The sequence below is a fragment of the Manacus vitellinus genome, unplaced genomic scaffold (genome assembly GCF_001715985.3).
Source record: "Manacus vitellinus isolate BGI_N305 unplaced genomic scaffold, ASM171598v3 scaffold_53_pilon, whole genome shotgun sequence".
In the NCBI taxonomy this organism is placed as follows: Eukaryota; Metazoa; Chordata; class Aves; order Passeriformes; family Pipridae; genus Manacus; species Manacus vitellinus.
In genome coordinates this window covers 2,078,317-2,144,673 of record NW_021940637.1, presented here as the reverse complement: position 1 = coordinate 2,144,673, position 66,357 = coordinate 2,078,317, and the positions used below count along the sequence as shown (strand labels likewise).

Sequence of the window (66,357 nt, the reverse complement as noted above, 5' to 3'; positions counted from 1 at the left end):
TAACCTTTTTCAATGAAAACGAATGTGACATATCAAAGCAGACTGTTGGGACTTGTATCTCTGTCAGTTTTAAAATACTATTCTGCAGAAATAAACATAAGCAAAATTTTCAAGGTCTTCACCGAGATGAATTGAAATCTTGGTCTGGCAAGATTTGAGATTTATGGGTAGTTACTTGTAGCTGAGGCCACTTTTCAAGTGAAGTCTACTGGTTTTGGGATGAAGGGGTGAACTATGGTGGAGGTTGCTCATGTTTAGGAGGGCAAAACTAATGCTGGCTTTGAAAACTAACACTGAGAGAATGAGTAGAGTTTTTATTGAAAGGAAGTGGATTTAAAGATGAAGTGGAATAGCATGTGACTTGTTTTATGTTACCCCAATGCCCTGTCCTCTTCAGACATTTTATTGTGCTGAACTTGGTGCACAAGGAAGAGATAATTTTTATTTAGGCCGATGTGATTGACTAAATGAGGTGTGGCTGGCATTTCTAATGCTTTAAGAACAGTTCTTCTGCATTTTTCTGGCATATTTCTTTTCTCTTTGCAACCGTTTTCAAAATGCTGTATCAGTAACACCAGCTGATTAAGGCCTGAGTAGCATTTTACCTTAACAGGTATTTTGCTCTACCTGTTGTAGAATAAAAGGCTTAATAAACATTTATAAATGCTGTATCATCTAAAAAAAGCCTACCTTGGTACTGTGCTTAATAGAAAATATCTCTTTATAGTTCTAAAGAGAGAGCTCACATGAATGGGTGTGTCTGTCTTCCAACGATTTTCTTGATGTTTCTTGAACTGCTGTAGCACCTTGATATTTTTTGGTCTCACTGATTCACTTTGAAGTCTTGAGGATTGTGAACATGATGCTGTTTTTTCTTACCTTTTTCAGTAAATATAGGATTTGTTCTCATTTCCTTCCTTTTCGTTTGCTTTCACAAGGGCCTTATTTTCAGAACGAATCAGCTTGAAGAAACTTACTGAGAGCTGAGGCAAACTCCTAATTCCATAGGCAGTGCTTGTGATTTCACAGGTCCATTTTCCTTCTTGTCCTTGGTTTCCTCCAGTCCCTTTTCGTTTTGCAGCAAAGGGCCTCCAAAGAGGGGAGTCGACAATGCAGGAAATAGTGAAACTGTTCATGAAGTGCTGACGTAGCTGGAATAAAAATACTTGGGGTTTTTTCAGCCTTCCTCATGTGTTGCATATATTGCTTTTGGGTCAGTCATGTGGATCTAACCTGTTTGCTCTTGAAGATGTGCTCACGTTCCCTTTAGCTTTGGGTGAGTGCATGGAGGTGTCTCAGCACTGCTCGGTGTTACTGTTGTAACTGGTCCCTCTGATGAGCTGAGGGGATGCCATTTTCAACAATTCTGGTTTTTCCCTTGGCTGATAAAGCGAAGCTAACATGGTGTGGAGGGGTGCAATGCTGGCCCCAAACAGGCTGCCCTGCCAGATCAGTATTCCTCACTGAGTACACCGAGTTTTCCTGGACTGTGAGCTGCCAGGCTGCTTTGTTTGTGTGTTCTCCATGAAGTGGGTTCTGCAGTATGGTGGTGCTTATGGTGTGTGTTCAATTAACAATGATTTTAATTAGTATGTGTGGTATTGTGTCCCTTAGTTCTCCTCTGGTCTCTCTGTTGACAAGATCAGGCTTAGTTTAACTGCAGAAGTCTGAGAAGGTGTGTGATCGAGATGTGTTGACATCAGATTTTATCAAAGTTTAATCTTATGTACTTACATGCTGGTTTTGAGTGAGGTGAGTCATTTAGAGGGTTTTTTAACTGTATAGGGTTAAATTTTTCACAGTTTCAACTTTTTTCCTGGATTCTACATCCAGAAATAGAAACAAACTTTGTTGCCATGATGGAAGGGTCAACATCGTAGTACTAGACAACTTCCTTATAATGTCCCACTTCTGTTCTTTAGTAGTTTAACCAAGATTAAACTACAACACTTCAGACCAATGGGAATTCTTTCCAAAAGGAAAAAAAATAAAGTAGGAGGGAGAGATGGAAATGCTGTTTTATTGTAGAATATTTGTTTTACTTCTCCTCAGAGTTGATATTGTAGAAGTAAGTCAGTAATGAGTTGTAGTTACTTTGCCATTGTGCACGAGACACTTTGTGTGGTACTTTGCAGGTTCCCTTCTGTTCTGTGTCATGCAGAACATGCCTGCAAGGCTCCATCCTTGGAGATTGCTTGGAGGTTGGGAAATGGGCCTTTGACTTTTCTCCTCAAGACTTTGGTCGTGCTGTAATCAACATTGCACTGATTCAGGCAGCAGGGACTTCCAGCCCGTGTCCTGTGACCAACAGTTGCATGAGAAGTAGGATAAAGGTGCTCTGCATATGTATTGATAATCCATCAGAGGTTTTTTTATTCTTTGTTGGGGTGGCTGTTGGCACAAGAGTTTTTCTGATCTTTGTTTTGACTACCTGGCATAACTGATACCTTCAGCAAACTTTGCTACCCGTCAGGAGAAGTGAACCGGGGATCTTTCTCTCAGATGATCCTTTCAGTTATTCTGAGTGATGTTTTCAACCTGTGAAAGCACAGATTGGCCTTAAGCAGCTTTAGACACAACAGGTCCTTGGCCTTCAGCAGCTTTAAATTTGTTATACGGGGCTCTGTAGCTGTATTTGGAGAATTTCTAAAAGGGCTGACTAGTCATAACACCACTGTGGTCCTTAGTGAGGATCAGCTTTTCACTGTCAACATGGGATGGGATCAAACTTTTTTTAGAATGGGTGTTATGTAAGGTTATGTTGTTTCGTTTGCTTCCTGAGTGGAAACTTCTGCTTTTGCACCGTTCTTTCTACATGGAAAGTAAAATGCAGTTGAGTCAGCTCATTTTCCTGCTTAACAGCTCCTAAAGCAAAACTTATCTTGGAGTATCTCGTGTGCATTTTGCTCGTAGTTCCATTGTGATATACAAGAATAGGAAGAATTAATGTAGCAGTCTCCAAGTATCTTAGCTTGCTGTTCAAGTAGTGCTGTCTGGCAAAACTGGATTTGGTTTATCATTAGAAATAATAAGGTTTATTCTTTGCATTCCTTTCAACTTTTTGTATTGACTGGTTTCTGTGAGAGGGAGGTTGACTCTCCTTAGCTGACAGCATTTCTGACTCCATCCAAAGCCTTGCTGACTGGGACAAAATTGGTCCTATTTATTTTTTTAATCCAAGATGATATCAGCCTTTGGCAGGAAGTTGCCCATGAGATAGGACTGGATCTGAGAGCTGAAACCATTTGTTGATTTTTGCAGAAGTGACTTTTCCTTAGCCTACATCTTCCAAAATAGGACTCTACTCTGGCAGGCAAGCACGTGTGTGCTGACCTTTGAACACTTAGATGAAAATCCTTTGTCAAGCAAAATTATCAACTTCCCTTTTGCAGTGAAATTTCCATGTCTGTAATGCGTAATGGAAATTGTTTTAGTGTGTTCAAGTCAAATTATGCCTCATTAAATATTTCTACTCTTCTTCCCCATGGTTACTTATTTGTGTGATAGACAAAGGATTGGTTGTCAGGTTGTTGGTTTGGGGTTTTTTTCCACCTCCCATTAAGGTTCAGCATTCCCTATCCTCATTCACTCAGTTTCTTTGGGCTTCTCCAGATGGTGGGAGCTGTGGAAGAAAACACATCAATGATAGATGAGCAAAGGGAGGGAGGCACCAGGAAAGCATTGTCAGGAGTACTTTATTAATGGTCGTCACCACAAACGAGTTGTCAGGGAGACTTTGAAGTGACTGGGATGAGTTTCAGCATCTCAGGTGGCACCACTGTACAGATCTGTGGAGTGGGAGTGTGTGTTCCAGGCTTGTAGGATCTGAGACTGGAGTATCTCTTCAGCACAGAGTGAGGAGGGGTTTACAGGGAGTAGGGCACACAGGGTTATGGAGGTAAATACCAACCTGGAGCAATGGTTCTGTTTTCAGTGGCTGTGGTGGGTGGTCAGCAGGGTTCTGTCCTGACCTTGTAGCTGGAGACATCACAGGTTAAAAGCATTAAAGTTTGTGTTTCTTGTGACCTCAGATATGATACTAACACCTGGTTGGTAGCAAAAGGCATCTTAGACTTTGGTTTTCATCTGCTGCAGAGGTTGTGTTACCCTGTGTCCTGCAGCAACGGGAGTGAAATTGTTTGGCTTTTATTAAAAACGCTGCTGCAGCTTTCCTGGTGGTGTTGTGTGAAACACTGACAGATGTCTGACTGTTGATGCCCTTCCTAACTGGCAGATGGGGGTCTGTCTTGGTTGTGTGTTCCTGGGTATTTGAGTGACAGGAGGGCAGCTTAGAGCTGCTTTTGTGACTTAGTTTGAATGCAAAGTTAAGAGCACAGACTAACAGTGAGTAAGTGTAGGAAGAAATGTGTTGGTTGAAGACATACAGCTTCTGTTTGGGAATTTTTTGTGTACTTTTTAGGAAGGATTTCCTAGTCCTTCTGCAAAAGGTCATCCTTTTGGTAGAAATGCATCTTGAACTGTCTTATTTCAGAATTTAACTGACATTATTAATAATAATAACACATGCAGTATTTATGGTGATGCTTTATTTCATATTTTGTGGTAGAAGGTAGGTGTTTTTAATTTGAAGGATATGATATTGCTTTTTATGTTTAATTGGATGTTATGGTAGCTGAAGTGCCAAGTCATCAGGCTGACTAGATGTGTAAGATAGATCCAATGCTTTTCTAATGTGAATAAACTATGAATAATAGTAACATTAACAAAGTTGCACTGTGTGAGACTCTTGCACAGAGTTAGAATCACAGAATATCCTGAGGTGAAAGGGACCCACAAAGATCTTTGAGTCCAACTCCTGACCCTGCACAGGATACTCCAAGAATCCCACCCTGTCCCTGAGAGCATTGTCCAAACACTTTTGAACTGTGTCAGGTTTGGTGCTGTGCCCACTGCCCTGGGGAACCTGTTCAGGTGCAAAAACTTTTCCTAATATCCAACCTGAACCTCCCCTGGCACAACTCCAGGCCATTCCTTGGGCCCTGTCCTGGTCCCAGAGAGCAGAGCTCAGGGCCTGCCCTCGTGAGGAAGCTCTAGACTGCTGTGAGGTCTCCCCTCAGCCTCCTCCAGGCTGAAAGAAACCCGAGGCTGACTGTCAGTGGCATTCTCTTTTGTGTATGGCAGCATCTGAGAATGCTGCAAGCAGACTAGTCTCTAGTAGGAGTCTGGCACCAAATCTGGAAATTGGGAAAAACACATTGAGCATAAGAAACTGGGCAAAGCTAAAGTGGCTGCCAGCCAGGGAGCTCATACACTGCTTACAGCCCCCACACAGCCCCCAAAAATTCTCCTTTCTTTCATCTGCCAGAGAGAAATAGCTTTCCCTTGGTGATTCAAAGTGTGGTGTGACTTCAGATGGGATTGAAGATGAGGTGAGGTGTCTGTGTCAACCACATGGAAGGAAGGAGGAAGGCACAGTCAGAGTAACTGCCTGGGAGAACTTCTCTGCCTTAGCAGAAGTGACTTAGGGAAGAGTACTAGAATATGCAATGCAGAAAAATGAGCTGAAGAAATTAAAGAATTAATTAAAGTTAATTCATTAAAAGAACCTTGTGTGATGTAGGAAAAGAAAACTGTTATGTGCCAGAAAGACAAGTATGGCCTTTGCTAATAAGTTATGTGGTTTTGCCTCTTAATCCAGGTATGAAAAACCTTTCAAAAAGACCTATTCCATCATTCATGTAAGAAATTAAACAGAGCAGCCCTTCTTTCCTCATGTCCTTTGCTTCCCAAACAAACAAACAAAATCAAACCAAAACCCCTATATGCTTACTTACCTCATGTTAAAACAGGGGTTTAAAAAAAGTGAGAAAAATTATGTTCTTGGGCTGTTGAGAGTGCTGTCTGTAAAAATAACTTCAGGAACTTTAAACCTTCTGCTTTGACTTTTCAGCCTGATTTTGCTGCCTCACTATGTACCTTCCACACTTGCTTCTAAAACACAACTATAGACTCTAACTGAAATTCCTAGATTAGATTATTTCTCGTAACAAAGATAATTCTTACTGGATGAGACATTTTGATCTCCCCAGATAACCAAGATCCTTTTGGACTGAGTACCAAGTTCAGCTGAGAACTGTCTTGCCACCATTGTTGATGTGTGCTGGGCTTTTTTGTTGCATTTTTATCCTTGTTTATGTTCCTGGTAATACCCATATTCTCTGTGCTTTTTCTTCCAGTGTTGGCAGTTCTGTGCTCTCTGAAATCTCAGCTGTTTAATGAGTGGAGTGTTCCTGCATTCCTGTAAAATTTGCAATAAATTGATCACTTCTGTCTTTACAGTGGTCGTGTGTAATTTATACCAGCTCTAACATTATCCAGTTTAACTTGTTATCTCTGACACTATTTGGTGTCTCCAGACCTCTAGAGGAGATGCTTGGCAGTCTTGTTGGGCTGTAGCAGTGTTTGCTTGTACACACCAACTGTTCCCATCGTGTCCTCGATACCTGTGTCAAACCTGCAGCTGGTGGCAGTTGTGTGTGGTGCCTGTCACAGGCACTGCTGGAATGGAAGGTACAAAGTGCATTGTTTGTACTCTGAGAGGGTGTTTTATCTCTGAGTGAGCACTGACTTACCAGCTCTCACTCTGCTTTGTGATCCTGGGACACTCTGTGTGCTCACTTTTCATGTCGTAGCTTTTTTGTTTTAAACAGATCACGTCGTGGCTCCTCAAAGTCTTTATTTCTTCACTCTGAATAGCCAGCTTAGTGTAGGCATCCAGATCAAGTGGGAGCCCTGAGACTTTTAAGAGGCTTTTAAAAATAGAAGTGGCATCTCCATTTCTCACTGGGCAGCCATATAGGTTCATCAGGACCAAAAATTGCAGAACAAACCCAAACCTAACCTTTTTGGCCTGTTCTTATTGTCACAACTGGCACGGTGTGTGCATAGTAAACAATGAACTTTAGATCATGGTGGCCAGGTAGTATTGGTTGCATAGGAATTTTTTAATAAGCCATTTTTTTCAACTTTTTGGGTGCTTAAGATGCTAACTTTGGATGAAGGAATTTTTTTTTTTCCTGACAGCAATATTCAATTAGAGTTACCTTGGTTAAAGACAATGTTTTCTACATCTACAGATATATCCAGTTTACAAGCAAGAGATTTGGGATAAGTTTTTCCTGTTCTTGGGGTTTTACTCTGGGGTGTTTTTTTTTGTCTTGCCAATTAAATGATGCTTTTGATATGGACCAAAAGCATCTCAAATTAAGATGCTTAATTATGTCATCTCAAATTAAGCAGAAGAATCAAATACCTGTTCCAGAGAGGTTATTGGTCATGACTCTTGCTCATGGCAGGACCTACCCCAGTTGCAGTGGCTGTGAAACTGTACCCTGAGCTCAGTCTCTTGGCCAGTTACAACCCTTACTGCTCTCCAGTTGCACATTGGCCTGAGAGGAGCATGTTCTCTAAGCAGCTCAGTTAATGCATTCCTCCTAGAGACAGGCAGTCTATAAATAATCCTCAAAATAAACAAACTTGGCTGTCTGTATCGGGAGCGCAATTTTAAAAGTTATTTTAGATGAGGCTGAGTTACCATCAAGTCTAGCTTGTGTTCCATTCCAAAGGGAATGAGAGGTAGACCATAAGGTTGTTTCTGTGCACTTTCACAGAGCTGTAGTATCTGGATTGTAAGCTCTAAAACACATCCTGCAGGGACTCAGTCCCTTTTAAAGTTGGGCTGTTGTTCATAATTTCACTCGTGTCAAGCAGGATTAAGTTTCTACTATTGTGCTGTTTTATAGTCCTGAATTTTATATTGAGTATTTTTGGTGCTCTAAGTCGTGCATTTCAAAGGTTGCTCAAAGCAAAGGTCTCAGGAGCAGGAAATTGCCTTATGTTGTACATACACGTGGCACCCCAGTCCTTTATTGCCTTACCTACCTCAGCCATTTGTATATGTTCATTTGGCCAGTGTTTAAACTTTAAGGACCTTCCAAGGTGCAAGACACTGCTCTGTGTCTGGTTGTGTGGTATGAGATCCTTTGTGGGGGTGAACAGTTCCATGAAGAAAGGCCAGTTAACCCAAAGGAGCCCATTCAGCCCACTCGAGTTTACCAGTGTGCTGTGGGTTCCTATGGGCTGTCCAGAAGGAACAGAATACAGTTTGTCCCTTTAAGTTGTGAAAGGATAACTGAAGCTGGTTGCACTTGTGTTTAATTCTAGAATAATTTGTTTTACAATGTTGGAAAAAAATGTTGACCTTCACCCTGGTGTGTCGCTTCGTGTTCATCTGCTGTGTTTTTGAATGGGTGCAATAAAAGACTACTGCCTCTTTAATTTACATAGTGATACAAGACATTGCTGAGATCATCTGAAAATTCCTTGCAGATGTTACTAGGGACTAAAGCCAAACGTTCAAGTTCAAAATGATTAGACTTTGTTCTGTTGTGTGAGGCTGTGTGACGCACTGGTGTGTTGCAAGTGTTCCCCACCCTGCCTTTTACACTGATCTTGAGTCCTACTTCATCAGTTTTTATTTTTACTGTAATTCCTCTAGAAAGATCTAATATAAGAGCAAATTTTTGAAGCTCCATTTATCTACCTTTATAGAGTGAGACAGTCTACTGATGTAGCACTAGAAAATATTCTGTTAAAAACCACTTAAAAAATAGTTGTGTGTGTTTTTACTGTGAGGGTGGTGAGACAGTGGCACAGGTTGCCCAGGGAGGTTGTGGATGCCCCATCCCTGGCACTGTTCCAAGCCAGCTGGATAAGGCCTTGAGCAGCCTGGTCTGATGGGAGGTGTCCCTGTCCATGGCAGGGACTAGATGACCTTTAATGACCATTCCAACCCCTTAACATTCCATGATGCTGTAATTCTGTGATCCAAACCCTGCAAAACCTACTGCTGACAACAACAGAACAACAAAATGGGAGTAATCCTTGGGTAAGCTTGTGGGGAAAATATATGGTTACAGACTGATGTCCCTCAGCTGTGGATGTTTTCCGAGTAATTCTCTCCCAGGATTCAACACGCTGAGGGTGAAGCACATTGATTTTCAGTTATGTGCCTCTTCTTACTTCCTTTTTTGAAAGTAAGTTACAGATCTGCTTGCTCGGTTCAAAGTTGCTTTAATTCAGCGATAACTCTGAGTGGCTGCAGAAGTGATTTCCTTTCCTTTTGTGTCTCTTGAAGACTTGCATGTCTTGCAATAAAGACATTGCAACATGTTCTCCTTTTCCAGCTCAACCCACTGAAGCACATCAGGCCCCCACAACCCCACATAGAAACACAGTAGCATAGGAAGGACCAATGCTTGAAGTTGGAGTAGGCCCAGCCTGAAATTTGATGCAGCAATTCCTGTTGTTCTGCTGCTGATTTGCTCAAAAGGGTAATGAGACTTTGTAGGTTGACTCCTTCCCCTGTTGCTTTCCATTGTGGTCCCTGTCCAGTGGTGGTGAGTGCCACAAAGTTTGTGTTTTATCAGGGAATCCCACTGAAAAAATACTTAAATTTAATTTCACTTCTTCCATTCTTACTTCAAAGGAGTAAGATAAGATTTTGATAAGTGGGAAGACAGCTTCTCTGAGAGGGTGAGGTTTTTATTGCATGCAGGTCATGCAAAACAGGTCCTTATTTTTAATTTTAATAAACTGTGGTGCATCTCTAATGTTCTTTGATAGATGGGACTAAAATGAGACCCTTTTCTAACGAGCAAATCAGTATTAATTTTTTCACAGCTTCTTTGCCAATTTTTGTGGTTAATCACTTTTTAAAATTCCTTTGGCTTATATATTTTAAAAAAGCACAGCTAAACAATTTAAAATGCTAGTACATTGAGTACTTGTGTTTTGTTTTTTAAATGAAGTATTGCTTTGCCAGAGCTGGAGAAATACTGTACTGTGGTAAGTATAGTATATATAGACAGTGTGTGCTATCAGAGATTGATGTTTATTTGCATCCTGCAAGGTGCTCATTTCCTGGCTGACATCTTGCTACAGCTGCACATGTAAAGTCCAGCTGCTGCAAAACTAGTGTTGAGCCACATGAAAAATTAACTTAAAATCCAGGTAAGTTGTGTACTAAAGGTAAAAATTAAACATTCTAATATTTGCCTGCCAGTGGTTACTGATATTTCTTTACATTAATTTGTATATGTTTCTTTTCTGCCTGTCTTTTACTGCTCGTAAGGAGCACTGAGGAACACGACCCTTTTTGCTGAGCAGTCTGAAGACCAGAGAAACCTTTACCTTCAGGAAGTATTTGCTGGTGCTGCTGTAACAGCTGACTTGCTCCAGCCAGAATACTTGGGTTTGGTTTCTTTGGTTTCTTTGTGCTGCAGCATTTTCTGCAACAGGAGCTTTGTTGAAAAGAACAAACCAGCCAATCTCTTAGTCCAGACTGTGGTTCTGTGTAGGGGAAGGTTGCAGTGGAGTCCTGGCTGGAACAGATACTGTAGCACTGCAGAACCTGAGATACGGCCCTGATGGCTACAGGGTTAAAATCGGGGTGAGGGCAGAACAAAAGAGTGAGTGATGCCCTGAGTAAGCCACTGTTCTAAAAACTAAAGTAACAAAACAACTGTTTCAGCCTCCCTGCTCAGCTTGTCCTCACATTCCTGCAGGAATTGCGTCAGGGCGGTTTTGTGAAGGTTCATGGTAGGAAACCATCGGTACTGGAGCTGGAAAAGGAGCCTTTGCAAGTGTCCTGTACATTCAGGATGTTTAGTGTTGTAGTGTTGTGAGCTCTTTGCAACATTTCACAGTATCTCTCTAAAATTAATGCATTGCAGCTTAATTATGGGTCAAATCTGCCCAGATGGGTTGGAATAAGAAGGAACATGTCTCTAGGGAGTGGAGTGGTGGGGAAAATGGTGGCAGAAGAGCGTTTGGAGTGTGAGATGGACATGACTTTTTGGCTTAAGCCCAAAGAGGCCTTGGTGAGGCCAGTCCCCCTGGCCTCTGACACTTGGCTGTGTGGCACTGAACAGTGGCAGGGCCTGAATTTCCTTGGCTGTGCCCAGCAGTGCAGGGTAAATACAGCAACGTGCAGCTCCCGTGGCTTTCCATAGAAGTCCTTGTGTGGCACCAGTGACACTGAATTTTGGTGTGCAGATTTCTCTGCCCACTGTATTCTTTGACAGTTTTATTGGAAGCTGTAGAAGAAAATACCCTCACTAAAGTGAGGACTGAGGATGCATCCCTGGCCTACGGTCAGCAGGATCTGGAAAGGATTCTGAAGAATGATAAACCCTCAGCTACTTTTACCCCATGCTGCAAGGGAAGTGCAAGCAATTACAGTCCTAGCTAATACACAAATTGCAACTTGGACCTCATCCTTGCAGTCTGCAAGTTTGTGATTCCTGCAGCAAATGCTCCTGTGTCACTCTGAACTATGTTTACTGACTTGCTAGGTGGGCACCAGTGTGTCACACCTTTGTGTGACAACTGCACTTGAGCAGTTAAAAATAATTATCCTGTTAGCATTTGCACTCTAAGAATTAATCTGTGTGTGTTTTCTGAAAGCTTCTAAAACTTAGCTTCAGATGGGCATCCAGATGTTTTTGGGCTTCTTCTCCATTCCATGTTGCATTTTAAAACTGCAAGCTGTGTGATCCTTTGCAATCAAAGTCACAAACGACTCCTCTGTATTATACTCGAGTAACTTTTGTATCCCAGTGTGTGACTGTACAAAAGAATTAATAAAGGACATTTTCAGTCCAGAATTACTGCTGAAATGCTGTAGTTTTGGAGGGGTTTACATGCTGTAATTGAAATGTAGCTGTAACCAGCTCGTGGCCATGCAAGTGCACTTGGCAGGAAGTGGTAGCACATGTCACCAGCCTTGCTCTACAAATGTGTGCAGCTCACCACTTCCTGACACTGAACTGAAAGCACAGAAGAAACATCAGTTTCTAGTTCATTTTAGCCTCTAAAAAGTTGCATTTGTTAAACATGGTAGTGTCATAACAGGTACTTGTGGCCTTTCCCTTTAGATTCTTCTTTTGGCTTTGGAGTTCACCTTTAAGAATTCTGGTGAAGTTCATACTAGAAATCCTATGATCAGAGAAGGTGCATTTTGTGGAGATCCTGAGTTTTAGAAGTGGTGAAAGGAATGGTTGTATAAGTCATTTTGGCAGTGCAAGGGAAATGAGTAACCACAAGAAACCAGTCTGTGCAAGACATGGACTGGAGCTCACGGGGAGCTCACACTGCAGCTGGGAGGCTCCTGGAAAACCATCCCTCCAGGAGTCTGTCACTGCTTGTGCTGCTGTGTCTGAGCTTCAGAGTTCACAGCACAGGCAGAATTAGCTCTAAACCACAGTAGTCTCTGAACCTGGTTTTCCTGATTGTTGTTGCACTGAAGCTTCAGGCCTAGGCACAAACGAGCTTTTAAAACTGATTTAATTTGCTGTTGCCACGGTACAGTTCCCTTTGCAGAGAAATCCGTGTTTGTGCTTTATAACCTTTGGGGGCAAAACAAAATCTATTCAGAGCAAAGGTTATTTGTTTTCAGACCTCAATACAATTACCTGTGACTTCAGCAGCTGTGATTGCACCTAGTTAGGAGAAAAATCTTTACAAGAAAAGGAAAATTCTGTCCACTGTAAATTAAAACAAACTTGCCAAACTTCTGTTACAATATAATAGGGATTTTGAGAAAATATGCATAATTCTCATGTCATTTTTAGAAAAGTGGGAATTAATGGAAGATCTTTTTGCCTGTAAATCTACTAGTGAATCTTGGGAAGTTGCAATTGGAGCAGTAGTCATAGCATTTTAAATTAGTGCAATTAATTTCATGTGCTGTAAAAGTGCTGATGTGATATTTCTTCTCATAATTTGTATTCTAACTAATGAGCTGAACTACGTATCCAGAGCACATTAAGATTAAGTGGCTGAAACTTGGTATTTTCAGTATATTAAAACAGTAATAATGCATGTGAGAAGAAGGGAAGTCAAATAGCTAATGAATGTCCATATTTCATATTCAGATTCTACTGTGGTATATTAAAAAATCCCGTAGCTTCCTGTTTAAGTGATGGATGACTTCTTGACGCTAGAAACAGCATTTTTTCCCATTAAGGTACTCTTGATAATTGTCAGTTAATTTGCATCTTAAGAAAGAAGAAATTAAATAAACAAAATAACTCAGCCCCACCCCTATCTTTTACAAACTACGACTAAATATCAAGTAACTATTTAAGATTCAGTGAAGAGAAAATGGGCCATTAGTTTCAAAACAGATTATTTTGGAGGGTACATGGGGTTGGCTGCCCAAAAATCTGTCAGTCACATAGTGAGACTTGAATAGTCTCAATTTGACCTATGTTATAGTGTAGGTTTAGAGATGCAAAAGTTAAAGTAGTTAATAATGGAGATCTTATATTTGATTCATAGATCCATTTCACTCCTCTAAACTTTTAAAAGACATTATTAAGCCCCTCTAAAATAATTTTTTTTTTAATTTTTTTTTTGCCCATGACTTAAAATCTGTCTTGAAAATTAATCTGAGAACTGATGGGTACCTCAGTACCATGTGGAAGTGTAAGGGGGGAAAGGAGAGAATTTGATGCCTTTGATTGATACCTTTCAGAGCTTTATAGAAAATCTAAGTTCTTGAAAAAGTCCCATTCATGATGTACTTCAGCCACCTTCAGTACCTACCTGTAAGACTTGTCTGCTGTGTTGTTTTACCATGTACTGTGATGTCTGGTTAGACTGCATTAAACATCAGTTTTCAGAAGTAGATGCTGGCTTTGAGAAGGAGCTCAGGGGTCACCATGGATTTTAATTTAGAGGTACCAGGGAATTGACTGCAGGGGCTGCTCAAAAGTTCGGGAAAAACACATGTTCAAACTGCTGACCTTATTGGTGTGAGGTGGAAGGGTTTGGAGATCAAATCTTCTCTAATAATCTTGGCCAGCTGGTAGTGAGGGTGAGTTTAGTCTGGTTTTGTTGTGCAGAATAACTTGTCCTGGCCATGCTGGGTGCAGCTGAAAAACTCTGTGTGCTCTGAGCACTCCCCAGGGTGTGCAAGGGGGGACAACTTCAGAATAATTCTTTTGGCTGAGTGTGCTCTGACCAAATTGCCAAAAGGAAACCAAACACTTCCTTGGCATTAACTGCAGAACTGAAGAGTATCTCTCTTTCTCTGGCAGGAATCGACTTCAAGATCAGAACAATAGAATTAGATGGAAAGAAAATCAAGCTGCAAATATGGTAAGTATTCCAAAGGAATTTAAGTTTGCAGTGAATATCGTATTCATTTAGAGAAGAATACTTCAGAGCTTTTGAGCTTCAGAGTCCCAGAAGTTTCATACCTTTAATTCATTGGCTGTCCATGAGGTTTATGCTTTCCTCTGGCTTGCTCTCGGGGTGGTTCTGCTCCAGGAGCACAGGAAATGGCCTGTTCACAGGCAAGCATTTCAGCAACTTCCCATTTTGTCCAAAGCTGTCCTCTGAAATGTGCTTTTAGCTGTTCCCTGTGGAGGAGAAATATTAACTGCACAGCTGTAAATAAAAATATGCAGCCTAATCAAATGTAATCTCTGATAGTTTGATACCTGGTTGTGCTCACCAAGGCACAGGGGAGTGATAACGCTCCCACTCCCTGCCTGGGGGTGAGTAGAGACTGAGTGTGCTGGGAGCAGCAGGTGAGTATTTCTGGGGTAGCATTGTTACTCTGTTTAAAAAGACGCCTCTGAGTCCAGATGAGTGTAAACCAAATGCCTTTTCCCCCTGAACTGTAGGGACACAGCGGGCCAGGAGAGATTCCGCACCATCACCACGGCCTACTACAGAGGAGCCATGGTGAGTGTCCCACTCAGGGTAGCCAAACACAACTGGTGGAACTGGTTTGCTCTTCTTAAGGTTGTATCCTGTAAGTCTGCAACTGCAGGACTGGATAATTGTGGCTTGAGATGTGGGGAGTGAAGTTTGTGGTTTGGTTGGGGGTTTTTTGTTTGTTTTTCCTTTCTTAAGCCTGCTGGGACTTTGTCTAGGCCTGTTTTTGTGATGAAACTTCAAGCCCTATTGTCTTTTTTCATACAATTAACATTTCAGCAGATTATAATAAAGTTGCCAAGCTTTAATCAGACAGGTTTGGTGTTGGGTTTTTTTTTAATGCAGTCAACCCCTTTAAACATTTGAAGTGTGTGAAAAATGAGTAATGAATTATTTTAATATTAAAAATGTGTCTCACTGAATTGCTTTTCCTTCAGCCAGTAAAGAATGCAAAATCTGGGCTAGAAATGCAATCACCTGCAACAGCTACTGTTACTTTTTTCTCCATTGGGAATGACTTGAAGTCAAATAACTGGCTCCAGCCTTGCACCCTGTGTGCTACAAGTGCTTGTAACACTCTTAATGCTGTGATTTGAGATACTTTATGTTGGAGCACTGTTAAAACTTGCTGATTACAAGCTGTGCTGCTGTTACATGGTCTTACTGCTTTGTGTGAACAGTGGCAAAAGATGTTAAGTAGTAATATTTGGGATAAAGTCCCGGCCATGGCATAATGCCTTGAGAAAGGATTATAGGTGAATTAAGTCTTATGTTGAATTTCTTTGCAAATATAATTACACCTACAGCATAGATCAAAAGTCAGCCAATAGTGCTAGCTCATCTAACTAGATTTTCCTAATTTTATTTAGGGAATTATGCTGGTGTATGACATCACAAATGAAAAGTCTTTTGACAACATAAAAAACTGGATAAGAAATATAGAGGAGGTAAGTGCTTTATTCCATCTTAGAATTTCCCTGGGACAAATAATAAGTAATTTTTCACTCTCATTATAGTAGCCAGCATTTATGGCCAATTTACTGTGCAATGAATGCAGCAGTGGTTGCTAATGGGGCTAATATTATTTTGTTCATTTAAGGGTAGAAGGTAGAAAACTGAAGTTTGAAAAGTAAGCACAAGGTGTTTCAAAACTGCTCTTACTGTATGACTTTTATTGTTCTTTTTATGCTTTGGGTATGTCTAAGGAATGGGAAGGAGCAGGATCTCAAGGTGCCCACCTGTCACTTAGCTGATGAGAGAGATCTCTGATTTCAGTTCTCACTGTGTTCTGTGTGTCTGATTGGAGAGTTTTGAGTTTTTCCTTTGCTCTGGGGTGAGCTTCCTCCCTGCTGACTTGTTGTAAATTCTTTGATGGGACACACTGCCAGGTAGGGATGGGTCCTTCTGAACTTAGAGGAGAAATCATAATTTTAGTGAAGCTGTAATTAGGTAACAGAATCTTACTGTTTGTTTTTCTTAAACATAAAATCCATGGGCTTTTCTTTAGTATTTTCTTTGGCTCTTAAAATTCCTGTATTAGTGAGCCATTTCATGCAAGAGTGACTGGGCTAAAAAAGTTCTCTTGCTGAAGTGATTATTACTTTAAAGAGACTTTTATTAATAATCTATTTTAAAAATACAAATACATTCCATAATGATACTCCAACCAAATCCCCCAGATGTCCAAGCACCACTTGGAAGTAAAGTGTGTACAGTTCTGTTTCCAGAATAGCCAAATGCCTGGGCACGTGTGCAACCTGGTACAGAGCTCATGGCACAGATTTGATCTGTAATGTAATCTAGGAGTATTTATTCCAACCTACTTTAATATTTTAATTGCTTGTTTCAAAAATCAGTCTCTCTCAGTAATGCCTTGACATTGGATAATTTCTTTAAAATAAAATAGTCGTGGAGGAGTTTGCCACAAAAGTTTCTTTTAAACCATGATGCACTTTGTTTCTGAGAGGTTCCTTTTCCTTCTCTCAGCATGCCTCTTCAGATGTAGAAAGGATGATCCTGGGTAACAAGTGTGATATGAATGAAAAAAGACAAGTCTCAAAAGAAAAAGGGGAGAAGGTAAGATTTGATGACTTTACCCCATTCAGAAACCTACTTCTCTTAGGGTTTTAGCTCCTGGATGTTTGGTGTGTTTTAAGCATATGAGACATAACAGGTCTCAAATCTGTCATTTCAGAAGCTTACAGGATGCCAGGTTTGGGGTTTGTGTCTTGAAATAGCACTTGATTGTTTTCAGGTTTAAATAAACTTCATGGTACTGTTGTCTCGAAGGCAAGATCCTGCTAAGAATGTTGGCCTTTGCTATAGCGTGAAGTATTTTAGATCTCAACATAAATTTTGTGTGGAGTTTGATCATGTTCTACTCAATTCACCGTGGGGGTGAATTACTTACTCTTGTCATGAGTGCTGTTGTTAAAGCTTAAGTAATTAGTTGTTCTGCAGAACAAACAGGTGAGTAAGAACCCTGTGAAATCTCTCATGTCTGCAGCTGAAGTTGTGTAGTTGGTAGTAACAGAGCTGAGGGCATGACTGTATGATTATCTGGCCCATAAATCCATATCAATAAAGGTTCTGCCTTAATGTTCTTTTAGAGCCCAAGGAAGTCTTTTTGTGAGAAATCAATCTGGGTTTTGTTTGTTTGTTTTGACTTTATATGATGGTGTGTGGCCTCTTCTAATATTTTGTCTAATTGTTCAGTAACTTTAATCTTATTGCAAGAGAAAAGCAGTGCTTGGTTTTGTTTTTAAAGCTTGCTGCAGCATCTGTTCTGTTAGGAATCTATGTGAAACATCCCTTTTACAAAGGAACCTCAAAACCACTGAAACACTTTAACCTCTCTTCCAGTTAGCAATTGATTATGGAATCAAATTTTTGGAGACAAGTGCAAAATCCAGCATAAACGTGGAAGAGGTAAGAGATGGGTGTTATGCTCGGGTGTTTTTTGAATTCCTGCTGGGGGGTCTGTTTGGTCATCTGCTGGCCTTTCTGACCTCATCTGGCACCTGAAGTCCCAGCTGTGCTCCTGGGTCACCAAGCTTCTTATATTTAGAGAGCCTCTGTTATAATCCAACTGTTCCTTGTTTTCTGGTAACGTCTGGAATTGGTTTTTAAATGGGTGGTAACACAGTGGTTTACTATTACTGCAGCAAACAGTTGCTTTAGATGTCTGTGCCTTGCTACTTAAATTTCAAGTCCTTTTGGACAAGGAATAGGTGTAATTTTAGAGCAGTGCTTTGTGCAGGAAATTGGATTCAGGATTCTTTACTTTCAGGATAAAGAGCCTTCAGATTACGTGCTGTGCAGATGAGACTGAAAATTTGTGTGTTAACCTGGAACACCAGGTCATAAGCTGATGATAGAGGAGGAAGAAGACTTACAATACTATCTAGAGATTTGTAATTTGTTTCCTGCAAATAAATTCTGTGCTAAAAACAGACGATCCCTATTTATAAGAGCATAAGGAAATGGAATTGGAAGGAAGAGTTGGCTCAAGTCCAGTCTATCTTACTATAAATCACTTGTGTCATCTTGGGGAGAGAGGGGGAGGGATCTTAACTGTGTGAAGTGTGGGCAAAAAATAGTTATATCTGAAGGCAGTTACATTAAGATTTATTCATCCAGTAAGGTAGACTTGTTCTTAAGTGTCGTTCCTGTACCTAATCATTTCAAACCTTTCTGGGGGATACCCTTTGAAAGTCCTCCAAACATGTACTTAACTCTGATCATGCAGCTGACAAATTAGCTACAAACTGAAGCCATTGTTACTTTAAAGCAACAGGAGGGCTGTCATTCCAGCCAAGCATGTTTTTTGTGATTGCAGGAGGGTTGTTGTTATCCAGGATGGTTAGAAGGGACAGATTTGCATGGTGCTGCATCTGGAGCAGTGTTTGACCCCGTTTCAGTGTCCCTGGGGTTCCCACAGCAGGCACTGGAAGGGTGACCATGAGCAGCAGTGCCAGTGGGGGTGGATAGTTGAGTCTCCTGATAAAAAGTGCCCATCTTCTGCTTGAGTTCCTCTGGAGGGTCGACTTGGCCTTTCATGACACACCTGCAGTTTCATTTGAGCTGCTGCAGGTCATTAAATGCACAGCAGTGGTTTGTGTTTACTCCAAATGATTTGGCTGCCTGAATATTTTTTTTAAATTGTCACATGAATAGTGAAAAAAGCATTAAAAAATGTAGCTGGTGTAGGCATTTGGCAATCACTGATGATTTAGTCTACTTTCCACCAAATGCTTCATTTGTGGGAAATTATGCAATTGTGACGTTCTCGAGGTCAGAAATGAATTTATTTATTTATTTATTGTGAGTTATTTCCATTAAATGAGTGTCTCTCTTTGGATATGTTCTGAACACAATGAAAGGGGAAGTGATTACACTCTTTACATTCTGGAACTGTCCTTGGTTTGTGAAAGTCTCCAGATACCCTCATGTCTTGCTTTTCCCTGCTTCTGGAGAACTGTAGAATTATTCTGCTACAGAAGTTATTTTGCTCCTTCCTAGTTTGAAATCAGGGATGCTGAGATTTGCCAGAGTCATTATTTATGGGGGGGGGGGTTGTTGTTTTGAGGTTTTTTTAAATAACGGTGTATTGGAAGCTTAAATAACCTTAGAGATAGCCCAGGAGCAAAGGTTTTGGAGGACAGACACAAGCTGACCTTACTGAGAATTCCCAGGCATCCATCCTCAAACCTCTCAGTGTTTCTAGTTGTGATGCACAGTTAAGCTGGAGGTGAATAGAAAGAGTGTTAGTATGTGCAACCTTCTCTTCAGCTGATTTCTCTTTCCCCCTCCAGAGGTATGCAAAGGGAAAGTCTGTTCAATTGCTTCAAAGATTGGTAGAGTTGAGTCTCATAATAGAAAGTTTTTTCTTCTCAAGCATGTTTATTGAGGTTTTAAGTTTGCAGATATTGTACAGAGAGTGTCTTGCAGCTCAAAGTGCCATTAGTGGCCTGCAGAACACTGTACTGTTCATATGTCTGGCTGTTCCAAATCTATCATGTCTTTAATGTATCTTGGGACTAACTCTTGTTTGTTTTTTCTTTATTTCCACTCCTCACCAGGCGTTTTTCACACTTGCACGGGACATTATGACAAAGCTCAACAGAAAAATGGTTTGTATTTCCAATTAGCATACAAACTACATCCAGTGAGAGCACAGCTCTAATAGTTGATTGAGTAGCAGCCCTGCCAGAATCTCCTGGGGATTACAGTAGTTGCTAGATCAAATCTGAGCAAACAGTGATTTCTCACACTGTTACACCTCAGTGCAGAACTGGTCCTTGTTTTGCATGAGCATTAACGTTGGGCAGCCTGGAACTGATGTGTTCTTCTGAAATGGAGTAGTGGGATCCTTGCTTTATTACATAGTCTCTTCTGCAGCTAATACTTGAGCTCTGGATTGTTAGGGAAATGTTATTTTTACAATAGACAGTTTTATCCAGTGAGTAACAGAGTCTGTGTGACTGAGGAGCTCAAGTTGCAACAACCCTCTGCTCTGGTTATTGCCTTGCAAGGGGGGGAAGTGGGGAGGGAAACATAGGAAAGCTGGACATATTGTTTTCTACATTTTATGATGTTGGTGTTTTCTCTTTCAGAATGACAACAGTTCATCGGGGGCAGGTGGGCCAGTAAAAATAACAGAAAATCGATCTAAGAAGAGCAGCTTCTTTCGATGCACGCTACTTTGATGAACTTCTAATGATAGACTGCAGCACACTTAGAACCTTTTCTGCTTCTTTGAAAGCACAGGGTCACAAAGCCTCAGAAATAATACCACCAAGCTGCTGCTGAGAGCTCCATTGAACGTAGACTGCGATACACAAAATACCAAGTGGATTTTGCTCACTAAGCCTATTGACCTGTCAGGCTTTCTTTCTCAGATATGGAAGCTATGAAGTGGAGACACAAATGCAAGAGTTAACCTGTTTTCCTTTTTTACTTTCTGTTTTATTGCCTGTTGCAAAAGCTGCTATGTTTCTTTTAACTTTGCACATCCATATTGGCCTCTTACTGCCTGTTACAGCACAATCTTACATTTGTATTTGCACAGTTTGACTTGTAAGTAAATTCTTAACAGATTTGTGCAGGGTTTTCTTTCTGTTTTTAAACAAATTAATTTTCAAGCAGAAGAGCCAGGGGAAAAATTGTCTCACTTCCATTATCTCTATGCTGTATACTTGTGGCCATGCAGTATGGATGTTGTCGCTCTAGTGATGAGAATTACTGTAAAAATTGGCATTTAGCAATTTCTATGGATTTTGTTCTCTTAGATGCACAAATCTGTTCATGCAGAAGCTGTGGCTTCTATTCTGAATGTAGTATGTTGCTTTTCTCTCTTCACCAGACTTAGCAAAGTTGTGTTCTGAATTGCCAGTCACTGTCTGATTCACAGATGCACCTTTCAGTTATTTGAATAAACACAGTGTCTTTCCTCACTTAACTTCCCTTTGTTAGCTCAACTGCACCTTTTTGTGTTTCTGATGAGGAATTACACTCTGGAGTTGAGATCAGCGTCACAAATTGGCCTCATCGCTATCACTTAAGTGGCTTGTGGAAGCTGAATGCATGAGTCTTGAGTAACCTCTTTTGGATTCACTTGTTCAGAAATGACTGCTTCTAAAGGTGACTTCCATTTCTACTGTAACTGAATAGTTCGTTAATGTCTGTAATGACCGACCCTTGCCAGCAGAGGTGTCCCAAACCAGCTTCCTGGGGGTTGCTGAAGCGTGCCCAGCTTTGGCCCCGGGGAAGCCGTGGCATCAGGGCTATAACTCCTGGTTCTGCAGTGAATGCTGAATGTGTGTCTGGCCTGCTCGAGCAGTTATTTTTTCATCACTGGTACAGTGACCTAGACTGTTAGAAGCAGAGGTGAAACATAGTTGCCTTTTTTACTCAACTGAGCATTGTATAACCTAGTCTTTGTTCTACTACTTTTTTTATTGTCTTCTGGAAAAATTTCCTCGATGAGCAATTAAAACAGGTGCTTTAGTTCTGTTGGTGTGCCAAACGTGGACCATTGTAAGCTTTAAGTACAAGTTTGTGTCCAGCCTGGTTGCTGTTGGGGGATAGGTGTGTTCTGTCACCGTCAAAGTCAGCGTCTGCTTTTGCTTCACTTCTTGGCTGGAGTTGTAAACAGTGAGTTGGTCGTTTCCACAGATAACCACTTCATTTTGTTGTGTCAGGTACTGCATTTGTCATCTCTGGGTCTGTCCTGAATGTTCTGGAAGGGAACAGGCCAGTAGTATTAGATTTAAAGCATTTGATTTGAAAAGGTTTAACGTTAGTAGCTGGTTCCATGAAGTTCTGAGTGGTTACTGACCTGTCCCCACGTGTAGTTTGCTAGAAGTAGTTATTGGAACTAGATGGTGGATCTCATAAACTGCTGTTGCTGCACTAGAACAGAGAAACCTTCATGGCAACAAGGTTTAGTGGAAAAGCAAAGCAACCCTAACTGCTCTGTTGTCTACCCTTGATGTTTTTCTTGGACAGGCTAAAGCAGTTATGTTTTCTGTATGGTTAAAAAAGTGCTTCTATACAGAAAGTGTTGTGACACCAATTATGAATGTTGTTTATTTTCAGTAATTTACCTCTGACTTATTTGGTGTCGTAATACTTTGATTTTTATCTCAGGGGTTGTCTGCAAACCAAAACTGACATGTTCTGTGTTTGGCACTGTTTACAGAATGCTTTGTATTGTTTTTTCCTGTCTTCGCTGTGTGGTTAAATGTCTATTCAATTATTAGTCTCCATGAACTTCCCTTTGAAAGAGCCTGTAAGTAGTAGAGTCTATGAAGTGCTTCTTGAAGCAGCAGCGAATTGGGGTATCTGCTCTGTATGGGGGAGGGTGGGAGGGAGAAAAAAAACTTGCTATTTTCTTACATTTAGCTGTGCTAAACTGTACATAAATGTGAGGTAAGACCATAGGAAATTCACTTTATGCATGAGAAAGTACTGCAGTAAATATTTCACTTTGCTTATTGTTCATGTACAGTTCATCTTTTTCTATTTGTAGAAGAATTTAATGCAATTTTGTTGTCATCTGCTGAAACTGAAGAATTCTAATTTCATGTGGTCTTATGGATAAGGTAAAATGCAGCTTTCTTTCTTTGTGTTTTTGCCCCCACCCCACTTCTCCAGCAGTATTAAATGGCTGAGTGGCTGCACTTTATCAGTGTGCTAACTGTGGGTCAGTGTAGACCTTCCTGTGTCCAGTGTGCCCTGCCAGGCGTGGAGAAACGTGCTGTCCCCTGGCATGGGGGCAGCTCTCCAGGACTGGGCTGATGGGATGTTCTGCCTGTGCAGCAGATGCTGGGTATGACAGGCTTTTCTAATATCACCAGGATTGTTCTGTGCAGTCTCTGTTGCTACTTTGCTCCAGACTATATAATCTTAAGTTTTGAAGGACTCTTAACTATACCTCAGTCAACTAGTCAGTACTCTAATGCCCATTAGAATGAAAGTCATATAATTATTACTCATTAAGCAGCAAATGTATTTCTGTTTTGTTGCAGAAATTGCCATTAACCTTTCAGGAAAGCAGACATTGTTTGGTGGATTTCAGTAAAACAAAAATGCTGCTTGTGCTTTGGAGTTTTAGGAAATCTTTCCCTCAGCCCCATGTCTGTGCACTATATCTTTGACCAACATTTTTCTAAATGGTTTTAAAAAAAAGCCAAATGCAAACCAAACTGGTCTCAGTGCTTTGCAATTTTAGCTTTTGGTCTGTGCTCAGCAAAACATGCACAAGAGGTTTTTGTTGAGTGTATATAGAATATTTTATGTACTTCTTGTCTGGGAGTTCTATTACTGCTAAAGCTTAAACCACTCATGAAACTTAATGCCGCTCACTTTTCTGTTTGGGGGACAGTCTTAAAAGTGCTGAGTGACCTTTCAGACCTGTAGTTCTTTTTCCAGAAAGTATTTCCCACTGTAAAAGTACCTTTCCCATACTGGTCTGCTGAAGTCAAGTGAATTTCGTGGATCATTCTCACGAGTGAATAAAGGAGTCTTGAATGTACATATCACATTAAACTATTGTGAATGCATAACGATTTGAAAGTACATGAATAATATGTAAAATGCCTAAATGTGTTATTTGTGAAAATGCATCTGTTATTTGGTTATCTGTTAATGTAATGGAATTTTTGCAATGTTAAACTTGTTAAGGATTGGTCTGTAGGTGATAATAGGTCTTTTTTCTCCTCCATTCACTGACCTGCTTATACCATTCTCATTCTTATAAATAAAAAACGTATTTCTTTCTTCCAAAAAAAGCAGGATTTACACTGATTTTTCTTGTTCCTGGTGAATTTAACTATTTTAGTGCATTCCTATGGCCTTACGGACATTTTTGCAAATAAAACTTCAATTACTGTTATTTTAATGCTATATAGCCACTAAATTGAGAATAAAAAGTATAGTCCTTGAGAAAATGCTTAATTTTGAAATAGAAGTGTTCTACTGTGTGTTTTTAAGCACATTTTACCTCTGATATAAAGGTGTAATGTGAAAAGCTCCTGCAGATAAAAGTGAACTTGTCATGTGGTTAACTTGTAAACCTAACCATTAATTGTGTATTGATGTATATAGACAAAAAAACCCAAACCCATCCCCTTAAAAAAAAACCTTCATAGTCCAATAGTTTTATTATTTCATGTGAACTTTTTTACAACGTGTGTCTCAAATAAAAGTTACGTAATGAAAAGCACTTGGAGTATTTTGTATGAAATATTCCACGTAGTTTTTGTCCAGTTGGCATCTCCACTCCACTTTTGATACCTTTGTTGTGGAAAGGTGTCCAGCTGAGCTGCATCTGTAAAGCTTGGCCCAACTAGTGATAAACCACAAGGGGGTTTGTATGGCTTTGCTTTTTCCTAAACTTGACTGTTCTTTAGAGTTGTCCTGAAAAATCCTTTATTCCTGTAGTGATTGCTTAAATCTATTGTTTTGGTGACCTTCAGTTTCATAAGCAACCATTTTTCCAGACATTTAGTGCCATGAAATACCCTTTAAAAGTCACTTCTGAGCAGTGACCACAAAGGTAACATGAGACACAATCTCCAGTTCGATTAAGAATTATCTACTGAACTAGGCTGTTAACATTTTCTTTTTTGATGTTGCTTTAAATCAGCACTGTGTGAAGGGTATGACTGTGAAGTACCCCGAGGCACAAGTGTCGTGAATCAATACAGCAAATATTGTTTGTCCAGCTTCCCTCAGTACTGAATATTGAGGGATTTGACAAATGTTTGTTAGCTGTTAGTAAAATTACTGTGGTTTGGCAGTAGCTAGAATTGGTACAAAAATCAGCAAACCTAAGGAAGGAATGGTTTTGTCTGCCCAAGGCAAAAGCAGAGTAGTATCTGAGACATCCAAGTGGGCACCCTGAGGAATGAGTGGGAAACACGTGGGTGACAAGGAGTTTTTAAAATGTGTTCTTCCTACACATTCCTTTAATAAGCTGTATTTAGCTAAAAGGATGTTTTCTCTTTACCCTAAGCAACAGAAAGCTGGAGTTACATTCTTGTTACAGCTTACTATTCCTTGGGTTGGGTTGGGTTGGTTGTTTTCAGACTGCTTCAGGCAGACAAGTTTGCTGTGTTAGGACCAGTTGTTTAAACATTATCTTGCTTGATCTGAACTGGGTTCAGATGCTCAGCAGTCCTTAGGTTCTCACAGTCGTTAGTGACATTTTAAGTACATTTGCATTCTGCCTTTGTTAAAAGGAAATAGCAGGCATACTTACCCTACATAAAAATGGTGATTTATTACAGTTCTTGGGTCTATTTTTGGTTGCAGACTAGCAATTATGATACAAATACTGCACACTTGTGGATCAGAGGCAAGTTGTTGGTACGCATGTTGAATGTATCCAGCTTTAAATGGCCTGCTGCATAAATTACTCTTTTGCCAGCTTGGCTCTTTAGAGTTCTTGAATTATACCAAAGTCATCAATACAAGGTTTCAAAAGACTTTTTCTTTAGAGAGATTCTAATCTTCAAGAGATACAGAAGTACAGCTTTTATCTTGTATGAGGTTATTCTTGCCATCTGGAGGTTTAAAGAAAGGGCATGGCATGGAATGCAAAACATACTGAAAAGTTGTAGCACTTTTGGATGTGTTGTAGATGCTTCAAAAATTTTTTACTGTCTTCGGCAGAGCACATCAGCAGTAAGCTGCTGAACAAATGCTCCACAAGCTTCTGTGAGCATATATTCAGTACATATTGTTAATTCAATTTGTGAAATAAAGTTGAAAGTTTAGAGCAGGCTATGAACATTTTCCCCATCTGAGGAATTAACAGGTGTAATGAATTGTGGAAAATGTGTGTAGCCTAAACTCTGCTACTGAATACATTGTACTGCCTTCAGAGTGACCAAGAACTCTGTAAACATTCACTAATTTCACCCTCCTTAGTCTTAAACACCTTCCTTGAGTAGATGACTGAGATGACTTGCTGCCTGTGTGACTTTTTCTGCTTGTGCCACCACTGCGAGGGCGTGTCCCTGGCACAGCCCACGCCCTGGCACAGCCCTGACGGTGTCCCAGGGCCTCGGGGTGGGCACTGGGGACTCAGATGGACGGACTTGTTTCAAAACGGGGTTTGATTTCTCAGGGGCACGCTACCCTCGTGCTCCCTGACCTTTCTGCCTTGGATTAACCCCTTTGCAGAGCAGCACAAAGAGGTGATGCTGCTGTGACACACCTTGGCCAGAAGCCGGTGAGATTGAGGGCTGCCGTGCCGGCACTTCTCAGTTGCATCCTTATTTCCAGACATACTTTTGTATGCAGTGTGCTCATCTCCAAAGCAAAGTTGAATGTTTAATTTTTTTTCATGTTGATCCTTATTATACTTCTTTTTTTCCTCTCTCCAGGCACCATAGGAACTAACTAGCTCTGGTATGCGTTCTAGATGAAGGACAGAACTTCTCCAGGAAGGCTGAACAAGTTCTGTCCAAACGCTGCTTCTGAGCTTCCTCACCCAAAATGCAATGACTTTGTAAACCTCACATTTATGCGCTGAACCAATAAAACACGGGGGAAAAGGCAACGCATGTGTCTTAAATACTGTTTGTGTGTAGCTTTCCTGAACAGCACTGGTAAGCGTACTTGAAATTAGGGACCGCTGGGGCTGCTCCCATCTGTCTGAGGGGAGGAACAAACCCTGGAGCCCTTTACCTGCTCTGTGTCCATGCTGAGAGATCAGCGAGATCCCTCAGCCCTCAGGGGGGGATCAGCGAGATCGCTCTGCCCTCCTGGGGGGATCTGCGAGATCCCTCAGCCCTCGGGGGGGATCAGCGAGATCGCTCTGCCCTCCTGGGGGAAATCAGCGAGACCCCTCAGCCCTCACGGGGGGATCAGCGAGATCGCTCTGCCCTCCTTGGGGGGATCTGCGAGACCCCTCAGCCCTCATGGGAATCAGCGAGACCCCTCTGCCCTCCTTGGGGGGAATCAGCGAGAAGCCTCAGCCATCCCGGGGGCATTAGCGAGACCCCTCAGCCCTCCCGCGCCCCCCTCGCGTCCCGGAGCCAGCTGCACACCCGGGGCAGGGAAGCCCGCAAAGGCGGCCGGGCTTGAGGGCGCTCCGCGGCCCGACGCTCCCTGAGATGGCGTCCCGCAGCTCCCGCCCCGCCCCCGTCCTGCAGACGCCTGTCACTGCGGGGCCACCCCGGCGGGTTTCCCCCCCGGCCCCGGCGAGGAGCTGAGGGGATCTGTGAACTTTCCCCGGAGCCGTTCGGCCCGGGCTCACCCTCAGCGATCCTGATGGCCATTGGATGTGCCGCAGCGGCCGGTGTCCCGCGGCCTCGGTCACCCCTGGGGCGGTGCTGGGGGCGGCAGCGCGGGCTGTGATGTGAGGGGAAATCACGGGGGTTTTCATGTGGCGGTCACTGCGGTTCGGGCACTCCCGGGGCGTTCCCGAGGGAGCTCCCCGTGCTGGGGCACCGGGCAGGGCCGGCCGGCTGCGCTCCCGGGGCTGAGGGGGAGCTCGGTCTGTGCCCTGCGGGGTGACCGGGGTGTCCCACCGGGGCGTCCCACAGGTATTCCCAAGAACCTTTATAAAACCTTAGAAAATACACGTAACCAGAGGTCCTTTTATAAGCTGCCCCTGCTTTTCTGTGTTTTCTTACACGCTGGTAGTCCTTCCTCTTCCACTTGTAATGTAGTTTGCATAAGTGGGCAGGGTTATTTAACTGGCTTTTAACCACATCAGAGGTGACATTGCTATTTTAAATTTCTCCTGAAATTAAAAAACAGTTTCTTGCCATGGGAAATGCTCTCTTCTTTAGCACGTGCTTCTGTTGTGGTATTTGCTGTGTAAATCTCTAACCAATTTATTTGCCTTGTGGAGGCAGTAGGAATTTCAAATGCGAGTGGAAAATGCAATATGAGTAACAGTTTTTTTGGGGTTTTCCCCTCCCCTCTTTGATTCAAGGGCTTTCATCCGGCTGCTCTCCCTGCTTTCCTCCTCTGTGTGGTTTGTTGCTGTGCAGATTGGTGGGAGCCACTGAGCATCAGTGTGGAAAAACGTGCTCATCTTTGGAGTGGTGTTTTCTGTGCTGCTCCAGGAGCTGTTCTGGTTTGCCTACAACAGATTTGGAAGTAAGTCATATAGTATTTCTTACTCACTGAAGATTGCTGAAGTGTGGAATCATATTGGACAAACAGCTAACACTATTTGATATCAGCAGTTCTCCTGTGGCAGCATAGCTTCTCAAGAGTTAGTTTCAATAACAGAAAATAAAATAATTGGAGTCTTAAAGCAAATAATGAAACTTATGAACTTCAATTTTAAAATTTGTTTCTATGATGCAAATCGGAGGTCAAAGACAACTAATAGTGTTAACTCTATTAGTTAACCTTTGAACTTTCTTCCATAGGAAGGGTCACCTTTTGGAAAGAAAGAGAATTTAAAACAAAGTTTATAATTAATTTATCAAGTTTTCCTATGAAATTTCCTGCTATTTTTTTTTTTTTGAGACATACAGTGTCCTGAACCTTAAATATTAGTGAAGTCCCTTATTATTAGGCTTTAAGTAGAAGAAATGATCTTTTGCCCTTTTAATTGTAGGGAGCAGTTTAGTTTCTCTCTCTTTAATTGTGTAACTCAGTGAGTTGAATATTTGTCTTTCAAAAGTTTAGTGCAACCAATTTAAGACAAATTACAGCTGCTTCAACATTGGCATATTTGTTCATGTTTTCTCTTTGGATTACTTGCATGCCTTTTTCTTCAGGGTATCCACAGAAAATTTTAGAATGGGAAGATACATGTCTTTTCTTTGTTTTACTGATTTTTATTAGCAGAAGTATTTGCTGTTTCACTCCCATGACCGTGTCTGTAGCTGAGATTGGAAAAGTCATAATTTCAAATGGGAGTCTGTGGACTTCCACTGCATTTTTATCTGTGATTGCTGGAACAAATGACAATTTTTATTAATTATATCCTTGTATTTGCAAGTGAAGTTTTTTTCAGTCTCTCAGCATGTAAAGAAATATAATCCTCTGATGATGTAATGTCAACATGTCCCACTTTTTAGGGTGAGACACCCTTAAAATGTAGAGTGGTGGGGTTTCCTAGAGACCTAGATTTTCTAGCAAAGCAAGAAACTGTTCTTTGTATTTATTAAATACGCACAGAAAGCAAAGAACGAAAGAGGAAACTGGTGAAAAACGTCTGCACAACTTCCTTTACTCTTTCCCTTTTTGTGTAGCAATTCTGAAAGGAAAAGCCCTCCTCGACAGTCCTGCAGAGGGCACATGACTTCGTGTTGAGAGAAGGATTACTAAGGGGTTTTTTCAATATATTCCCTTAAGAAAATCACAAAGGAAAAAATATAAAACGTAGCAAACACGTTGCTTTTGTCTGTATTTTTCTAGTGGGTGAATTCCTAGAGGATTTTATAAAACATATGCAATCTGTCCAGGAGCAGCTAAAGTTCAGTGCTGTAAAAACAGCTTAGAAATGGTCTGTGCTGGCAGATTTCGGGCAATCTGCTGGAAAAGTGAATCAGGGAACTTGCAGGATCATGGTGCCTGTGCAAATACAACGTGTGATTATTAACTGGAGGAGATGCTGCCTTGATTTTATCACTGGAGAATGAGGTGCATCTGAAGTGACTCAATTTTTATTCATAACTTTTGACAGCTGTGTGTGTTACCATTAACTCCTTAATAAGCCATTGTTGCCATTGCTTAAAAAGCGTTTGGCTTTCCTGGGAAGACATTTGGGCCAGTAGAATGGGACTATTATATTCATATTGCATGTGCCTCCAGAAAGATTTTAGTTTACCAAAGACAATAGGTAAATGGTTTGGTACAAAAATAATCCCTGAGCATAACACTTGACTTTCAAGTCCTTGTTCCATGGTAAGCGTTCCAGCATTCATGTTTATTTTTACATTTCCTTTTGCTATTGTTTCCAAACTTCACTCTATAGTGTTGGGAGGAAGTAAAAGAAGTGACAACTTTCCTGACTTGGCTTTCTCATGTATAAGTCACTAGATGGTGCCATTTCACTTCTGTGGAATCGGAAAACTGTCTTACATATTATTTTTGGTAACAATTATTAGCTATGTTTTTAAAGTAAAACAATTGGACTTAGGAGTCCTTTTTTTGAAACTGTCACTTTTCTTTTTCTCAGACTGTGCAATATAGATGTTTTGATCAAATACAACTAATGTGCAAATATTTAAAGTTCTGTTCCTTTACATTGTCACCAACTTTTACTTTTATATTCATTTACATGTTTTACTGACATGACAATGGGACCTGACTTGATACAAACACGTATTTTAAACGTAGAATTGCTGGTGATGTGAATGATGAGGCACACATTCCTTCAGCTGAGGCAAAGTGCTTCCCATGCACTGGCAGCTGCTCTGCATTTCTGTGTGCTCAGAGCTGAAAAGAAGAGAGTCAACAGTGGCTCCTTTGTGTCCTGGGATCCCACAGAAACTCCGTGCAGTTCCAGGTAACATGGTAAAAGTTGTTCTTGGAACTGTTGTTTCCTAATTTCATGTGACAGAGCTGCATAGTCGGGTGTATTGTCCCAGTATTGTCCCAGCTCGGGTTCTGATTAAGAGTTAGGTACAAGTGAGGGGCATTATTTCCAAGTTTAACCACTTCTTTTTCTGTTTAGCTGCTCAGAAATAGGCTTCCAAAACCATTTTTTTGCAAAATGGCTTTGTCACTTTTTTTGTGAGAATGGCAAAGTAGAACTTAACGTTCACTGGGATGTTTATAATTAATAAAATTACTCATTTTGAGAGATCCCAGTATTGGGTTTGACTTGCTGGCCATCAGACTTTTCTCAGTGAGAAATGACATTCTAATTAAAATACAGGGAATCCGAAGTCTCTCTGTGAACATTTCCTGTTGAATATGCAGCCAAAACTGAAATAAGGTGTCAGATTTTACTTTTCTGTAATATTCCTGATTATGTGACATTTTTGGAGTGTAGAATATATAAATATTGCCTTTTTTTAAGGACATGTGTGTGAGGTTAAGCTCCAGTCTATGTTTTCTAGTGATGAAGGAAAATGTCTTCTTTTAAGTAGAACGAAGAAACAAGGAAAATAAAATAAAGTGAAAGTGTTAATAAGATTTAAATATTCCTTGCAAAGTAATAATAAAACCCTTCCAGTGTCCTTTTGAATTTTTATGTCCAAGCTGTATTGGTGTTTAAAAATGCCCACACCACAATGAAGTCATAAGCTGATTTTTCAAAATATGCTCATTGTGTAAGAATAACTATTTACAGTTTTCTTGTAGAATTTCAGAAGTTCTGATTCCTTGCAGATAATAAAAAGGCAGTGGTTGGTGGTGGTGCTGATTTTCTGAGCCACTTGATGGCATCAAGTCTTGTGAGTTCACCAGTTTTGTTTCCTTAAGGTCTTGACAGTAGGGGAAGTGAAAAATGGGGCAGATTATAAAGCCCCTCCACATTTAGAGCAACTGATGCCTTCTTGAATTTAGGGGAGGGGAAAAAAATCAATATTTATTTACTTTATAACTTGGCTGTTGTCAGGCAGCAGTTTGAAATGCACAGTTCAAACCTCCCCACGGGTACCACACATCTGGGCATCTTCATTGTTCACTTAGAGCTTTCTGCAACAGGAAGACAAATGATTCAATATTAAATTTATATGCTGAATTAAGGGTAACAGGTTTAAAATGGAGGACTAGGCCTTAAACTTAGATGAGAATTAGTGTATTGATCTTGCTGTAGAATTAATGAAAATAACATTTTACTTCAACACATTAAGCTTTGCCATAGCAAAACTACTCCCTTTTCTTTCCACCATTTTAGCTGAAGTCAAGAAGACTTTTTTTGGTCTATTTTTAATATGCTTTGTCAGAAGTTAAAATTTTCTTTTGATGGGCAATAACTTTTAGGTGCATATATTAAAAGTATCCTTTGGGGTTTTGTTGTTGTACATCAGAAATTGTATGTGTGGAACTTTTTGTGACTCGGGGCTCCCTCGGCAAGTTTTGAAACGCATTGAGTTGCCCAAGGTGTGTTGTACCCTTACACTGCTCACAGTGGAGAAAATGCAAAAATAAGGTGTTTATCATGATCCCACTGCACACACCTTTTAGCAGAGCAGCCCTAGGAAGGGATGGAAGGAAAGCTGTACACCCCTTGTGCCATCTAACTCCTTCACTTCACTGGCTTAAGTTATTTATTCTTCATTTCTGCTCTTGGAGGCTCAGAAAGGGGTCATTCCATTTAAAAAGAAGTGAATTGAGATTTTTGTAACTTGGTTTATTATGGTAACTGCATCTGTCTTTCTGATCATGCCTGATTTTTTCCAGACATCTCAAATATTGTGTGTGTAAGAATGACACAAGGAATCTCCTGGAAACTATTAAAAACTGTGATATTTCAATAGGATTATTAAATGACAGTAACTACAGAGCCCAGAAAACACATGGCTTTGGATTCTTTCAGCTGAGGGACCACTGGCAGTGCCAACTGGTAACACAGTATTAAAGAAAAATAACACTTCTCCCGTGTTTGCATTTTCCAAGGCAGCACAGATTTCATAGCAGGACTCCACACAGTTAGAGGGTGTTATAAGTGGGAGTAGCAGGAATATGATTTGTGTGCATCCCTCTTCTTTTGCTTAAGTTTGTTCTTTTGCTCAAGAAACAATTCTGAATGAGACATTTCCCCCCTAGTGTGTGGTGTGTTTTCTTTGCTGACTGTGAGAATCTGCCTTGGCTGAGGTTTTGGTGCTTCTTTTTACAGGTGTCAAGGATGTTGCCTGCAAAAGAGAGTGATTGATGGATGTTTTTAATCAGTTGAGCTGAAGATTAAAATACACAATAAAATGTTACTCTTCAAGAAGAAACAAGAGACACCAAAGAAAAAGCATAAAAATTTATTATCTGATCTTGTCTTTAAACACCTTTATTCAAACAGTAAGTAACACTCCCCATAGCACACAACTGCTGCTTTTTAAATAATTTCAAACACTTCAACAAGCTGACCTTTATGTGTTTGTTTATGTGAGATAAAAATACTGGAATATGCAATGTGCTTAGTTGTAAGATTGCGCTCCTAAATTTCATGTGCAGTAAGTAATAAGTTATTTCTCATGGCACTCAAAAGCTTGGCTTTGACAGTAAACAGTTTTCTTGGGGATGGAAGGGGAAGAATCTAAAACATTCTATGCTGAAACTGTCTGCATCTGCCTTTTTTAAAGGAGAAAACACACGTTATAAGAGTTTATTTATTTAAAATCACAACTGTGGTGGTGCTGCTACTGAATGTAAGATGGCTCTAAGTGAGAAGTTCAGACTGTGGTGTTCAGCAGCCTTCAGACCTGCAGTTATTTTAGGAATAAGCCTCTGCTCTGTCACTTCCTCTGTGTGTGTTAAGTACAAGCATTTCAGATCCTCACTTCAAATGTCCAGTTCAAGAGGAATTCTGTATGCATTGGGGCTGGGCTGGCTCCACCCTTTTCTTCCTGAAGTCAATGACATTCCACATTGTCTTCAGTGGAAACAGGGGCAGGTTTATGCTTCTCACCTTCAGAAATGTATAATGAGACTCAAGTATCTAGCTTATAAGGTCTGAAAAGATAATTTAGATTATTCTCTAGGAATTAAATTACTGAAGTCAGAGAACTAAATCAGCAAAACCATCTACTGTTTAATTGCAGCTGTAATAAACACTGTAAAATCAATCAGGATTTATGATTAAATGACAAGTCTGCTTAAAAGCAGCAGCAACTGCATTATCTCCACATCATTCATACACACACTATAAATAAGAGCAGGATAATAAGACATGATGCTTCTCTCATTTCAGTGACAGTCAGGGCTGGCCTCCACAGCAGATGTGTGAGGCTGGGGGATGTCTGGAAGGTGAGCTGTTCCTCTAGCAGTAGTGTTTTTTCAGCACTGAGTTCCTGGGTTTGAACTCCATTAATAATCCTTGTGGCTCCCATTGCATTTACACTTCCCTCTTCCTCCTTTCCAGCTCCACTGGTGAATGTACTGGCATCATTTGCTGTGCTTCTAAAAACTGCATCAGCTGAACAACCCAGTTCAAACTCTTATCTCAAATACAGTTTGCCCTTTATCTTGTTTATATTCACGATGCTGAAAGCAATACTCTGATTTAGCAGGGAAGAGTTCTTGTAGCTTGATGAGAGTGTTCAGATTGGAACACCTGTGGGAAAACCTGGGCTAAACAAACCATAAAACTGGAGTTTAGGATTAACTGTAAAATCAATTAAAACACCCAGACTCAGTGAGCAGCAGACATGAAAGGAATGTGGTGAGGAATTCAGCTCAGGGGTATTCACTGATCATATCTCTGGAAAACAAGGGAATGAGGGCTACACAAGACTTTTGGCTGGTACCTGCTTTTAGTACTCTCTTGAGGCTTATCATTAGCCAAGAACAAGAGACCACCAATCCAAAGTAAATCAGTGCTGTGAATGAAAAGGGGCTTTTGTGACAGAGCAGGGCATCACATTTTGGAGAGGTCTTCCTCCTCCTTGTATGTGCCTGGTTTGTAGATGACTCCTCTGTTGTCTTGCCCTTCCTTTTTGCAGCTAAAATAAAACAAATGTATTAAAGAACTGTAATGCCAATGAAGGAAAAGCACCATTAGTTACTTAAGATGGTCCCTTATGCATGCATGAGATTATTTTTCTCTGTACCAGTGCAAATGTCACCGTAGCTTATTGTTGCAAATATTCTGTGTGTAGAGTCAATGCAGGATGCAAAGGGGTCAGGTTGTAGGAAAGTTTGTAATCTTAGATTTTTTTTCCCAGGATTTGGTTTTGTTGGCAAACAGTGGCTAAATGATCTTTTAACAATACATATTTCTTCCCCTAAAATGATGTAAACTTTGGGAGAGGTTTTTCTAAAATTCCATTCTCTTCGTTTCCCTCACTGTTCCAGGAAATATTCTGGGGTTTGTGTTCTCCCTGATTCTCACACACAGTTCTCTATTTCCTGGCCTTGCATCTTTTAAGGGTTTACTTGAGCTCTGCTCCAGCAATTATTATTTTGTGGAAAAACAACTGTATATGTTTGCTTTTCACAAAACCCAGCCACTCCTACAGCGGCAGAACAGTGGCCACTCTGGCACAGAGGTTGCAGCACAGAGAGACCTTTCAGCCAAATAAACATATTTTACTGGCAATAAAACAGAATTGCTTTGGAGTGTATGATACAGGGGAAATAATGTCTACAGTGACAAAACCAAATCAAAGTTTGTAGGAAGAGATCATGTCTTATAAAAGATCAAACATTACTTAGACTCACTTTGTGTCAGAGGAAAAATTTGGTTTGGCTTCCTTTTCTGTGATGTGACAGGCAGACATCTTACCTTCTCTTCTTCAGGAGCCACAAGGCCACTGCAAGGATGGTGAGGACTGCCAGGATGCAGGCTATCACAGCAGACACAACAAAACCTGGCAAGGGAGGGAAAGCACCCAGAACTGTCAACATCCTTGATTGAGAGGAGAAGATTAGTGCCTGAGGTGTCATAACATTTGCATTCTGCATCTGCAGCTTTCCTGCAGCCTGTTTTGTGATTATGGAGTGGGTAACTTTGCACAGATGTGCTCTGGAAGGTCCTGCCCCCACAGCTGGTTCCACAGCTCACCGTGCTGGGAAGTCAGACACACACTGGAGTCACAGCACCAACATGCACAGGCAGAGAGGTCAGAAAATCTTGATTTTTTTTTGCTATAATGTATAAGAGATCATAAGCAGAACTAAAGAAGTAAACCCAGGCAAGTTAGGCTGCTAAATTCAAAGCCTTTTGTTTTTTCAAGGCAGAACACCACTGAGTGTGGAGAGCTGAAAAGTGATCTGCTTTGCTGTTGAGAATATTACTTAAAGGCACTGAAGAAGGTAAGAATGAATTCAGGATAGTGGTATGAAGATCTGAGTGTTCCCTTGTTTGCATAGAGATGTTAAGCATTATAATTATAATTCTATATTTGCTAACGACCTTCATATACGTATTTTGGCAATAAAGTATTTTTATTTATTTTGGCCCCCCCAAAGATCCTGAAGGTGAGCTCTCTCAACTGTGTTTTCTTAATTCATTGTTTTTTACATTTTATCCAACAACTATTTCCCTCTAAGCAACATCAGAACTCTTTCAAACTGACATGGAGTTGAAGGAGAGCTATTTTACAAAAAGGGAGTTTTGTTATAGTAAAGGTGCATCAAATGGACAAGAAAATACAACACCAAATAGATAACTGTAGAAAAAAGAGCTTGTACTTTGAAGAGGAAGGTTAGGGAGCATTTCTGTCTGATGAGACAATCTTCTTACAAAATTTGCTTAGATAGAATTCCAGTATGGTTCCATAACCAAAACTAGACACCAGTTCCCACTGAGCTGGTGGGCAGTGGAAGGTTTGAACATCATAACAAATTCCAGCTGAATGTGAAGCTGATTTCATTGGAATAGATTGCTGACAGCCAGAACACATTATGAACATATGTGAGTTTTGCTGCATAATCCTTCCAGATTAGAGACCTTTTGAAATGTATTCTTGTTAAGAGTGAGCATGAATTTAGATATTAATTATTGGCATCAAAAATGTGGATGACTGAAGACTTCAGTCATTTGCAATTTTGATGCCAAACACAGGCCAGTGGCCTCATCTTGTGGCCTCTGTGCTCAGGTGGAGGTGGCAGCCTTGGCACTGAAAGGGCAGAAAAGCTGCTCTGAACACCTGCTTAGCTGGGCTCTAGGTGTGCACAAGGGGATTTCTTTCACAAATTTCTGGGGTTGCCTGGCCCAAGCCATGATCCCTTTATGGCTTTTCCTTCCCTTCTCCTCTGCTCTGTCCCTACCCGTGGTTCAGCTGCATCAGGCTGGGCACTTCCAGCCCCCAACCAGCTGGGCTGAACTGTGCTTTGATGGCAACGTTTTTTTCTTCTTTTTCTTTGTCTTTCTTTTTTTGCCCTTTAGGTGAGGGGCTGCACCTGTGAGGGAGCCTTTGTGACTGTGGTGAGAGGAATGTGAGATTACAGGGGCCATGAATACCTTTTCTGAAACGGGTTGAACATTTTTTCTATGGTTCACTGATAGAGTCAATGAGCTTCTGTAATTAAATGTTGTTGGACTGAATGGAGTTTCTATTCAAGGAGCACTGAGCAGCCTCTTTCATAGCCATAAAGACCAGTTCTTGGGTAAGAACAGCAGGATGGGCAATAAGCCACACCATTTAACTCTGCTAAGTCATGCCAGCTTTAAAGAGACATTGAAAATGTTTCTGTAGCTGGTGTCACCTCTGCATGGGAGCCAAATAATGTGGCTTAGCAAAGGGGGAGCCAAATGTTATTATTGGGTTTGGCACTGGTTCACAGCAACAATTTTGAGAAAGTCACATCTGGGTCAGATTTCCCCCCACGGATGGAAATAATGCTTATGCTATTTCTGTGAAGTGTTTGGAGATTCCTGGATGAAAATACAGTGTCTGATTTTCAGTTACTGGGATCATGGATTGTAACTCTCTACCTTCTACTTTTAAGTACTGAGTGTGATTTACAGAAAGAATGTAAGTCAATGCTGAAAAGTGAACTTAAGGAACAGATGGATAAGTGCATTTCTCATTTCTGACTGACCAGTCTGACTCAGAAAATCACTAACTCTTGGGTGTGGTTAGGAATCAACAACATATCCCCTCCAAGTCCACCAGGTATTGAATTTTGATAAATTTTGATAAATTGGTAAATTTTGATAAATTTAAATAATTACTAATTATGTGCATTAATTCCAGAGAAGGCACTCAAAAGAAACTTCATGGTAGTTCCTCTTACAGGAAGCTTTAGAAAGATTTTAAAATGTTGCCATGAGAACTGAAATGGTCCCCAGCCACAGGAGGACTTGTGAAATTGTCTCTGGGTTTATCTCAAAGATGGAGATTTGCTTCAAGTAAGGGCCAAAGGCTGCTGATGCCCCACACTGCTCTGGCTGGGAGTTTGGTGCAGCTGAGCTGACAGGAGGTCAGCCACCTCTGGTGACAAGGCTAAATCATCACTGATTGCAGGGAAATGTTTTGCCGGGGTTTTTTTTGGCTGATCTCTGATTTTCACTCTTCTTTATAGCTTTGCATCAGAAGAGATCTGTTATGAAATGGTCTGTCTGCAGGGGGGAATGGCAAGAACAGTTGCTGCAGTGTGTCTGCAGGGAACTGTCCCTGCTGTGGCTGCTGTGTGACATTTCTGAACATGCACAACTCCTGTGCTTTCTGTTCTTTCACCTAAACGGTGAAGAAACTGGCAGGTGAAGGTGAAATGATGTCCTAACACATTTTATTAATTTGAAAGTTTACTGCTTGGCCAATCCTTTTTGTGCTGTGTCCTTTTTCTTTTAGAAATCTTTTAGTCTCCATTTCAAACAGTAGAGGGGCTGGCCTAGACTCCTCTGCCCTCAGTGTATGTGCCACCTTCAGACACCTGAGAGTATTTGTTTGCAAGACAACAAAGAATTTGGAACAATACATTTTGCACAAACAATATACTCCAATGCCTTCCTGTGGGTACAGCTCAGCTCCTCACCACAGATGCAGACTTCTGTGCAAACCCCCCACCAAACCTATGCATTGCCATTGTGTAACCCTGCATAATTAAGCTTTTAAATCAGTTTTTCCTCATAAGATGACCTTTTCTTTTTATTTGTAACACTGGATCACACAATCCAGTGTTATGAATTATTTTTATTTGTTAGGTTTGAATTCCTCAAGGACCTCCTCTGATTCTGTGTGATTTCCCCAAAACAGTGTCCCTGAAAGGCAGAGTTGTGATTCCCTTTAAGTGTGTGGTCTGCTTAAAACCAAGGCTGACACTGCTGAGAACCAGCAAACATCACTGGTGAGGCAAGGCCAGCTTAAGGTGTTCAGTGTTTGTAGTGACAGCAAATACTTCTGCTAAGCATCAGAAGGCCAAATGTGTTTTTCTTCTTTTACCTCCTTGCCTTTGATCAGAAGGGTTGCAGGTCTTGCCTGACACCCCCTGTGGAAAAAATAATTCTTATGTACTCTGTGAGTACCTTATTCTTGTACAGCTGCCCATGCAACAGTGCAGTAAGAGAAGAAAAGGGAACAAAGGGATCTGCTGGAAAATGAGATTGCTGTATTTCTGCAGTGGTACAGATGCAACAGCGCTGCCACTTCAGTATTTCAAGTGTCCCCAAAGGACTGGGCACTGTTTCTTTGCACAGAAGCATTCCCACAACTTACCTTCACGGAAGGAGATGAAAACCAGCCTTTCATGAAACTCCTGAACATTCCTGAAGTTATCCACCATCTCCAGGGGCTCGGGGTCGTCACTCTCTGTGCAGTACATGGCTGTTTCCAGGGCCAGGAGCTAGAAAGGGAAGCACCCTGTTCAGCTCCCAGGATCCAGAGAAAGCAGGGCCAGGGTGTGATCACTGGGAGTGTGTTTGAAATCAAAGGGAAGGGGATAATTAAGTGATACTTAGGTCTTATGTGGCCTGTGAGCCCAAATACAGAATACTGTGTAAAGAGTGAGGCATCTCCAAATGCACACCTGTGTTTTGTTTGCATCCTGATAACACTAATCCTGCTTAGTGATTATCTGCCAGGAAAACTGGAGGGGAGGAAACAGGGTGGCCTTTTCCAGCATGTTCCCCCTAGCACAGTATATCTCCTAAGCAGTATTAAAAGCTACTTTATGAAAGGACTCTTTACTCTGCTAAAGACACGATCTGACAGAGTGGACAAAGGTAAGAATGGATTTTCATAACGAGGAGCATGCAGAGACTTTGATAATAACATTTTCCCCTGTGTCTATAATTAGGTGAATCAGAAGACAGTGATTGTGAGTTTATTATAGTTTGTGTAAGTGGCCACCCAAGAACAAAAGAAGTTAATTAGATGAGCACAAAAAATATCAGTTGGGAGAAACACTGGGGATTCAAGACTGACAAATAACTCATCACATGCTTTTTAGAAACTTAACATCTACCCAACCTGTCATACCTAAGTCAGGATTGAAGTAGCACTAAAATGCTTGGTGAGTAGTATTCAGACATGGAGTGTGAACAAAGTAATCTGCAAGTAACTCATGGAAAGTCTTTATGCAGGAGTAAGGACACAGTGGAAACAGAAATTAATCTCACTTGACTGTGATGTTTTCAAGCTGATACTGTACCAATGGCTATGCTGTTGTCTGTCATTTATTTATTCTGGTCAACTGAAAACATGCTAACTCCAAACAGAACAAGGTATTGATTTATGTCACTTCTGTGCTGTTCTTCCCACTTGAAGGCTTTTAGCAATGGCTCTCTTTCAGTTTTACAGGAAGATAAGAGCAATCCAGGAAATGAGAACATGCATTTGCTGTTCTGACCCCAACCAGGGAAACATGTGCTCTATTGAAACTTGCCTGCTCCTGTGAAATTGTGACGGGGTGTCTGAAAACTGTCCAGAGAACGCTGGGGTAGCAGGGAGGAGTTGTCAGGGATCCTTCATAGCGATAAAACTCATCCAGCCTGGCAGGGAGCAGTTCTCGAACGTTGAAGCCAGGCACTTGGACCTTCTGATCTAAAAAGGGGATTCATGGAAAAGCCTGCATCATTCCTATACATGCAGTGCACCAGTGAAGTGAGTTTGCTTTTCAGTAAGTAGATGTTTTCGGTGTCATATCACTAGGATAGGAAAAATACCTTTTAGCAGGGATAGTCCCAGTTTAATAAGGAACACGGCTTTTTAGGGTTTCTATGTACAAATCTTGTCTTAGATATCAAATATGAATCCTGTAAGATAAACTGAAGGCCAGATTAACTAAAAGCCACTGTGTGCAAGAAATAAGGCCCAGCCAGGAACATGTGGTGCTTGGCAGCCATACACTCCTCCAGAAATGCACTGCATTTGGAGGTCTCTCAGTTTGTGACAGGTTTGTCTGAGATCTCTGGGCTGTTTCTTCAGCCAGTTCAATCCCCCTCAGGGTGGCATCTGACACCCTCAGCCATTCTCAGTGTGGTGCAGCCACTCACCCTTGTACTTCACGTTCCGGAAGTGCCTGAAGATCTTTTCATAGGAGGGGTTGAAGGGTCCGATCTGAAATGATCACACTGTTAAACAGCTGTGCTGCCCACTGTGAATCTGTGCTCCTCTGGCTGTACTGGATGGCCTGTCACAAGGCAAGCGTCCCCACTGTCCAGATATTCATGTACCAGAGTGGCATAAGGGATTTTATAACTCAAAACTCTAACACTGTCCTCAGAGCACAGTTATGCTCCCACTGAGAGCTGTCAGAGCTGCCTTGTCAGGATGCTGCCTTAACAACAGCAGGGTAGACTTTAGTGTGCCCTTGAAAGCCCCTGTTGCTCTTGCCTGTTCAGAGTGCTGAGAAAAAGGAGAGAAACCTCTGAGAACCTTGCAGGCATAAGTTCTCAACCGACAGGCTTCTCAGATCATCTGCTGCTTTCTCATCAAAGCCACAGTTTTCCACCCATGAGCATTTTTCAGTCTGCTGCTCCTCTCAGTCCAGGAAGATAAAGAGTGACACCATTGGGTACCACTGGCAAGGGCTATAACTCAACTATCAACAAAGACCATCTTTTTCAACTGCTACCAGCAGCTTTTCTGTCTGATAATCAGTGTCTTTTTTCATGAATTCTTCAGAGTTGGTGCTTAGCAACTCCTCTGACAACCAGACATAGTAAACTGGTGTCCTTAGATCAACTGCAATAGCCACCAGCTGGCTGAAAGTTTTTCAGAGATCTAATCTCCATTGTTCCCTAATTTGATTTTTAAATATCATTGCTTGGAAATAACCAGATACCAGTATTATTCCCTAGCAAAATATACAATACTCTGAAACTTTTCACAGCTGCAACTTCCAAATTAACTGAAATGTAACACAAAATTACTGTCAAAATCTTAGAGCTGCTAGGAAGTGAGCTGGGATTGCATTAATGAGAGCTTTGTCTGCTAACTAGAACATTTTCACTTTTTTGATGGAAATGTGAAAGCCTGGAGGTTGGGTTTTCTATGCTGCAGAAAATCCTCACATTTAAAAATTACAGTTATCTTATTGAGGAGTTTTAATCCTCAAGAAAAGGGAGACATATACACACAAGGTACTAAAATAAAACCTGTTTATGATCATTATTATCTTTGTATGTGGGGCTTTAGAGAGGAAAATTGGAAAGTTGTCCTTCTATCCTGTTAAAAAGGTCACTGAATTTACTTCTTTACTGTAAACTGCGATTCAAAGAATCTGGGAAGAGAGCAGCATGAAGACTGTGGTTAAATCCTAATTACATATGGTGGTCAAAGGCAGGGCTGTGCCTGCCTGTGCCTCTGCTGGGTCAAAACTGCTCCAGGCTCCAGCAGTTCTGAGGAAGTGAGCTGGGAATTCACTGTTGCCTCCTGTTTGATAAGCCCTACCAATCCATGCAAAAATGGATTTAACATAGCTGAAGTTAATTTACTGAAAACCATGAGACAATATTCAGAATTCCTCTTTTCTCAGAATGTGTTCCTGTTTTGGTATGTGCTGCTGGAATCTGACTTTTTATTGGTGAGAGGGGAAAGGAAAAACCTTTATTCAGCCACTGTATTGTTAAATGATCTGGATAATCTTGTACATTGATGACTTAATGATTGAAAGCATATTCTAAACAACAACAAAAGCCCTAAGGATCCTACCTCGAGGAGAACAGCCAGAACTGCCAGTCCATCCTCTTTGTCCATTGCTGCTGTTACATCTGGATATTTCTCAGAGTTGTAATGCACAATATGCAGCTACAAAGAAGGGGATACTTTGTTATAGTAACATGTGGGTGTGCTCACATTTCTGTTTCACAGCTAAAAAGGACCAACTCAGCCACCTCAGGATAAGACAATACAAGGAGGTCCTTTAGTGATTTCTGGGGGTAAGATCCTTTTAGAGAAATCAAAAGGTCCTGGGAGTCCCACCTCCAGCCCTGCTGTAGCCAAGTTACACACACCCCACAACCCTCATAATGAAGGGGGGAAGAGGATCAATGACTTCAGCTTCAAAGCATCTTGACTGTACTACTAGTAAATTTTTCTGGAAAAAAGACCCACCTTAACACTTCAATATTTAGAACAAGAAACTCAGTGTTAAATAGAGAAGAAATGGATTCCTAAAGTGCTGTTATGCAAACAAATTATTCTGACTAATTTTGAGGTAAATATCTGATTGGCACTTCCTATCAAAATCTATTCCCAAATCCATCATTTAAGATTAGAAAAGGTAGCAAATAGTTCTTCGCTGGATAGAAGAAGGTGAGCAAAGGTAAATAGAGCAGCAGTGCCATGCAGCTAAAAGATATACCTGGTTTACAGAGAAGAACCAAGGTACCAAATATCTTGAAATGACCCAAGTGACCTTGTTCCAGCTCTGAGTTTGGAGCCCAAGTTCTAACTCCCTGACTTAGTGACAGTACATCAGAGTCCACCTTTTTTGCACAATCCGTTTTTTAGTATATACCCAGATCTTAGCAGCCTTTTACAGCCTTATCCCCAGGACACAGATCCCACTTGGAAGCAGTGGGACCTGCCCACCCTTCTTTGCTCTTTCCCTGGCCTGAGCTTGTCTCACCTCTGCTGCAAAATGCTTCCCACCCATGGTGTGCTCCGAGCCTTCGGACTTGTTGCGGTTCCCCCAGTGCAGGTGGAGCTGAGATGCAGTGTATTCAAAAGGGAGGTTCCTGATGGACATGGTAGGTGACAGGTACATTTTCACTGCAAGCAGACCAAACCCAGATGGGAGCAGATGATACCACAGCTCTCAAGAACAGGGCAAATAAAACTACTCTAAGTATATTATGTGGGGAGCATGAACAAAGCAGGTTCTTAACTCAGACCCATCTCAGTCTGGGGGGCAGATAAACACTTCAGTGCTCTTTAGCCCTTTCTAGGTAAATCAGGAGGATTTAGAACATATCCTTTTTCTACTTTCTTAAATGAAGGAATTGAGTGTGAGAATTGTTGCTAATGGAAATCTTCCTCCTCCCTGAAGAACGCAAATTTATCTCAGACTTATTGAAGAGACAATTAGTGAGATGTTGGAGCAAAACTTAGGTTCGTGTGCCTTTTTTCAGTCCTCTCATAATGATTGAAAATGTCTTAGTAAATTAAGACTTATCAGGGTATTTTTTATCTCCTGTTACATTGAACTCCTCTGCTTCTTAATCTTCTTTTAGGAGCACATGGTAAAACCAAATAAACTTTTCCCTCTCCTCACTGCTTCCAAAACCCAGAACATTGATGTCAAGCAGCAAGATAATCCCAGGCCTTAAGAACTAGCATTTCCTCTCTTGACTGGGTGGAGATCTTGGCATGCATTACCCTCCCTTCTGCTCACTAATACTCTCCAGTGGGGATGACAAGCTGGGTTTGGGGTTTTTTTGGTGTAGTAATTCTTAACTCAGGAGAAAGTTCTCAGTTGTTCACTTGAGACTTTTGGTACTCCATAAAGCAACAGTTTATGTCAAGAACAGATTGATTTCTTTATTACTTTGTGGTGTGAATATAATTTGTTTCTGGAGTGTGCCAGATGTTTTTCAGGGGAAACAGGGCTCAAAACCTTAGTGAAGGAACAGCTGCAAGCCTATGGTCCTAAAAAGCTTGTTCTGAGCTCTACTGTTTTTGGTCTGGCTGAAGTAGGTGATTGTATCTGGATGAGCTGGCTGGTGAAGCACAATAATTATATGTAGGAATGACTGACAGACAATACTAAGCTTCCTACTGGTTTTCTCTCTGGCTGAAAGAGAAGGCAGCAGCAGATTGTGTAATGATCACTCCAACAGAGTCTAATTTTTAATTACTCAGAGCAATCAATTTGTACCTCAGTGAGGTTTCTGGAGTACTTTGCATCTCCCCTGCTTTCTAGGAGGGCACTGACCTTAGAAGTGAATTCCCATTTTTACTGAGGGGGAACATGTTTTTGTCTTGGCTTTCATTAGGAAGTAGTCAAACTGTTTTAGGGGTGAGATGTGACAATGACAGGTGACAAAGGCTCTACAAGGAATTTGCCTGTACCTGAGTGACCATTATGTGAGGGACAGACTCCCTGTGATGTTCTTTTGCCTCCTGGCACCATTAAAGCCCACAGTGACAATGTTTCCTTCTCTGCCTGTCACTCACATCAGCCCAAAGCATTCAACTGTGACAGTGCAGTCTTTCACTTGGGACCAAGAAGGACTTTTAGGAAAAGAAGGCTCACAGGGAAAAGGTGTTCCAGCCATTCCTAGTTTAAAGGATTTTGATGGAGGAATTGATTAAGAGGAAAACCAGGAATCATGTCCTAAGAGAAGAAGGGGCTTATGATGTTCAATAGAGCAGGTTTACCTCACTGAAAGAATGAGAGAAAAAGAGACTTTTGCATGTTGGTCAAACATGCCAGAGCAGAGCAGAGGCCATTTTATAACACAGGTTATTTTGATGCTTATAAAATAGAAAAGGATACAAAGAAGGAGGGCTTTATAACTGTTCTTATTCCTATGTCTTCAAATGTTTCAGGAAGGAATGAAAAATGGTGGAACTAACTGGCATTATATATTGTGTCAATATAATAGATCTTTATAAGACTGCATCTTTTCTGCCTTTACCTACTGTAGTGACATTTTGTTTAAGTGCTGCAGTGGGGAGGGCATGCTTGTATGCTATTTCTAATTATTATTCTGTCTTCTTACTGGTCTTATCTTATGCTAGAGAGGTTTCTGTCTGAAATCAAAGGAACAGAATGGTGCTTCTAGCTCTTTTTTTCCTTCCCTCCCTGCCCATGTAATTCAGTTGAGCTGCTTTGATAGCCCAGGATGTCAGAGACCCATTACACTCATATTTTATCAATTTATCTCTTTTCAACAGAATCACAAAGTCTGTTGCTGTTTCAGAGCACCACAACCAAAGTAGTAAGAAAAGCTCAGGAATTAATTCTGACATGCCTAGAGTTTATTTTAAAACTCTTTATTCAAAACTCAGCTTACTGGGCATGCATTTGTCCTTAGTACATTCCCAGGTTTCCCTAGCCTGTGCTGTAGATGTGAAGGCTTTATCATCACAGCTTAATTTCATCTGATAACCAAAGTAGTTCACCCATGAAGCAAAAAAAACCACGAGTTCCTGCAACTCCCAACTCCTGCTGTCACTGAGCTCCTTACCTGAATGACCATTATTGGTCAGTGTAAAATGGTCAGTGGAGGACACATTGTAGCCTATGAATTCTAAAGGCAGGAGATTGGAATCATACTGGAGAATATCCTTGTGGAAGTCAATTGGAGATTGGAACACTCCTCCACAAAATGGGTATTTCTTTGGCCAGGCCTTCTCTCCATCAGGACCTGTGCAAATCAACAGAGACACATTTGTCAAGCCTTAACACCAAATTTGGAAAGGAAGCCTTTTCTGAATTTTTAGGCAGTTTTTTTTTTAAATCTCAATTTTATCTTTCCATTGGATAGAAAATTGGAAAATTGCCCCATTGGATAGAAAAGGGCCAAATGCCAAAAAAAAAAATCTCACATTGAGACACTTCACTGCTTTCACTGCCCCTCAATTTTTTGACAGTCTCAGCTGCTGCTGTTACACTCTAGGGGAGCTGCAGGGCTGGCAGCTCACAGGGTCAGACCTGCAGGAGCAGCACCACGGGCAGCCACAGTGCCCCTGAGCCTCCCCGATGGCATTGTCTCCACAGGGCCCATGAACGTTTGGATCTGTGACAGTATTTGGGTTATTTACTGACATGAACCACTTTTCCCTATGGAAGTAGCAGGCACAGGCCCAGGAAGGCTATTCCAGCCTTCTGAAGAGGATTGCTGAAAGAAGTGACTTCATGTTGACAGAGTTCAGTGCACAGAAAGCCAGCCCCTCACAGCCTTTCCCTCACTGTACAAACTGTCTGGCTCTATCCAGCCAGACTGCATAACCCACACTGAAAAGCTAACTTGCAAAAATGGAAGGTGCTATGAGAATTTGACCTGCAATAACTTGCTCAAACTCTGACGAAACTTTTCTTCATCACAGTCTTTTGCCCGAGGTAGGATCTACAAAGAACAGATAATATCAAGAGAATTTTAATTGTGCCTTTGATTTAATTACACATTAATAGCCAGCAGCTGTTCACAAGCTGTAAACTGAGACTATTTGGATTTAAATACCAGAAGAAATACTTGCAACTTGTGTTTCTCCTTGTCTCTGAACATTAGTCATGATTCTTTCCAAGGCAGGAAGGTCTTTTGGGATCACCAGCCTGGTCTGGATAACACAGGGCACTGAGCCTCCCTGCTTCAATGAGGCCACATCTTTCAGAAGGGAATAAACATCTACTCTTCCTTTAAGCTTTTCAGGTAAAAGATACTTCATTAGTGCTCTCCTCAGCAGCTTGATTTTCACTGTGAGCCTGTTGTCACCACGCTTTTGTTCCTCACTGACGTACTTATAACACAGAGGGTATAGTTTCTTACTTCTCTTAAAATAAATCCCTTGAGCCTTTGGTTAGAAGGCTTCTTTTCCAAACCTGTAATATTCCTTCTGGCTTCTTTGAAGATCAGGTCATCAGTGGCAAAGCAAGTTCAGATCTTTTCTGAAGGAAATTAGCAGCCAGGAGGATATTATTAGAGGCTCACTTTATTTACATGCAAGGCAGTTGCCAAGTATATGGATAGTGGAGGTGAACCTGACTTAAACAGTGTGTGTGACAGAGGCAAGTGCAATTCTGGTGCTTAAAGACAGACTTACTTCATTGTCAAAGCTGTTTAAAATTATTCCAGACACAGGTTAACACATGACATTGTTTGCAGTGTGGATACTCAGACTCAGTCAGTGCTTTTCAGTATGAATAGGCCTTGATGTTGCTGCAGCTTAAATCTTTGACTCCAGTTTGCTGACAATCACAATAATTTCTCTCCTCTTAGATCCTAAAGTTACTGAAATTCCTTAAAAAACCTAATAAATGTTATGCTGACATTATAGAAGACTGCATACTATCCTCTACCTGTTTTTTGGCAAATAACAAATACATCCACAAGAGCATAAATTCCATATATACTCAAGAATATTTCCCAGAAAAATATACATCAGGATATCCCAGGAAATTATAGTTTCTTAGGTTGCAACTTGATGTGCAAGACAATGACACTGATATTTAACATTTTACAGGGAGCTAAGACTCCAACAGTGTCAGAAAAACTGGTGAGAAGTCCTTGTTGTAAGAAGACTCAATCATTTAAAAAAGGTTTTTTAAGGCAGTGAGTTTGCAAGAAGACTTTAATATACTACACATCACAGGTTTGGAGACTTGATAATTAAATAGGTAATTGATGTATAAAACACAAGTCTAGTCCCAGCCAGTGAAAACCATGTCATGAAGTACAAATCATTTTTTCAGTACTATGTTTGGATAAACTGAATACCCTGAAGAGTTGGCAGCAGAAGATGGGAACTTCCACACCCACATCACCAGTTCAGAAGGAAAACTTTTGTGTTCTCTATAAAATGCTGTAGTTATCATAGTCTTTATGTACTTTGATCTTTACTAGCAGTTATCCTTTCCTTGGCATAACTCTGCAACTCACTCACAGGCTTTTAAGCTACAGCAGTTTTTGCTTGTTTCTCACTCCTGCTCAATTAAGAAAAACCCAACAAAACCAAACAAAAACCCTTTTTTGGTAAAAACCTGTTTTTATAGAAATTCTGCCTTTTGTCACGTAGTCTTTCTAATTTCCTCAGTGCCTCAAAACTCTTGTCTCAAAGAGCTGAGCTCACTGCAGCTTGGGTTTGCATATGTGATTTTGAGATTTCCATGGCAGATAAACCACACAGCTGGAAGGCATTTCTCAGCTAGGTCTGTTGAAAATGAATGATTGATTGTGAACCAGATTTTCCTTTTTCTGTGCCAGCACATTCAGATAAATTCACTGGAAATCACATCGTGTTTACAAAGGCTTTGTCTGATCACTATTGAATAAAGAACAGCATGTGGATGTATTAACATTGGCCTGTGTTACAAGTCCCAAAAGGTATTAACATAAGAAGTATTGCAAAATTATCTTCATAGTTAATTTTCTTCTTTTGTGAAAGACTCAGGCACTTCAGAAGGTGTTTGCTGCTCTGAGGATCCCATCAGCACTGTCAGCAGAGCAATAACTGTGCCATGGGCCTGTTCTACCCACTCAGCACTGTTATTCAGCTGGTGGAGGGAGAGAATGAAGGCAGGGAGCTGTTGGTGTGAGTGAAAGTAGGACCCTCATGCTACCACTGCTCCCAGTGCTGCCAGGAACGTTCCCTGGTGTAGGGAGTGCAGACTCAGGCTGCTCAAATCCAGCTTGTGGGTTGCCTTCTTTTATTTGATTTTCCAGGACCGTGTTCCCCTGCCACACTGTAAACAGCCCTGAGCCTGGCTGTGCCCTCATGGCTGTTTTGTAAAAGCTGTCTGTAAATAAAGCAGCAATAATTCCCTGGGCAGTCAGGCTGCCCAGTAAGCTGAGCAAACCACCCTCAGCACAGGGCTGCCTGTGCCCACTGTATCATCTCCTCTGACAGCTCTAGCTTTGCAGCCAGCCCCACAGCACCCCGGGGGGGTCTGCTCCCAGGATGTGCACGTGGCCTCATTTAAAACAAGGAGAAAATAGGCCTGTGAGACACCAGTGTTACCAGCAGACTTTTGCTCTGATGACCAATTAATATTCGTGTTGGGGGGAGGAATCACACGGTTTCCATTGCACTCAGAGCTCAGGCAGAGCTCAGTCCCACCATTCTGGGCATGCCAGGATGTGGATACCCAGAGGGAAGCCTGTGAGGTGGAGGAATTGCCAAGAGCTGTAGCTGTCCTTGTTACTGCATTCAAGTGCCATATGAGAAATTTGGGGTGTGTTTTAGTGTGTTCACCAAAGCTGGCATTTCCTAAGGGGAACTGGAGGGGTCTTAGCACAGGCTCTCAGCACCCCACTGAACTGGAGTATTTGGCAAGAGAAGAATGAAAGAGTGTGCAAGTACAATTAGCCTGCTGTCTGTTAACAACAGTTCTTGTGTCTATGTTGCAGCATGAGGTTGTCTCCTCACATGCTAAAGCACATTTATAATTCTGTTGGCACTATTACTGCTAAAGCAGGTTAGTAATTCTGTTGGCACTATTACTTTGAACTTGTCTATAAAGCTGGTTTTCTGCATTGTAGCTGCTTGTCCACTCCAAAGGGATGACTCTGGTTCTCTGATTTCCTTCTGACCCACCTACATTACAGAAACAGAAAGCCAGAATCCAAAGAATTGAAGCCCAACATCCACTTTTAGCAATTTTCTTCTGGGGCAGAGGACTTCTGGCCTGCACCTTCCAGCCACACAGCAACACTGCCAGCAGCTGTGTGCACATGCTGTCCTGAGCTATGGGGCATCAGAACAATTCCTTCAGTTCTTTAACTGAAAACACTTTTCTTACAACGTGCTTGATGTCTTTTGTCCCTTTTACAGAAGGTGAAGCAGCCCATGAGAGAACACAGAGCCAACCTGTGCCACGAGGGCTGAGGGCTCATGCCTCAGCTCACTGTTCTGTGGTGTTTCCTTCAGCCACTTTTTTTTGGGATACATACAAGAGGAGTGAAAACAGGAAGAAGAAATAGCATTACTGCAGCTTGGCTAAGGAAGAAGCAAACAGAGAAGAGGTTTAGCCTTTTTATTTACTGTGTCTCATGTAGTAGTTTCTATTATAGCCAAGACAAATGCTCATTTCTTTGGAAAGCTTGTGCTGAACAGATAAGGCCTGATCACATGCTGTGTCATCTTGCTTTGCCACTGTGCCCTGAGCTGCTAACACTGTATCCACAATCAGCTTTACATATTCTCCTGCTCAACAAATCTACTCCTACTCCACCCTTAATCTTACACCTTGACCCTCATCTTGACATCAGTCTGCACTGTCATTATAATTGCTTGATTTCCTTTCCCTTCCTATTGACTTATCTGTAGGGAAAGCACTGCAAAGTGCTTCAGGGATGAAGATAAATGGTGGGAGGTTTAGGCTGCCATAAGGAGCCAGGATCAGTAGAAGAGTATGGAGAGGCTCTTCTCTGGCTTAGTGCAGTCTCTCTAATACCTGGTTTTCTCTGTGCAGATCAATGTTCCACTTCTACTTTTCTGTACTACCCTGGACAAGTTCAGTTGCAACTTTAATTTTTTGAAGTTGCTTTTATATATTTTCTTTTATATGTTTTTCTAGATATATTTTGAAATCAGTAGTTGAAGGAAAAAGATAATCTGTTTTGTGAACCTTCCCTCTATCCTCCAGCACACGTTAGAATATAGAAATCAGACTGCAGTATGGAAGAGCTTAACAGGAATTGATGAAGTTGGGCACTGAGAACAACACACTTGGAAATAAACACTGGCCCTCAAATTCCCAGAAAGGGAGAAGTAACTAATTGAAACAAGCACTGCCCTGGGATGGAGGGCAAAGCTTCTACTTTGATGGTAAAAGGAGCAAAAGTAGTCTTATTTTCCTTACTACCCAGCAGGGTTAGGTTTGTCTGATGGCTGCTGTCAAGGTAGAAAACCCAGGCTTTTGCCAATGAAACTGTGTCAGACTCTCCTGATGAGAGTGGGAGGTGTCTGTGTGTGCAGGGCAGTCAGACAGTACCTATGCACACACAGCTGACAGTTCTCCCTCTGCTTACGTGAAGCCAGTCAGGTAAAGTGGAGCTCAGCCAAAGGGAGGGAGGAGTTCTGAGAGGCAGCTTCAGCCTTGGAGGTTCTGCCTTGGAGCAGCACCAAAAGCTTAAGAACAAGCATTTTTTGGTGAGATTCCCAGTACTGCTACTTCTCTGTGGACATGTGGCACATAAAATGCTACTCTGAGTGAGGAAATACCTGGCTAGAGGATTTGACCAATTAAAAGAAAACATCTAGATAAATCTTCTTTCTGAGCAGCCACCAGGTCCTTCTGGGTCAGTAGCTCACAAAAAGGACTAGTTACAAATCAGTTCAATTAGTTACAAATTAACACTGCTTTCCTGAATATGATTTATTCTGCTTTGTCACTGCTGGGATTTTGGGGGACCCAAGTCTTCAGTAACATGATACAGGTGATTTGTGAACTCTGACTCAAAAATGAAGACCCATGTGGGTATGGAGAGGAATGCTCTCTGCAGAACTAGGTTCAAATGTTCTACTGGCCTGTAACTGGTGAGGAAACAGGGCTTGGGGAACCTCTGCAGTTGTAGGGCCAACCTCAGTCTGCTGAAGTTCCTGTCACTCCACAAGGCAATTTAGAACTCAATAACTGGCTCTCAGTCACCCAGATGTGAAACCTGAGGGACTGAAGAACAGATTTCAAGACAACTGACCAGATCCAAACCTGAGTAAAGGTAGTGAACCCAGTAAATACCCACCAGAATACATTTGGCATGTTATCCTTAAAACACAGAAGAAAGCCACAACTTAGTATGTATGAATTAATCAAATTAGTACTTACCAATATAAGACCACTTTGACCCTGTTCAAAGACAAAGAAAACATTACTATGAATATTTGAAATTGATCTTACTCTGTAAAGAAACAAATTGCTACTTAAACCCATGTACTGCACTGTGCAATACTTTCATCTATTTTTCCAGCCCCAGCTGTTGAGCATAGACACTTCCAAAGATTAGGAACCTTTCTGGCCCAAATTGTAATCATAATTATCCCTGTGATCCTGCCCATAAACTGTTGTCAGTCTATCTTTTTTCTCTTTGGTGGAATATCCACAGACTTTGTATGTAGGTACATCCCTGATTTTTTCCTGGCTAGGAAGGTAAGGAATTTAAATGGGGTGTAGCTACAACGAACCCCTTCGTGCCTAGTTGAGGAGTTTGAAAAACATCAGTGAATTGCCAGTTGCCACACTGGGAAATGATGGACAGTCATTTCTGTACAGCTCTGGGATTTGCCAACTGAAACAGGGATTAATAGATAGACTTTGAAGATACATGAACCCATGGAGCTCAGAGAATCCTGGGAGGGTGAATGAGTGTTAAAATGATCAATACTCACCCACTGCTTAAGGAACTGAACTTGGGATAGTGTCTCTACATGTCTTTGGAAATGTCTTGACTTATTAAATGCTCTTTTTAATTATTTTATTCCTAGTCCTGAAACCTGCAATCATACAGCTTGCTGTGTAATTAGAGGTGCTTGTCCTGGCAGACCTGAACAGTTCTGGTTATCAGGCTCATGCAGATCTTCATTCTTTGCAAATTTAATTTTGCTTCTGCTTAGAAAGCAGTCCTGAATCACAAGTCTTGCAAGCACCCAGTGTGCCTGTGAGTGTGTGCATGCAGGCAGGCAGATATTTATCCTCACAGGCACAATCCATGGCTCTTGGCTGCATTTCTTGTGCTCTGAAATGTGGTCACAGACACAGCTCTTCTCCAAGGAATGCTGTGTGAAATGTTTGGGATTAATTTGTAGGGAAGTGAGAAACAGCTGCACTTGGCTCTTTTGTATTGATATTTTGTATCAGCCTGGAACACTGAACACTCTGCTTTCGGTTTGTTAGGACCAGTGTGCCTTGTTCTTTCACACTGGAATTTTCAAAGCTGTGTAATCATCCTGGCTGAAGACCTCAGGTTCTTCCTGTAGAAGAATTCATGCACTGTCTTCGATGTCAAGATGGGAAACCTCATTTTCCTCTCGCCTTCACTCTGGAGGGGATTATCTCTTAGTGAGGTCTTTTGGGGGTTCCTTGTGTCTTCTGCTCAGGACATTCTGCAGGTAAAACTTGTATAAAGACACCAACTGACTGGCAGCAGATTTTAGACATATCCTCATCTGAGCAGGGTTTGAAGAAATATTGGCTTAACTACAATAGCTACTCTGTTCATGCTCTTACTGACCACTGAAATGTGTATGGAATGTCAAAACTATGATTTTCATAATCTAGAATAACCTTAAAACAACCAAATATTTCAAATATTTTCAATATTACAGCCAGTTACACCACTTGACACAAAAATATATGAAAGCTTCAAGTCTTTTGCCAAGTGAAATATTCCTTAGCCTGTGAGCATTTTGATGACCTGCAGTTCACTACCATCATGACTTTACTGGTGAGCACAATCACAGCAACTGGTGTAGGTTGGGCTGAGGCACATTTATACTCCTTTCATCCAGCTTAGGCCAGGAGATGAAGAGGTGACCAGATGGCAGGATCTTCTTGATCTTGTCTGAATGATCATACAGAGCTGCCAACCTCAGACTGTGAGCAAGGTTATGATCCTTACTCTGACTGATAAGGAAATGAGGAGGAGGCAGATTGTCACACTGCCTCCCAAAATCGGGGGCTTGACATCTAGAGGGGAACAGTGAACAGCTCTGTGAGCACTCTCCTGCCTCTCTGTTGATGCTGGGGTGAGTGTTGGGGAGTAGCACAGTTAATGCCCATGCATGGCAGAGGGGGTTCCTGGAGCCAGAGAATCTGCACTTGATTCAATAGACAGGGAAAAAATACCTTACCAATGTCACTAGGGAACTGGGAAAGTGGGAATGGTTGTAGTTGTGATAATCTACTTGGGAAGATGTCAGAGGTAGGCAGATACTGCAGCTCTTGCCATTCCTTGGTACTAATTCTAAGATAGGAGCTCTCCAGCATTCCCTTCAGGATGCAAGGTAGGATATCTTTTCAACACATCCTTTCAATTCCAAATCTTCCATGTGGTCACAGAAAACACCCAGAAAGCATCAAGTTTATTCTCTTATTCTGGAAAGCACTTCTGCCCTTCAGGTGGGAGATTCTGCTGGAGAATATTGGCATTTTTCAGAGGATATATGAACAACAAAAGATGACCTTAAAAGTTTTAATTCCACACCTTATTCTGCTCATATGAAAAATGGTAAAATGCTTGTCTTGGCAGAGCTCTGCATGGAGCCAACAGCTCTGGATCATGTTTGAATCTTCAGGATTTTGGTCCCATGAATATATGTGCTGAGCAAGTCCTCTCACACAACCCTTTATAATGATTCTCCCTGGTATCCTATAACAACACTAGGTGGATGATAATTAGCTTGAAAGGGGGAAAACTTATTGTAATCAGCTTGAATATATGAACATTCACTCCTAAAAAGAACTAATCCTATTTAAAGTGTATTGGATGCTTCACAGGGATTGCCTTTTCCCCCCTCCAGTTTAAAAATAAACAGGACAGAGGGAAAGCTGTGATGCCTCCACTAACTCTGAGTCTCTGCTTCATTCTATGAGAAACAAAAAGATGTCAAAGCAAGGCATAGTGAGCATGAAAGAACTCTATAATGCAAACTAAACCAGAGAACAAATTTCTCTTTCCTGTGTATGCCAGAATACCTGTACTGAGAAACTGAAATAAGGATACTGACTCCAAACAACCACAGACTGCAACAACATACAATAAACTTCGAGCATGGTATTAAAGTAGCACTAATTAAAAGAGGCCAGTTTTCTGCACACACAGAGCTGCCCTAAGTTACAATAAAATAGAAAGCTGAAAGACTTTACCGTTCAGCGGCGCTTGCACTGAGAGTTGTATCTTTAGGAAGAAAATCAGCACAGTAGCCACTCTGACTGCACTGAAGCTCTTGGCTGACATCTCAAGGAAAGACTTATAATATTCCAGCAGTTCACAGGTTTCTCTGCACTGAAGAAATTCCCCTGTAGACATGTGGCAAGTAGCAGAATGCACACATACAGAGCTCCTGCTAATGAGTTATTGCCCTCCTCTCCCCTTTTCACTCTTCTTGCTTTTAGGACTGCTTTTTATAAAGCTCCTGAGACTCAACTCAAAACAAATGATGTAATCAGACCTGCCTCTAGGTCACAACACCCTCAGAAGACTGATCATATCCCTCATTACCTCAGTTTTAGTGAGGTGCTCAGAGGGCAGACTCCAGCACTTAGAGAGGGAAATTAAACCTGGAACTTCAGAAACCCTTTAGCAGAGACACAAATGCTTTAAAAAGCTGTCCTCTTATGGGCCATACCACAGCAGAGTCTTTCTAGCCTATTTGAGTGTCTCCCTCAGCTCCCAGGTTTGGATCAGTCTGGTGTAGCATAATGGCCCACTGTGAGGACTGGAGGGAGAGGAAGAGAAGTGAGGCTCTGTGTGGGACTGGTAATAACTCAGAGGGACCATGGACACTTCCCATGAAAACTGTCCAAGAAAGTGTATATATTAAAATCCCTGAAATTAGAACTCAATATTTTTCTTTATGAAAAGGTGGGTTCTCTTTTCTCTTTTCTTTTTGTTATCTGTGGATGTAGAAGTCTTTAGTAGTCCATAGGAAAACAACAGTTTGCTAATGGAATAGACAGTAGTTTCTCTATGTTAAAAATAATAGTATTCCAAAGTGGTTGTTCTGAAATGTCTTTAAATCATTTCTATCTTATAAAAGAAAGGGATAATAAAAATGAAGTACAGTAACTTGCAGTTAAAGTAAAATTTCCTGATGATATACACAGTTAATTTCCATGTTTGCTCCTCAGTCTATTGAAACTTTTCTCATTTCATATGCTGTGTAAAAATAAGTGAATAAATAATCCTGGAAGAAGGAACTGTAACTCAGAACTCTCTAGCTCCAGGTGAGGGAGGGATTTTTTTTAAGCTGAAAGCTCTTGGAACCAGGAGAAGACATGAAGCAGGGAGGAGTGAGAATTCATGCAGAAACAGCCACAGAATCTAATGTTATGTTCAGGACATGGAGAGGGGTAAAGAGGAGCACAGGGTAAAAGTTAATGTCCTTTTCTGAAGGACTGAGGAATAAACTGTTAAACAGAGTGCACCATGGATAGCTGAGGAGCAGCAGGTGACATTGAAGAACTATTGGTTTTAGCTGAGTACATTGTGTTTTATAATTGTTATTAACTTCTTACTACATCTCAGTAACAGCTTTGTAGCATGTATTAGTATTGATTGGTCAAACTTGATTTTCAGCATCTTCACTTACCAACTACTTGCTCAATGTTATTAGGCTTGCTTATTTTTTCCTACCATCATTTCTGAGGTTAATAAAGGGAAAGGGGAGTTGACTGGGCTCACTTTTGCCTGGATCCCAGGTAAAGCACAATCCTGGTCTATGGCTGCAGTCCATCCCTAGCCCTGTCCTCCCAGTCCAGGTGGAATTGCTGCTGCAGGGAGCAGCAGCAAATAATTAATGTCTTGTAGCCTTTCAGAAAGCAGCTGTGGTTGAGTTCACTTCCTCTCTGGCATTTTGTAAACCTAGATTGTAATTCTGCTTGTTTTGGTTCAGCTAGATGTAATTAAGAGGAAGAGGGTGTCAGCTATTGAGAAAATTATTTTAACAAGACTTTTCAAGTGCCATTGTCCAAAAAAGAGGGTCACTGTCTCCTGTTTGTACAGAGAGGCCTGCTGAGTGTGTTGAACCATGTGAGCTCTCAGCACACAGTTGTTGCTGTTTGCAGGACCTTCCCTAACCTTCCCTAATGGAAGTTTGGAAATACAATTTTGTATGTTTCTGTAGAATACCTGATTTTTGTCATCAACCTTCACAGAACTGGCAACCTGTCTGCCAAGCTGCTGGGGCTGGTACCAACAGCTGGGAGTTGCCTCCTCTACAAAGAGGCCGTGCCATGTAGGAGGGTATGGACTGACCTGTCTTCCAAACTGCGTCTTCTTATCTCCTTCCTTCATCTCTTCTGCCAGTGTTCTTGAAAAGTTCCCCATGATGAAGTATGCTCTGATTCTCAGAATCCCCCTTGGATCTTTTTTGCATTTTCATCATCTACATCTCTCCCTCCCCAGTTTCTGCTATGGCAGAAGCCATAATTTGGCTTCACATCTGTGGGAGGAATTCCAGGCAGTGCTTTTGCTTTCAAGGCTAGCTGGATAGAAAGCTCTTTGCTTCTAAAATATAATCCCTAAAAAAGAAATAAAAGCTCCCTGACAGTTGTCTGCCTGTGTTCTGCACAAACTTCTTAGGGCTTGCTATTTTATTCTAGGTTTAAGAAATTTGAGGTTAATAGCAATTAGTCTTCATCTCAGCACCAGGCCAAGGCAGGGACAGAGCAGGGTTTTTATAGGCTGGGGGGGCTCAAGGGAAGTAGCAGATTTGGGTCCCCATTGTGAAAGGTCAGGGTGAATTCTGTGGTGTGGGTTTATCAATCTTTAACTCACACTGTCTCCTGCTGCCAAGGCAGCAGCAATGCACAGACTAATGTGACAGTGGGAAGTGTACAGGACAAGTCTAAGGCAAATGGAGGAGAGGAGGCATTCTCTTCAGAGAGCACTGAAGAGTGAAAACTGGGGTTTTCACTTGCAGATTTGTGATGATTTGCCTAACCACCCTCACTCCCTCTTCCTGGTGTGTTTAGCTCCGAAAAGGAGGCTGTAATAAAACAGAAAATAAGGTTCTGATGTGAGCAGTGTCAAGGGTCAGAGTAGATGCTGATACTGCATCTCTTCAAAAACATTTTAGCAAACATAGGGATAAGTGGCCGTAACTAACAGCCTGTGGAGCCCCTTGCATACTGCAAACAGAAAGCAAAGGCCAATTGGATCCAAAGACAGCAATCATCTCCCTGCAGTCACTGGAATCAGTCTGGGTCACAAGGCCTTCTAGTGGGGCCTCACCCACAGCCCAGTTAGTGGGGCTGGCCATGCTGGGGCCCAGTGAGAGTGGCTGCATGCACGGGTGGCTGCACACCAATCACCCAGCCCCAGGGAACCTGCTGCCTGTGAGCACAAAGTGTAACCCCAGAGCTGGCTGAAGAAGGGCACAGCACTGACAGGCAGAGGGAGTGTAGCTGTGTCAGGAACCCTCACAGTGCTGGAGGAGCCTTAGGTGTCAGGCACTTTGCAGCACTGACACAAGACAGAAGCCTTTAAATTCAGCCCTGCTTTCACATTTGAACAGTGCTGGAATATAAACCTTGATGTCTGTGTTTGAAATGTTAGTGCACACTGCCATTAAGTCCACTCTCTTGGAGTCTCCAGTTGTGCAGATAAAACATATTGTTCAGAGCATCAGTATTTGTTGTCTTTTTTTGACACTGTTTTCCAAGAAAAGACACTCTATTGTTAAAGTGGCCATTTCCAGACTGCAGGTATTTATGAGTGGCATTTGTGTTGCAGGCAAGTTCCTTGTTTCCTTGACATGATCTTCCTGCAGGCCTTTCAGTCTCTCAAAATTCCAGTGCAAGGCAGGAAATTGTTCCTTATCCTTGCTTATATCATATCTACCCTGCTGAAAGATCACATACTTACAGTCAGTTGTTTGACAAGCAGATGAAGCTGAGAATAAATAATCCTTCTAAGTATTCCCTGTCTGCCTTTCACAGCCAAACCTTAGCACTAGGAATGCCTTCCTGCAACCCTGTGCACAGGTAAGGTGAAAACCACAGGACCCTCCTGCACCAGCTGGCTCCAGCTGCAGGGCTGGTCACAAGTGCCACAGGTGATCCAAGACTGGCAGAAGCAATTTGTGACAGCCAAGTTCTTTTTTATGAACACGCAGACAGCTGCCAAACCACTTGTTACATTTTAATGAGCAGATCAGATGTACAAAATAATAGGCTGAGGGTCACTAAAGGGTGAGGGAAGGAGGGAAACAGCAGAATTCGGAGATGCAACAACAGATGGAAATGCTGGACTGTCTCATCTGGCTGTCCCAGTTCTGCCTTCCTTCCTAGAGTGGACACCTGCACCTCACTTACCTTTGGCTCTCTAAGGAGCTGGAGGTGTTTGTGGTCTGTTAAATTCAGGGGGCACTCACCCAAACCCTGGATCTACACATCTCACTTTAGGAGCTGAATTCTGGTCTTGGTAGGTGAGGACCAACCAGGCAGGAGCTGGAGACACAGGAGCAGCCACGGGAGACTTCTCTTGAAAATCCACAGCTTTCTCTGGCAAGATGATGGGTCTGTTTTCTGCCTTCTAAGCTTAAGCACCACAGTGTTTGCTGTTGCACTTTTGTGGCTTGAATCTCACGGCTTCATGTGGCCACAGATCTGGGTGTGCAGTCACACTTACATAAAGATGAAACCCAGAGGCAGTCCAGTCTCAGAAATTCATTTTGAGTCTTGCAACTCCTTTTGAGCCTTGCTTTGCAGTGACAAACCATTAGCCTGCAGGAACAACAATGTTCTGCACTGTTCCAAAACTTGGGCCTTGCTGACATCAGGAGACTCTTCAAAAGGCATTCAGAAAGTAGGAACTGAGGATGTGTGCTGGTTTTGGTTGGGATAGAGTCAGTTTTCTTCACAGTAGCTACTCCAGGGCTGTGTTTTGGGTTTGTGCTGAAAGCAGTGCTGGTAACACAGGGATGTTTCAGGTACTGCTGAGCAGGGATGAGGGGACATTCAGAGGGGAGGTGTTTGTCTTCCCAAATGACGTGTGATGGAGCCCTGCTTTCCTGGGAATGGCTCGTAGTAAATGAATTCCTTGTTTTGCTTTGATGCAAGTGCAGCTTTTGCACAACTTATTAAACCCTCTTGATCTCAACCCTTGAGTTTTTTCACTTTTTTTTCTGATTTTTTTCCCCCATCCCAGCTGGGAGGTGGGAGATGTGTGTGAGCAAGTGGCTGTGCCATACTTGTTGGCTGGGGTTAAACCACAGCAGAATAGCTGTAAGTTCATCCTTGGAAATTAGTATTTAGTCTTCTTGGCTGTAGAAATAGGACTTGCACCTTAGGAATAACTAGGTGAGGACAAAGAGATCCCAGAAAACATGTGTATGAGACAGAGCCCTTAAAAAACCAACTTGTTAAAAATATTTTTGGTGTCTCAGAATAAGAATATATAGCAGATATGTAATAAAATAAGGAGGAGATAGACATGTCCATTTAATTTTTTGAAGGGACACATCAAGATATAAAATAATTTTTATCTGCTGTGTTCTCATTTTGCTCTTGCCTCATTTTCATTATATCTTCAAGTTCTCAAGGTAAGAACTGCTTTTAAAAAAATCCTTCATATTAGGATGATGCACAAAACCAAGATACTGATCACTGGTCATTACAAGCTATGGAGTTAGAGCAGGGATTCAAAAATCCAATGCCCAGCCCTCTAAATTATATTCCACCTCTTTGAAATTCCCTCGATATTAGTGATTCTTCATCTGCCCTCCCCAGCATGTCATGCCCTTATGGAAGAAGTTTCTACTGTGGCAGAAAAGCCCAGTAAGTCAAATTCAGGGGTTCCTGCATGTTCTGCAGCCCGTGGTAGGTGGGCTGGGGACTGTCAGGCTGAGCAGAGCAGCACTCCTGGCTTTCCTGAGGGAGCAGGCCAGGCACTGCCATGTGTGGCCACTTGCACAAACTCAAAACAATTTCCCCCACCTTTCTTTTCTGTTCAAACCACTGTCAGATGTAGAGCCTGTCTTCCCTAAGCCAGCTCTCACACAGATTTACAGGAGCAGGTAAGATCACACCAGGCACAGAACTAAAGCTCCCTCTGACTGCATATTTTGGGTTGTTCAGAGTATGTCTTCAGAAGGATTAATTTCTCTTGAATTTCTGGACTGAATGTAACCTTTTACTGTAAAGCAGCTTTACTTCGGGTCCCAGCTGTTGGGAAAACCCAACTTGTGTTTAAACTCTAGACTAAACTGTGATGCTTAGAATAGGTTAAGCAGCACCCATAAAAGCAGCAGACAGAATGCTGTATTTACAGTGGCTGTAAGAATAACCAGTCAGAAATATTTCTAATCTGGGCATGCATGTGAGTCAAAAGTCCAAATATATTGCCAGTTCATTTCAAGGCATTACATTCAGTTTCTGGGAAAAAGATCTGCCAAGTATCTACCGAGTTGCATGTGGGGAATAGTGTAATGAATAACAACTGATTATATACAAATATAACATTAACCTTTTTGGGGCTAATAGATAATGCTGGTAGATAATTTGACTTAACAGAGGTGGATATGCTGCTCTGAGCTGCAGGTGTAGGGACTGGTCATGGTTGCTGTGTGCTGGGCAAGGGCAAGGCTTATTCCATTTAACTTTTAGGATGTGGGGATCACCTCGTATGCAGGGGGGTTCCACTCAGGGGAGTGGGCTGTGTTGTTCACAGTGATGACTGTGTATGAATGGTGTGCAAGAAGAACTGATACCCAAAATAGGCTCCACCAAATTTCCTTGTCACCTACCAGGATGGTGACCCCAGCCACCACATGAGAGGCACAAATGGAACCCTATGTCAGGAAAACCTTTTCTGTGGTCACTGCTGTGACTAACAGGGTTTCTATGCACTCCTTTAAAAACATGCTGAGGAGTTGCTCGTGTGGGGGGATGAGAAAGGATCCCTGCAAGGTGGCAACAGACCACAATGAATTTCCAGCAGAACTTTCCAGAAACCTAAAATGTGAATTCATGGTGTGCTCAAGTGGGCTTTATATAACAACTAAATAATAGGTATACACTTGTGAGTCGCTATTTTTGTCCTGTTTGCACACACTGGAAGGCCCAACAGTGTGGTTAAAAAAAGGTTCGAGCAAACAAGTCATGAAACAGAGTACAGCAAAGTGATGCTTTCTGCTAAAGATGGAACACAGCTTTGTCCTCACTGCTGTGCCCCCCTGGTCCTGCCAGAAATACTCCTCAGAATAACAGGACTGTTTTTGTTGCTGGCCCCTGCTGTCTGCTTCATTCACCACCCGTGGTCGTGGTGTTGGCTCAAAGAGCTTAAATGTGAGACCCTGAGGGAGCAGCCAAACATATGTTGCTATAGGGAGGACAGAGGGATTCAGATCTACCACCAGTTCTCCTTGTCTGGGTTCCAGGCTGGCAGGCAGGAAGGGAGGGATCTGGACAGGGTGCCAGGAGTCCCCTTGCTGGATATCAGTTTCTGACTGACTGAATTACTTCCTTCTGCTTTACTTCTGTCTCTACACCTCTGTAAATACCTGTAGATGGTGCACACTTCCCACATTGCAGCCAGCCAGGCCCATAAAGCAGCAGGAACTGGGGAAGTTTGGAAAAATGGCCTCGCTGCTCAGTTCCCTCCCTCCAGCTGTGCCCTTTGCTCTGAGCACAGAGGTTCACTGCAGGTGATGCAAAGGCCCCTTGTCAGCACTCCCCTGGCTTCATCAACACAGGATGGATGGCTAGAGTCCAGCCAGAAGTCCTTTCACTTCTCTTGGAGTGTCTGGGTGGCCGAGGGATGTCATGTGCTCATTAACGTCTACGCAACCATAGTTCTCCTTCTATTACAAAAGAAAACCAAAGAACAAAGCCAAGTCTGCTTGTGACTGGGAAAAAAAAATGAAAAAAAAAAAAAGGAAAGAAAAACAAACCCCAAAATTCACTTTACAGCTTTTTCCAAAATATCTTTAAACTGTCTGGAGTGACTCACTGACTGCTACACATCAAGAGATCTAAAGGTACATCTTAAAATAAAACCAGAGAGACGAATATTAACTCTGCTCAGCCTCAGCTCCAAATGTATTTCTGGCTTAGTGTTCTGGGTTGAGACTGTTCTAAATCAACAGGAGAACCTATGCTTATGCAACTCCAGGATGATTAAAATAGCCATCTCCTTATGTTGACTCCATGCAGAAACTCCAGGGGAGCTGTACTCCAAGCACTATTTTATTATCTTTGGAGACATAAAAAGCCTGCTTGGTTTGTCTGGCTGGTAAACACTTTGCCAGTAATATGTTGGCTTTAAAAGCCAATGTGAAAGAAGTCAGTGTTGTAGTTTTCCAGAAATGTAAATCCCTTAATGGTGACTGCAAAAGCCAGGGAGTTAGGGGTGAGGGAGGGAGGGAAACAGGGCCCAGTTCTTTGCATGAAGGCGTGAAAAAGTTTTAAATTAAATATACCCTGCTTATATTTTAATAATATGTCCCAAAAATATTTCAAAATATTAACTGTCATGCAAGAATGCAGGGAGTCCACATGTGCTGGCCCACAGTCCCTTCGGGAAGGCAATGCCCCAGCACTGCAGCTGCTGCTTTGAAACCTCCCCACAGGGGGATTTTCGGGCAGCCCCTGGAACGTGGAGCTGTTGGAGTTCTCCCACCAGTTTGTTTACTGTGCCCAGAGCTGCAATATCATATTTCACACATAGTGATAACCACATTATCACAGCAAGTAGGGCCAGAGGGGACCAGAATAACCCAGCACAGGGGACTGGGAGCATTCCTGAATAGCCTCTCTTATTGTAGAACTGGGAACTGCAGCAAAGCCTTTGCTTACAGAGGTGAATGGGAACGACTTCTCCACCAGCAGGCAATGCATGAAGCATTTTTCCACATTAGCTGCACACATCTGTCCAGATGATGGCCAGTCAGATGGGGTTTTCATTTCACTTTTCATTTCAGCCCTTAGTGATGCATCTTCACAACCCCTGATGATTTGTAGTCAGCTGAGTAAATATAACCCCAAACTGCTAAAAGCCTGAAATGTTTCTAGGTCTCTCTGGGAACGGAACAATTTGCAAACAATCTAAGTAGGATGTGCCAACAAGAGATACAATAAGTACACAGTGCACGTACTTGCAGGAAGAAGTGAAGCCTGCAGGTAGTCCCGAGTCTTATGTTCCTTGTACAGAAATACCTTGTGGATTTACATGCTAAATATTGAAATACTGACAGCAATGGTGTAAAGCTCACGCTGAACCCGTGAGCAAGATTCCTGATCACATGCCATGCTTACAAATACCTCAGTGCTCTGGTTAGTTAGATCAGCCTTTTGATCTAATACAGCTGTTACATTTACCCATCAAAAGAAAATTATTCTATGTTTGGCAAGCAGGTCTTGGTTAACTTGCACTTCAAAACTTTGGTCCTTATGTATCTGAAAGATGTTGGGCCTTGTGTGAAGTGGCATTAAATGAGACAAAGGAGAACCGTGTGTCCTGAATTAAAAGCCCTTTTTTAAAACTACACTACACACCTCACAAGTTTAATAATTTCTTGGTCTTGGGTACTCAGTCATGTTTACAGGAGCAAAATCTCATTATGCTCTAAATGAAGGCCTGGCAGTCCCTACCTACTTTATATACCATGGTTAGAGAGAGAGACATAAAAAAGCAAGGAAATCTCACAATGCTTGAGCTTTTTAGGACATGATGGAACATTCAGAGTGATATCATACTGGAAAAACATGAATTTAATGGAAAGACCACTGTGATGAGATCCCTGCATCATTTTCCCAGATGTTTGCTAATTTATAAAACTGTGATAACATGAAATAGGGATAGATGGTGATTAGTCATCAGGTTTTAGCCTATTTTACATTACTTGTGGGTTTGAACCATGGCAGGGGTTCAAATGAAATATGGAATGATGCTGACAGGGATATGTGAATCAGTAAAGATTGTAACAGAATGTAGTTATGCAGCTGCTGCTTCACTATCTGAGGGGGCAAGGAGAGACCACAGAATGCAGCAGGTCTTACCAAGCTCACTCATTTACTGACTGGAACAGCTATTCCAGTCCCTGCTGGTCCCTGAATCATAGTAATGGAAGGTTTTCCTGCAGCTGTGTGTCATCTTAGGTTCTTTTAGGCACACAAATCTCAGAGCATACAGCAGTGCCTGTTAAATGGTCACTGACACAGTGAGATGGGGATGGGTGCATTATGTGAGTGTGGATGAGCTGCTAAGCACTTCCTGAGGGGGTGACAATAAATTACTTTCCATGGTGCATCATAAATTCCTGACCATACAGGCATTACAGGAATCAGCCTGTGTAAATTCTAGGCTAGCAGGTAGACAAGTAGTAAATAGATCTGTGGATATTTTTAAATTTGGTTACATTGAGTCTAATTGTACAAGGCTCTGAGGGAAAGAAATAATAGGCATTGCAGATTTTAAATTCTATAAAAGGTTTTCAGATAGTTTTCCTGAATGTGAATTGTATCACCCTGGGTACTAACTTCCTGATGCTCCCCATCTGTAAAATGCCATGTATTTAAATGATGAAAAAGATATTTGAGTGATGATCTTTACTGTGAAGCAAGACAAAATCCCAGAAAACTCAGCTACATCTCCCTTCCTCAAAATTCAGGGCAATCTATGTCAGCAGTTCATAGAAGCTCTTTAATTACAGCACTGAGTAGCTACTGGCACATTCCCCTTTTGCCATAATGACTAAATCAGTTTGGTGGTTGGTGTTTGGTGCTTGACAAGACAGCTTTGAAAGGTTTAGTTCT

At 41.6% G+C, this 66,357-nt stretch overlaps 2 protein-coding genes across 7 annotated transcripts; one reads left to right on the top strand and one right to left on the bottom strand.

Annotated features, from left to right (window-relative positions):
- Positions 1-14,127: 14,127 nt before the first annotated feature.
- RAB8B (RAB8B, member RAS oncogene family) lies at positions 14,128-26,811 on the top strand. Of its 6 annotated transcripts, none has more exons than XR_001921807.2 (9): positions 14,134-14,184; positions 14,715-14,775; positions 15,618-15,695; positions 16,735-16,824; positions 17,611-17,676; positions 19,830-19,880; positions 20,364-20,388; positions 20,518-22,853; positions 26,643-26,665. XR_001921807.2 is itself a non-coding variant. In XM_018081494.2 (9 exons), the coding sequence occupies exons 2-8, from the start codon at positions 14,773-14,775 to the stop codon at positions 22,828-22,830; spliced, it is 363 nt and encodes a 120-aa protein (XP_017936983.1). In that variant the 5' UTR covers positions 14,134-14,184; positions 14,715-14,772; the 3' UTR covers positions 22,831-22,853; positions 26,643-26,811. The 6 variants fall into 6 exon arrangements, 4 of the variants coding, with proteins under 4 accessions (XP_017936980.1, XP_017936983.1, XP_017936984.1 ...); XR_001921808.2 differs by lacking the exon at positions 26,643-26,665 and having other exon boundaries at positions 20,518-21,390; positions 22,781-23,041; XM_018081494.2 differs by having other exon boundaries at positions 22,781-22,853; positions 26,643-26,811.
- Positions 26,812-34,747: 7,936 nt separating this feature from the next.
- Positions 34,748-55,934, bottom strand: CA12 (carbonic anhydrase 12). The gene is given in 11 exon segments (XM_008934851.2): positions 34,748-34,832; positions 35,615-35,699; positions 39,492-39,618; positions 40,660-40,817; positions 41,270-41,333; positions 42,930-43,025; positions 43,849-43,991; positions 46,412-46,591; positions 52,711-52,731; positions 55,747-55,886; positions 55,888-55,934. Coding segments are annotated over 11 exon segments (1,146 nt in total).
- Positions 55,935-66,357: the final 10,423 nt, after the last annotated feature.

What these genes read in the sequence shown, in the direction of transcription:
- RAB8B (XM_018081491.2), top strand. An exon ending in CAAAAGAAAAAGGGGAGAAG is followed by an intron (nt 16,825 to 17,610) that starts GTAAGATTTGAT and finishes CCTCTCTTCCAG; the next exon opens with TTAGCAATTGATTATGGAAT. An exon ending in CAAAGCTCAACAGAAAAATG is followed by an intron (nt 19,881 to 20,363) that starts GTTTGTATTTCC and finishes TTTCTCTTTCAG; the next exon opens with AATGACAACAGTTCATCGGG.